The sequence below is a fragment of the Arachis ipaensis genome, chromosome B4 (assembly GCF_059453495.1).
Source record: "Arachis ipaensis isolate K30076 ecotype BB chromosome B4, ASM5945349v1, whole genome shotgun sequence".
Taxonomy (NCBI): Eukaryota; Viridiplantae; Streptophyta; class Magnoliopsida; order Fabales; family Fabaceae; genus Arachis; species Arachis ipaensis.
In genome coordinates, this window is record NC_142439.1 from 39,037,070 (window position 1) to 39,109,158 (window position 72,089).

Here is a 72,089-nt window from a genome sequence, read left to right on the forward strand (position 1 = left end):
AGGCTTTTGTTGATCCTTCCATGAGAGATTTGGATGATTTCTCCATGAGGGATTATAGGTATTTCCATAGGGTTCTCCCATGTAATTCACCTCTGCTATTGCAGGATTCTCAGGATCATAAGCTTCTTCTTCAGAAGATGCCTCTTGAGTACTGCTGGATGCAGCTTGCATTCCATTCAGACTCTGAGAAATCATATTGACTTGCTGAGTCAATATTTTGTTCTGAGCCATTATGGCATTCAGAGTATCAATTTCAAGAACTCCCTTCTTCTGAAGCGTCCCATTACTCACAGGATTCCTCTCAGAAGTGTACATGAACTGGTTATTAGCAACCATGTCAATGAGTTCTTGAGCTTCTGCAGGTGTTTTCTTTAGGTGAATGGATCCACCTGCAGAAGTATCCAACGACATCTTAGCTAATTCAGACCATCATAGAATATATCCAGGATGGTCCATTCTGAAAGCATGTCAGAAGGACACTTTTTGGTCAGTTGCTTATATCTCTCCCAAGCTTCATAGAGGGATTCACCTTCTTTCTGTCTGAAGGTTTGAACATCCACTCTAAGCTTACTAAGCTTTTGAGGAGGAAAGAACTTGGCTAAGAAAGCCGTGACCAGCTTATCCCAAGAGTTCAGGCTATCTTTGGGTTGAGAATCCAACCATACTCTAGCTCTGTCTCTTACAGCAAACAGGAAAATCATAAGCCTATAGACCTCGGGATCAACCCCATTGGTCTTAACAGTATAACAGATCTGCAAGAATTTAGTTAAGAACTGAAAATGATCTGCAGATGGAAGTCCATGAAACTTGCAGTTCTGCTGCATCAGAGAAACTAATTGAGGTTTCAGCTCAAAGTTGTTTGCTCCAATGGCAGGGATGGAGATGCTTCTTCCATGTAAATTGGAATTAGGTGCAGTAAAGTCACCAAGCATCCTCCTTGCATTATTATTATTTTCGGCTGCCATCTCCTCTTCCTGTTCAAAAATTCCTGTAAGGTTGTCTCTGGATTATTGTATTTTAGCTTCTCTTAGTTTCCTTTTTAAAGTCCTTTTAGGTTCAGAATCTGCTTCAACAAGAATGTTCTTGTCCTTGCTCCTGCTCATATGAAAAAGAAGAAAATAGAAAATAATAGCGATCCTATTTGCCTCAGTAGAGAGAGGTTCCTTTGTGTGAGTAGAAGAAGAAAAGAATGTAATGTAAAGAAGAGAAGAGGAAAAACTCGAACACAGAGAGGAAGGTGGTGTTCGAATTTTTGGATGGGAGAGAAGTATTAGTAGATGAATAAATAAATAGAAGGAGATGAGAGAGAGAATTTCGAAATTTAATTAAAATAAAAATTAAAATTGAAAGTTAGATTTCGAAAATTAAAGTTGAAATTAAATTAAAATTAAAACAATTAGTTAATTAAAAAGGAATTTTGAAAAAGGAGAGAGGGAATTTTCGAAAATAAGAGAGAGAGGATTAGTTAGGTAGTTTTGAAAAAGATATGATTGAAACAAAAAGATAAGATTGATTGAAAAAGTTTTGAAATTTGTTTTTGACAAAGATATGATTGAAATTTAAAAAGATATGATTGAAACGAAAAGATAAGATTTGAAAATCAATTTTAAAAAGATAAGAAGTTAGAAAAGATTTTGAAATTGAATTTGAAAAAGATATGATTGAAATTTTAATTTGAAAAAGATTTGAAAAGAAAATTAAAAAGATTTGATTTTGAAAACTAAAGTTGATTACTTGACTAACAAGAAACTAAAAAGATATGATTCTAGAGTTTAAAGATTGAATCTTTCTTAATAAGCAAGTAACAACTTGAAAATTTTCAATCAATCATATTAAATGTTAGTAAAGATTTTGAAAATTAAGAAATAAAATAAGAAAAAGATTTTGAAAATCAATTTAAAAAGTTTTCGAAAATATGAAGGTAAAATGAAAAAGATTTGATTTTTGAGAAAGATTTTGAAAAGATAAGATTTTTAAATTGAAAATTTGATTTGATTCATAAGAAACAATTAAATTTAAAAACTTTTTTACTAAATCAAATCATATTTTCGAAAATTTTGAGTAAAATAAGGAAAAGATATTTTTTTATTTTTGAATTTTTAATGAAGAAAGAGAAAAACATGAAAAAGACTCATAACATAAAAATTATGAATCAAAACACTCAATGCATGCAAGAACACTATGAATGTCAAGATGAACACCAAGAACACTTTGAATGTCAAGATGAACACCAAGAACTTATTTTTGAAAAATTTTCAAGAAAAGAAAACATGCCAGACACCAAACTTAAAAATTTTTATTCTTTAGACATTAACAAATTGAAAGTGCATATGAAAAATAAGAAAAGACACAAAATAAGAAAACATCAAGATAAAACAAGAAGACTTACCAAGAACAACTTGAAGATCATGAAGAACACTATGAATGCATGAATTTTCGAAAAATGCATAAATTTTTAGAAAAAATGCAATTGACACCAAACTTAAAAATTGACTCAAGACTCAAACAAACAACATAAAATATTTTTGATTTTTTATGATTTTATTAATTTTTTTGGATTTTTGTATATTTTTATTTTTTTGAAAACATATAGGGAAAAGGAAGCAATGAATTCAAAGACCTCAATCAAGATTCCAGGAATCATACCAGGTTAGTCTAAAGCTTGATGGCCAGCCAAACTTCAGCATACCATTTTGAAACTTTAAAATTCATTCTTAAAAATTTTAAAATAATTTTCGAAAACAAAGGGAAAAAATTTTTTTGAAAGATTTTTGAAGATTTTTTTTTTTTGAAAATAAAATAAAAAGAAAATTACCTAATCTGAGCAACAAGATGAACCGTCAGTTGTCCAAATTCGAACAATTCCTGGCAACGGCGCCAAAAACCTGGTGTGCGAAATCGTGATCATTCCATTCCTTGGTAACGGCGCTAAAAACTCAATACGCACGTTCATGATCTTATATCTGTTTCACAACTTCGTACAACTAACCAGCAAGTGCAATGGGTCGTCCAAGTAATAAACCTTACGTGAGTAAGGGTCAATCCCACGGAGATTGTCGGCTTGAAGCAAGCTATGGTCACCTTGTAAATCTCAGTCAGGCGGATTAAATTGTTTTAAGAAATTATAGTGGATGAAAATAAATAAAATATAGAATAGGATAGTGGTACTTATGTAATTCATTGGTGAGAATTTCAGATAAGCGTATAGAGATGCTTTCGTTCCTCTGATCTCTGCTTTCCTACTGTCTTCATCCAATCAATCCTACTCCTTTCCATGGCAAGCTTTATGTAGGGCATCACCGTTGTTAATGGCTACATCCCATCCTCCTGTGAAAATGGTCCAATGCACTGTCACTGCATGGCTAATCATCTGTCGGTTCTCGATCATACTGGAATAGGATTTACTATCCTTCTGCGTCTGTCACTACGCCCAGCACTCGCGAGTTTGAAGCTCGTCACAGCCATCCCTTCCCAGATCCTACTCGGAATACCACAGACAAGGTTTAGACTTTCCGGATCTCAGGAATGGCCATCCATGGGTTCTAACTTATATCACGAAGACACTAATAACTCGGACTCGGTCCCCTGTATTAGATATCCAAGAGATATCCATTCAATCTAAGGTAGAACGGAAGTGGTTGTCAGGCACGCGTTCATAAGTTGAGAATGATGATGACTGTCACGATTATCACATCCATCATATTGAAGTGCGAATGAATATCTTAGAAGCAGAATAAGTTTAATTGAATAGAAAAATAGTAGTACTTTGCACTAATCCTTGAGGAACAGTAGAGCTCCACACCTTAATCTATGGTGTGTAGAAACTCTACCGTTGAAAATACATAAGTGATAAGGTCCAGGCATGGCCGAATGGCCAGCCCCAAAACATGATCAAAGGATCAAAAGATAATCCAAAGATGTAAATACATTAGTAAAAAGTCCTATTTATACTAAACTAGTTACTAGGGTTTACAGAAATGAGTAAATGATGCAAAAATCTACTTCTGGGGCCCACTTGGTATGTGCTTGGGCTGAGCTTGAAGTTTACACGTGGAGAGGTCATTCTTGGAGTTGAACGCCAGTTTGTAACGTGTTTCTGGCGTTGAACTCCACTTTGCAACTTGTTTCTGGCGCTGAACGCCAGACTGCAACATGGAACTGGCGTTCAACGCCAATTTGCGTCATCTAAACTCGGGCAAAGTATGGACTATTATATATTGATGGAAAGCCCTGGATGTCTACTGTCCAACGCAATTGGAAGCGCGCCATTTGGAGTTTTGTAGCTTCAGAAAATCTACTTTAAGTTCAGGGAGGTCAGAATCCAACAACATCTGCAGTCCTTCTTCAACCTCTGAATCTGATTTTTGCTCAGGTCCCTCAATTTCAGCCAGAAAATACCTGAAATCACAGAAAAACACACAAACTCATAGTAAAGTCCAGAAATGTGATTTTTAATTAAAACTAATAAAAATATACTAAAAACTAACTAAATCATATTGAAAACTATGTAAAAACAATGCTAAAAAGCGTATAAATTATCCGCTCATCAATCCCAAACAATTGTTTGATCAACTTCATATATTGTACAAATTTTCATAAATATTTTCACGTAGTGCATGACAAGATATCAGTGAAGCATCATGCCATTCTTGAAGAGGCAAGGATAATAAAATGGATAAATTTAATCCCACATTTCAACTATGATTTCCTTTTTTTCAGTTTATCGGAGAAAAATTATCTTCGATATAAGAAATGTCCCCAAGTATTTTTTTCGACATCTTGAGGAAAAATGGCTATTTGTCGAATTATTAGATCTTCAACATTTTGTTGAATATTTTCAGCCGTACTCGTTTTTGATAACTCACTGAATTTTTATTTGATCAACTTTGCAACGATCAAGAACCGCTTCTCGAGAACTTATCTTTTTTATAGACATATTTGTACATACTTTAATAGAGTACGTAACTCCTTCCAACGGGTTTTAATATGTACAGGAAAAAATACTTATCATCATTAAATATTGTTTTCGACAAACTCATATTCAACCATTTCTCTTTCTTTATTTTTTTATTCTATTATTTTTTTTAACTTGTCGAGCTCTCTCAGCCAAATGGGCTAGATCAGAAATATGCACATTCAGTAATTTTCGACGCATATAAAAGCCAAGACCTTTGATGGCTATTTTAACGATCTCGTTTTCAGGGATCGACACATAACATCGATTGCGAGCATTGTTGAATCGAATTATATAGTCATCTATTGATTATCTATCGTCTCATTTTATTGCAAGTAAATCTATCAACGAGACATTCAACTCTGCCCTATAGAATTGAGCATGAAAAGTATTTTTCAGTTGTTCCCATGACAAAATCGAACTGGGTGTCATATTTGAAAATAAAATGAAAGCATTTTTTGTTAGTGTATAAGGAAAAAATTTCATTCTCAGGTTTTTATTATTTGTCAAATTTTCTAATTTGACCATATAGCAAGCTATATGCTCGACAGTTGACTCTCCGGCCTCATTTGCAAATTTTGTAATTATTTTGGAATTTTTTACACCCCTTGGCACTTCTATCTTTTGAACTGCAGCATGGAAAGCAGAAACAAAATATGGTCAATGACCCACGTTGATACCCATTCTATTAAGGACATCCTCGACAATCCTCGTCACCTGGTAATGATATCCACGCTGTGTGTGAAGTTTATTCAAAACTTCATCAGCATTTTGATCTCGTCGAATGAGATAAGGGATATTTTCTTCCCTTTCAGCATTATTAAATACATTCTCCTCATTATATCATTCATTCTCCTGGTCTACTACCAATCTTGGAGAATAGGCTGCCCCTCATCATAATCGACAATTCAGACAATTCTCTCGACTTATTTAACCAATCGATCATATTTTAGCTCATTGTTAGCCAAGATAGGATTCAGAATAGTTGTCATTTAGTGTGTCAACAGGTTGACTAAATCATGATGGATTTCGTCAACATAATGTCGAAATTCAGCCATCAATCCTGAATTATTCGACGAGGAGCCTACTTGATAATCTCGACTAATGTCGGGATATGAAAAAGAAGTTAGGTTAGAAACCATAACTGGCGCGTTTTCAAATCTGACGAAAAATGTATAATTGATCAAAGGAGGCATATAGCCAGGAGGAAGGCCAAATGCAGGCCAACCTGTGGTTACTTGCGGTTGATTCTGCATTGGGATGATCCTAGGGCATGGATTTCGCCCACTACCACTAGTACTTGCACAACATTCTCCCTAGAATTATACTTTGCATGTGGAATCAAATTTGCAGAAATTTGTATATCAGTTATTGAGGTATTATTACTTATTTTTGCATTACCATTTGAAATTTCTTTAGACATGGTAACAATTCTACCACTTCTTAATTGCATGTACCAAATATCAACACTGCATGCACAATGCAACAATGGAAAACAAAATTTTTTTGACACAATTAAATTTTAAAATTGTTCCATCGGACGTGCCAATTTGTTTTATCGATTTTTAGTAAATTGAAAGTGGTTCGATATCTAGTGGTCTGGGAGCGAAACCTACTCCTCTTTGTGAGTACCTGTTTTATTTGTATCAAAATCCATGCCTTTGACAATGACGAAGAAGAAGCAACTAAGTTTTATAAAAATTTGAAATGAATAATAAAACTTAAATGACTTGAATAAAAGAGAAGTCAAATTACAGAAAGAAAAAGTATTTGAAAAATAAAGAACAAATTAAAAGGTAAAGACTTAGAAAGGGTAAAAGTTGATGAATTTAAAGGAAATGAAATGACATTGGAAAGAAGATAAATTGCATGGAAAGAAAGTTACAGGAAATTTAAATGAAATGTAAAGAAATGGAAGGAACTCTTCAAAAGAAAAGACTCTTGACTGACTCAGAAAGTCGCTGGGGATGTGAGTGAGTGTGAGTGTTTTCTCCGAAAAGATTCTAACCCTTTCTTTATCGATCTTTCACCTATTTATAGAAATCTTCGACCAATCAATTTCAAATGTAACTTTCACGTGTATTGATCTTTGAGTAACCGTTCCCGCTCTTTTGTACAATGTGGGTAACTGTTACTAATCAACTCCACTGTTATTCTTCTTCGATCATGCTCTTCGATTGAATTCTACCACTTTTTCTCGATGAATCCTTTTATCAATAAAGATTACATTCTTCAAAAGAATGTTTATCGAAACTTAACCTTAATACTGCTGACCTCTTCGACTTTCACATTTGTGTTAATCGATTAATAGAGAGTACCAAACCGAATACATAATTAGTTCCAATCCAAAGTTAATTCTAACATGTATTTGGAAGTTGATCGAAATATTTTTTGACATTTAACAATGATCGAAGTCGACAATCATTTGGCAATGATTGAAGTCTAAACTTGTCGAACATTGACTTGTCAAAGAGTTCAATAATATCTCTGTCGAAAATATTATTTTTTGATATAAAAAAAATATAAAATAATTTATAATTAATGACACGGTAAAACATACTAATAAACCATTTCAGCCTCAAAATTACACTAATATCCTATTTTAATTTTCATTACAAGTATGTCCTAAATGATTCTATATAAATCGAATCAATTAGATTCGATTCACACTCTTTCAATATAAATCGAATTAATTGGATTCGATTTCGATTTACTACTAATTGTTTATGTTAACTTTAAAACATAAATGTCAATAAAGAAATACCCCTTATTTGAATTTAAATAAAATATAAAAAAATCAAAACGAATAAGAATAAAAATTCAACTCTTGTGTTTTAATTTAAATTCTAGAAAATTTATATTTTTATAAATTTATGAATGTAAAATAAAATATTAAATAATTTCTAAAATTTTTGAAAAATTTAAGTTTAAGTTAGAAGTAACGTCATCAAATGCATAAATTTTGTGCTTATTTTACAAATTAAATAATAATTTAATTAGTATAGTATTTTAATTATTTTTTAAATTACATATTGTATAAATATAGTTGACATTTTATAATATATAACTATCTTTTACTTCTGACTATGAAAAAAAATCAAATTTTAACTCTTATGCCATATTGGAGGGCTATACTTTATACTAACTTTTCAACATCAAAAGTTTTTGTAATAATTCTTTAAATGCTAATGAGTTAAAAGATAATTTTTAATAATTTTTTAGAAATCATTTATTGTTCCGTTTTAAATTCATAAGTTTATAAAAAATATAAATTTTCTAAAATTTGAACTAAAACACAAAAGTTGAATTTATATTCTTATTCGATTTGCTGATATTTTATTTGAATCCAAATAAAGGATTTTTTTATTGACATTTATGATTTATGTTTTAACGTTAATATAAACAATTAACTTAAAAGTAGTAAATGTCAATAATCTGTTACAAGTAGTAAATTGAATCAAGCTGATTCGATTTACTATTGATATAGCATATGAAGTAAATCGAACCAATTAGATTCGATTTACATATATATGTTGTATTAGTAGTAAATCGAATCCAACAATGCTAGGGAACCAAGAGGGTACAAGCCAAATGCCTTTGAGTGAATCCAAAATCTCTACGTGGATGGTGCTTATGTTAGGCATTAGGATGTTTCTTCTACTAAGTATTAGAATATTTCTTTTTCATACTAAATGGATGTTCTTTTATATATTTTATAAATTTTTTTATATACTAAGAATCGGGATTGTTGGAAGTTCCGTGATCCCCTCTCCTATTTCTCGAACGTATCATTCAGAATTTTAATTTGGGGTGAGAAGCAATTAATATCAAATATTATAAATTAAAAACAAATAAAATTAATTAAATATAATTATAAATTAGTTAAATTGTTTACTTTTTGGCTGATCACCTCTTAGTTCCATATACTTTTCCAATCGAATCTAGTTGGTTCGATTTATTACTGTTACTATAAATACATGCTAAATTGAATCCAATTGATTCGATTTACATTAAAAGAGTGTAAATCAAATCTAATTGATTCGATTTACATAGAATTATTTAGAATATACTTGTAACGAAAATTAAAATAAAACATTAACATAATTTTAAAACTAAAATAGTTTATTAGTATGTTTTACCCTTAATTATATATCTATTAATCAACAAAATAGACTAGGAATTGTAACTTCTTAACTTAACTTATTCAATTTTAGTTTGGTATTCGACTTCTAGTTTTCCAATTCCTTCTAGACTGATTTCTATATATAATATATATTGTGTTTGTTAAAAAATCATTATAAAATTTTTAATATATTTCTAATTAATATTCAAAGTATCATTAATATCATGCATATACCAAAAATAGAGAACTATACAATACAAATAATAAGCACAAACTGAACAAGCCAACATTATAAGAAAAAAATAATGAAAATAAATAAGAGTGGTAAGGTGTGTGGTTTCTTATTAGAATCGTATGATATAAGGATGAAAAAGGTCAATATGATTGTAACACTGCGTGCATTGCCGATTAGAACATTTAAAGCACATATACAAGTGTGCCATGGAATCGGCTACATTGCATTACAACAATTATTACTTTGCTTTCATTGCATGGGGACCTTGCTTCTCTAAGAAAAAAGAGGGAAACATAACCAATATTATTCTCTTAGCTATGTGTTTTAGCTTTCATTACACAATTACTGATCTATGAGGATGAGAGAACAAAGTGTCTTCATTCTTCAATCAATATACTTTTTGAAATGTTGTGTTACACTCTCTCTTCTATATTAAAGATAAGTGTTTTTTTATTATTATTTTTTAGAGAAAGAATCTGTTATGTAAGTCCAGTTGATTTACCGTGTCGTCTATCGATATTTTCTTATTATACATAATGAATTTTATTAATTTAACTATTAAATTTCAATATCTCATTAAATAAATTAATTGAATAAAATTTTATAAAATTTATCATTGATTTGATATTTTGTTGTAATATTTTATTATGAGAAATATTAAATAAACAAATTTTTATAATTAAATCTAATTAATTTTTTTTGTTATGTCTCTGTTTTTTCTTATTTTTTTAATTAAAATTTTTAACCATTAATCTTTAAACTACTAAATTAACTTAATTGAACTTAGTTATCAAAATGACTTAATTATTATGACGTCATCTAATATTTTCGCTTTATTTTTATATATATTGTAGTTGTAAAATTAGAATTGAATACGACTATTAGATTACACATTTATTGATATCTGGATTTCTAAAATTTTGAATGGTTATCATAATAATATATATAACATAATTTTACATTTGAGTTGATGAAATTTATCACCTCAATGGTATAAATCAATAAGACTTACACTTAGTGTAAATGAATCCTCTCTATTTTTCTATTTTTCACAATTATTCAATTCATTACTCGTTCAATTGTAAAGGAGAGAGGGTTGTAGATAATTTGATACATTCATATAAAATTTATATAAATACACTCTTATTAAAACCAAAACTGTTACTTATTGAGTTATTGAAAATAAACCTCCACGTTCTATACGGCAACGTTTTTCCAAACGCTGGTAATTCATTTTGCAGCAGTTTAAAATTGTCGTTAATTTCTATAAAAACTGCCACTAAATTTCATTTTTTTGTAGTAATAATATTATAAAAAGACTATTTTTAATTAATATTAATTAATTTTTTTTAAATTATTTTATTTATCTTAAATTTTAAAATTTTTAAAAATAAATATTTTTAAAATTAAAAAGATTAGCTAATATATTGACTAATTAAAAATTAATCTCTTATATACTTTCTCTATTAATTAATGATAGCACGTAAAATCATAAGGAAAGAATCACGTCATGTTGGTAGGAATAATGTACTGTGAGGCACATAATCATAATAATCCTGCTAATGATGCGCTGATGGAGCAAATTGTTCGAGGGAAAGTTGAAAGTTACAAAGTGATGATGATGATGATGATGATTTGATTTCATTCTTCATCAACTTTGAACATTGATGAGAGAAGAGAGAAGACTCCATTAGTCAAAACTCGAAAGTGATTTTGGAGATTCAAAGATAGACAAATGAAAAATGTTGTGGGGCCTTAATATCATTTATTTTTTGTGGTTATAAATGATATCTATCTATTGCATATATCCATGTACATGTTTGAGTAAGAGGCAGTAGTAAATTTTAATTGGACAGTAGCTAGTATAGTGTTAAAAGAAAAAAAGAATCATTTATAATTAGGTTATAATTATTTTAACGCACTAACAATATACGATTATTCAATTATATTTATGTATTTAGATTATTTTTAAATAATATATTTAAAAGTTAGTTGCTCTGTTAATATGATAATACATAATTAAATTTGTATAACATTTTTTATATTAATAATATATAAAAATTAAATAGATTTAAACGTTTAGTAAAACTCAACTCAAAAATTAATTCATAAAATAATTGATATTTCACATTTATAAATATTTTAATAATAATATTTTTGAGAGACATACAACTTATAATAACAGTTAAATTAAATTTAATTAAAAAACCAAATAAAATTTATAGTTATAATCAAATTTATTAATTATATATCGGATTCACAACAAGATATTTGTGATTGATTTTTATATTTAAAAGTATTTTTTTATTACTGATCATTATACCAAACAGGTAAATGAAATGTGAATTAAGGACTCAATTAAGTTACCTCACATACACAACGTTTTGGCATATACAACACTATTATTTTCTTTTCTTTTCAATTTCTGAAACTATTATTGTATGTTTATTTGTTTTTATCCTTTTGTACTTTAGTAAACACAGGGTGCGATCTTGTTTTTATTATAGCGGTCTTTGTTTGTGTTGATGAATGGGGTAGGTTGAGGAACTCTCAAATAAAAAGGAACCAAACCATTTCTCTCGAAACCCACATATATATACATACCCCTTACCTTAGATAACATATACATACATCAACATTATTATTATTATTATTATTATTATTATTATTATTGTGTTATTCCTAATGGAACATAACAATAACAACAATATTATTTTGCATTCTCATTGTGTAGAAGTGGCAATGGAAGAAGTGCACCATGTTGTGGCTCCACCACACAAGAGCACCTTCCAGAAGCTCAAGGCTAGGCTCAAGGAAACATTCTTCCCTGATGATCCTTTGAGGCAATTCAAGGGACAACCTTTGAAGACCAAATTTGTTCTTGGAGCTCAATATTTCTTCCCTATTCTTCAATGGGGTCCTAATTATACCTTCCAACTCTTCAAATCTGACCTTATCGCTGGCCTCACCATTGCTAGTTTGGCCATCCCTCAGGTTAGGCACTTTGCATAGTCCAAATGTTCTTTCTGTCTCGTAAACTATTTCTCCTAAAAGCCTAATAAACTTTTCCATAAAGCTACATGTAAATTTGACACGTGTTTTTTCTTTCTATTTTTTTTTTAATGTTTGAAATGTAAATAATGTACACTCTCATTTTAATTTGTGTATTATTCACATAAATAATTTTAAATTGAAACTAAATTTTTATTTAAAATAATATAATAAAGTGTAATCAGGATTGAATTTTAGACATTTTGTGTTTATATATTTTTTTTATTGAATTATGGATTTTCCTTTTGTTATTCAGGGAATCAGTTATGCAAAGCTTGCAAACCTTCCTCCAATTGTGGGACTATGTAAGTGTATTATTATTGATTCTTGTTCCGCACAAGTTGTGCTATGATGGGGGGTGAGTTGTTATGTTATGTTGGTTGATTTTGGCATATATTTTTGTTGTTGTTTATTTTAGATTCTAGCTTTGTTCCGCCACTTGTTTATGCTGTGCTTGGAAGCTCAAGGGACCTAGCTGTAGGACCAGTTTCAATTGCTTCTCTTGTTCTTGGATCCATGTTGAGGCAAGAAGTGTCTCCAACAACAGACCCTCTTCTCTTTCTTCAGCTTGCTTTCACTTCTACCTTCTTTGCTGGTCTCTTTCAAGCTTCTCTTGGGATTCTAAGGTTAATACATTAATTAATAATCACTTTTTATGTTTATTTGCACTTTTCTTCCCTTTTTCTCCTTTTAATTTCAATTACAATTACTAGAGTTATTACTTATCACTTATTTAGACGCACAAAATTATTATAAGATTTTTTTTAGTAAGATACACACGTGTCTGTCATGTGTTTTGTCAGACACGGTAAAATATATAATTTTAATTTTATAAAAAAATAGTAATAATTATTACATATAATTAGTAGTAGAGATTAAAAAAATATTACAAAATTGATATTTTGTTTTTTATTTTTAGTATATAGATGAGTGTAAAATGTTCAGGGGGTCAAAATATTTCTGAAATAGTCCAATTAATTGTATTGCAAATCGTTATAGTAGGATTATATTATTATATATCATATCATAAACATAATATATAATAATTATTGGTCTTGTTATCTTTAGTAATATTCTTTTCATCTTTCCAAATTTCTCAATTATACTACCATAATTATATTTAATGCAGGCTTGGGTTTATCATTGACTTTTTATCAAAGGCCATACTTATTGGTTTCATGGCTGGAGCAGCTATAATTGTTTCACTGCAACAACTTAAGAGCCTCCTTGGAATCACACATTTCACTAAACAAATGGGCCTGGTTCCTGTTATGACTTCTGTCTTTCACAATGTTCATGAGGTTAATTAATTAAAATATACATATATATAATTATATACTACTCCTTTTATATATATTACAAAAACATAATGCATGAACACAGAGAAAATAAAAAAAAATTATATACACTATTTTTATGTATTTTTGTATAATTTTCATTTTAATATTAAAAATAAATGATAAAAAATAAAAGAAGACAAAAAATTAAATAGTACAAACATTATTCCTCCAAAATAATATACATATACACACAATACCACTTGCATTCATAAACAATGGTATTTGTTTCCATCTATATTGTGTCTCAAAAAGTGATTTTTGTGGTTTTATTATGTGGCAGTGGTCATGGCAAACAATACTAATGGGAATTTGCTTCTTGATGCTACTATTACTGGCAAGACACATTGTACGTTATTTAATTTCCCTCCTATTTTTATTTTTCTTTCTGCTATGTAATTTCTACTGCCAGAAATTACTGTATGCTTACAAAATACATTTGAAGAAAAACTTCTCTTATACAATAACTTTTCCTTTACATAGTTAATTACAATTTGTTATTTATTTACAGCTTTTATTAATCAATTATACAATTAATTTATATTTAAATATTTTACTTGAAAAATGATTTTAAAATAATCCATTTGGTTTTAATTATATAAAAAAATGTTCATATTTATAATATAAGTACATGTTTTTGGGATATTTAATACTTTAGGTTTATTTGGTAACAGGATAACACTTAAAGATATTGATAGTTAACCTAAGTATTAGTTAAAAATTTCTCTCTGAGAAACATATGTAACTACCTTCAAGTCCAAGAGTAGCAATAAGACAAGGCCATTAAGACAACGTTAAAAGATGAAATCTTCATGGAAGGAGAAATCAAACACCTGTTTGCTCTTCACTTCAGAGTTCAGGCTTTAATTCCTATGACCGAATTTAAACATGCCACAGTGGGTTCAGAGTCACGGATTCCGTAGTAACCTCTGAGTTCAATGCATTTGCACTTTTGTTCTCTTCTTGAGAAAAATATATATTTAAATAAATTGGGCAATTTTTTTATGGTAAATAAATTTGGCATTGGTCATTTTATTAGAGTTAAATATGTTTTGAAACACTTTGATCACCGTTACATATCACTTATCAATAACGAACATCACACTCAAGAGTTAAGACTTCATGAGATTTAAATTTATTCTTTGTCAACTAAGATAACTACAGTTGTGTCTTCAAATTTTTCCTTAGACAAAAATATTTACAAACACTTAATGTATATTCATTATATATTTTTAAAATATATATATTAATTACGGTCAGTACACTTTATTTTGGTTTTTGGTACTGCTCGGTACTACCTACATTTAATTCAACAACAAAGAAGTGGTCCTCTGGCTTCTCCCGTTAATATTTAAGAGATATTTTATAAGGGGTTTTGTTATTTGAACAATTTAAATAGCCAACTTAAAAAAAAAACAAAAAAAAAACAAAATTCTTCCTCCATATAATATGCAAAATTGTGTTAGTACTATTCAGAATTGTCTAAAAAATTGGTCAAAAAACTAATTTTTAATTAGTTAATATTAATTTTTTTTAATTTTAAAAATTTTCATTCCTTAGAAGATTTATAGTTTAAAATCTAAAATGTAAGATAAATAATTTATTTTTAAAATATCTAAAATTAATAAAAAAAATTAACTCCCAATTATTCTTTGCTTATTACGCACCACTAAGAACTTAGATGAGCACTAATCTAAACTAGAACCATATTTCAGCTTTCAAATGTTTATTAAAAGGGCCTATAATCTATTATACCATAATTCCCGAAAATACCAATTTTTGACTCTGCAAGTAAAATTGGATTTATTAAAGTGCTCTCCATGTTCAAACTGTTCAAAATATTTGATATAATATAATAATGACGTACCACTCTTATTTTTGTGCATGAGTATATAAATGTACTCTCTCACAATAAATGCATCCATGGTAGTTTTGAATAACTCATCTAAATAAATGCATGCAGAGTATAAGAAAACCAAAACTTTTCTGGGTCTCAGCTGGTGCTCCTCTTGTATCTGTTATCATCTCAACTATCTTGGTTTTTGCAATTAAGGGCCAAAACCATGGCATCAGTGTAGTAAGTTACTTATACTCCTTTTATTCTCTTTCTATATTGATTTTCTTTTGTAAATTCATATATTAATATATTTGAATACAGATAAATTAATTTAAATTGACCAACACTGTTAAAATAACAGTGCAATATAGAAGGGAAAAAATGATAATTATGATCACAATTACTAAGTAACTGTGCTTTGCTAGATTGGAAAACTGCAAGAAGGAATAAATCCTCCTTCTTGGAACATGTTGCGGTTTCATGGAAGTCATCTAGGCCTTGTCATAAAAACTGGGATTATCACAGGCATTTTATCCCTCACTGTAAGTCCTATACTTTATATTTCATATTAATAAATGTTATTTTTATCGAAAAATATTAGGAACCTATATTTTTAGTATGAAAATAGAAAAACTGGCTACTATTAGTTCAAATATAAGACAAAATCAAAGAAAGTGTTGACAACTTAGAAATTTTCATTTTTATCTATGCTGTAACACTTATTGGATGTGTAAAAAACTAAAAATGTTTTACATTGATAATGCATAGAAAATAATAAACTCATCAAGTTTAATTTTTCATATAATGACCATATAAGTTTTATATTAACACCCAATCATACTTTTACACTTACTCTGTGTTTTAGTTAGGAGCCATCAACAACAAAATTTTGACACACACATAGTAGAAGATGCAGCATATCAATTACTGGTTCACAATTGGTTTGATCTAAACTAGTATTAATGGATAAAATTGGAATGTGTTAAACAGGAAGGAATTGCAGTAGGAAGAACATTTGCAGCTCTCAGAAACTACAAAGTGGATGGTAATAAAGAAATGATGGCCATCGGATTCATGAATGTGGTTGGCTCCTTCACTTCCTGCTATGTTACAACAGGTTCAACTTTTCTGCAGCCTTAAAAACCTTTCAAGTGACTCCCTTTGATGCTAATGAAGCATAGCGTGAAGAAACTTACAAGTTAAGACAATGAATTTCAGGTGCATTCTCTCGCTCAGCGGTTAATAACAATGCTGGGGCGAAATCAGCCGTGTCGAATGTAGTGATGTCTGTGACAGTCATGGTGACCCTCCTTTTCCTTATGCCATTGTTCCAATACACGCCTAATGTTGTGTTGGGTGCAATCATAGTCACGGCGGTGATCGGTCTCATTGATATCCCTGCTGCTTGCCTCATCTGGAGGATCGACAAATTCGATTTCATTGTTATGTTGACCGCATTCTTTGGTGTTATTTTCATCTCTGTCCAGCATGGACTTGCTCTCGCAGTAAGTTCACGAGTTTCTTCATGTTTTTCTCAAATTTCCTCTGGTTTTTCTATGTCATTGTCACTTTCTGGTACATCTTTAAATCAATATATCTAGATATAATAGATACATTGATAAAAAAATAAGGTATGTTTTTTGTCCCAAAGTTTACTCTTTTCTTTAAAAATATTCCTAACGTTTAATTTTATTCAATTTTGTCGTCCAACGTTTTCGATTCATTCAATTTTATCTCTAACTTTTTTATTAGTGTCAAAGCTGCCCCTGGGTGTTTTCAATTTTGTCCATAATGTTTTAAATGAAGTTAATGTCTAGGGATAATTGACACAAATCGAAAACGTAATGGACAAAATTAAATGAAATTAAACGTTGGAGATATTTTTTACGAAAAACACAAGTTACAGACAAAAAACAAACTTTACTCTTGATAAAACGATGCACCAAAAAAGGTCACCGACATAAAAAAAGAACATTAAGGAGTAATTCACTAATTCCTTACTTTCTCTAGAAAAAACAAGATCCACTGTTTTTTGGATATATCCTATTTATGCATCTTAAACAAGGGAGTAACTAGAATGCAGAGACAAATGCATATGTGGAATTACAAGTAGAAAAAAAAAACACATTGGAGCTCTTTTTGATTGACAAGTAATGATTGTAATATTGATCAGGTTGGATTATCAACATTTAAGATCTTACTGCAAATTACAAGGCCTAAAACAGTTATGTTGGGAAAGATACCAGGGACAGACATATATAGAAATCTTCATCAGTATAAGGAAGCTGTGAGAGTACCTGGTTTTCTCATTTTAAGCATTGAAGCTCCCATCAATTTCGCTAACATAACATACCTCAACGAAAGGTTAGTTTCAGCCTTACATATTCAGTAATGTAAACTTGTTCTTGGTGCATTGTTTTTGTTTCCTCTGGTACTCAACATTGGCATGTCAAATTTAGGACGTTACGATGGATTGAAGATGAAGAAGACAACAAAAAGGAATACTCAAGCCTTCAATTTGTGATCCTGGAAATGTCAGGTAAGATCATTAGTTAAGACATACTAAAGTTGAAAATTCATATTGTGCTGATTTTCTTGTTATTAAGTTATATGTTGCAAGGTGTCACTAGGTTCATAGTTTCTAGGAATCACTAATATACTCATGTTCTTCCTTCTTACCATGTAAAGGGTACTCATCCAACAAAAAAAACTAATGTGCATCGCATCTTTTTGTAATTTTCAGCTGTGAGTGCCATCGACACAAGTGGAATTTCACTTTTCAGGGATTTGAAAGCAGCATTGGAAAAGAAGGGAATTGAGGCAAGGATCCTAAACTGTCATTTACTTTATTTATTTACACACTTTTTGATACATAAGTCTAAAATCTACATCTCAAATGTGACTAATTCATGTGACTTTTGACAGCTTGTGCTGGTGAATCCACTCGCCGAGGTCATAGAAAAGCTGAAAAGAGTAGATGAAGCCGATGAATTCATACCAGCACAAAACCTGTTCTTGACAGTTGGAGAGGCCGTAGCTTCACTTTCAACAGCAATGAAAAACCAATCAACCATCCCAGAGGGAGCACACACAATTATGCCACATTACTGATAATTTAATTAACATTGCAGAATAAATCATCCAAAAAAATACCAAAAAAGAAAAAAAAGTTGTGGCGGCGGCAACTGCTGCAACCAAGCTACCTTCGAATTCATATATAATGAATCAGTGTAGCATCCTATAGTGTAAATGATTGTGTTAAGAAACTTTGTCATTTATGCTTCTGCTTATTAGTTGTTACCTTGCAAGCATTTTGATCTAGTTAAATGGAAAACCACTTGGTGCTTGCTAGTTCAAGCATTCAGAGTGATTTACATGTATAATACATAATTTAGAAGGAAAAGTTTGCTTAATTGTAAGTTATAACTAGATATGGTGTTAATATCAGCTTATCATGTACTCTTGCGATAGGTCAAAATTAAAGCAATTAAATGAGTGTGTTTATATTCTTGAACAATTTCTTATTACTGCAGCAAGCAGGGTAACGCCCAGGTGAGATTTAAGTTGACTTTTATTTCCACGACTATACCATATTAAAACTAAAATAATCTCAAGAGAATAGAGAAGATTGAGAGGGAAAAGTCATAGCAATGTTTTCTATTAGTAACAGGGAAGTATTAGGGTATGTTTTTTTCTAATCCTCTTTAAACACATTGGCAATGTATTTTTCACATGCTACACTGAAACATTCACCAAATTGGTTTATAGGCACCACAATTGTGCTTAGTTTGACTATCAATTTCCAGGCATCATGATCACAATGTATTTAAGGTAGGGTTAAGTTAATGATATTAACAATTGATTAGAGAGAACAAATGAAAATTTCTGATTATACTCAACCAGATATTGACTGAGTTTCTTTACCTAAATCTTTATTCACAATCCATGAAACTTGCTGCAAAGAATTTGACATGTCGAAAACCGTTGCGTATATGGCAACAGGACTCACGAGACCTTGTTGCCATCACGGCATTATGACAGAGGAAACCCCAGTATATATGTCACACAAAGATCACAAGATCACAAGACTAGGATTAGAGCAAACAATCAGATGAATATTAAATGCCATAAATTTAAAAAGAAGACAGATATATAGATCAAACTATTAAACTAATAGCAAAAACCATAAATTAGTTACTCAATTTTAACAAGCCAAACTTCATGTTGAACTTCTTCTGATTATAGGCCAGCATTTCACTCAAGCTACAATCTAGGTTCCGCTGCTTTAGAAGTTTGTGCCGCGACTCTAACCTTCTTTTGAGGCCATGACGAAAGAAGCAAGGATAATCAATGACTTCATCGACTTGTCTCCCCATCACGTCCACTAAAAACCTAATCCTTGGCTCTAAAGAATTCTGTATGCTCTTGATCAAGATAGGAGGAAAACCAACAACCAAAGCAGATATTTGTGGGTCTTGAAATCCACATTTCTTTAAGAAATCATAATTGGGCACCAAAGCCTTTTTTGCATCTCTACTTAAGATTGCAGGGAAGTTCATAGCTACAGCCTGAAGATCTAACTCACTTAGGCCTATCGACCTCAGAAACTCTGAAGTCGGCCGGAGCCTCTTGTTAACACTATAACCCATTATAAACGGGAACTTCATTATGACTTTTCCAATCATTCCATCTTTATCAAGACCAAGGCTAGCAAGGAAGTCCACAATCTCTTTCAACTTTGTTTCAATGCTGTAGCTGATAAGCCGAGGATTGATCAGTATCACTTTCCCAATTTGCTTCTCGGGTATGCCTAATGCCTGAAAGAATGCCAAGAGGGGACAGAGCTTCTCTTCGACGCTGTGCGAGAGTATGTGAGGGAACTTGGCAATGGCAGAGGTGACTTCATGGGGTTTTGTTCCTAGTGTCCTGAGACACTCAACCATGGGGACAATCTTCTCGTTGAGGTCGAGGGCCAGGATCTTGGGGCATTTCGAAACAATGGAAGGAATCTTCCTCTCTTGAATTCCAATGGTTCTCAAGTATTCCCAATTCTCATTTGCTCTCTCTTTGTGAACACTCTCTAGGCGTTTGCACTTTCTGAAAATTCCATGTATGCTGTTATCATCAAACCCTCGATCCTTGAAGAACCACATCATGCTACTCCCATTGTGGGTGCCACTGATTTCCATATTATTCTGAATAATAAAAAAAAGGAAAAAGAAAATACATTTATAATTTTGATGAACAGACATAGCTTAACAACTAAGCTAACACCGCCTAACAAGTATATTTCTTTAAGAAGTAACGAATTAACGATACACAAAGCAAATTTGGTTTCATATGAAATTGGAGTCCATTTTATAGTGAACTTTGCAAAAAGTAATGAAATTTTTCACTTGCAGAGAACAGCCACATAAAATAATGAAAACTATACCAAAAGGAAAAAAGAAAAAAAAAAGAAGAGAGGTTATCTCTTACCTGTGGTTGTGGTGCGTAGTGATAGCACAGGAACACTGATAAGAGAAGAAAAGAAAATAGGGTAATGACAAAAAGGGTAGTGATAATGTTTGAAATTGAGTTAAGCAAAGCTATGCTATGCTTCACCTCATTGACAGTGTGTGTGTGTCGACTGTCGAGTGAGTGAGGGATGAGAGGAGGAAACAACCTCTTCCACTGTGATGATGATGATGTTGATGATGATGACTTTACACTGGTATGGACGAACGACGTCGTTTTCTCTTATTCTTTTTAATTTCCTTTTAACAAAAAAAAAAAAACATCTTATATCAATTATTTTTAACTTTAAATTTAATTTTTATGTACTATTGTAAAAGAGTATTACATATCAAATTGTATATTTTTAATAAAATAATTAATTTTTAAATTCACTATTAATTTTTAAATTCACTATTTAAAAATAATACTGAAATTTAAACACATATTTAAATACACATATTTTTTCGGCGGTATAGTCACCACTCTCGTTACCACTAATTTCATCCTTGTCAAAAATGTAAAATCTTCTCCTTTTTATTAATTTTCTCTTTTTTTTTTCATTAAGTGATTTTCGGTCGTTTTAGATCTTCCTTCTTCGAAAGGAACAATTTTGATTCGTTTCTATGGAATCCGAAGTTGAATCATGATCTGGGTTCATAGAAAATTTTCAATTTTTTTGTTTTGTTCGTGGCAGTTTCTGAGTTTTGTTTGTGCAATTAGGACTAGTTTCTGAGTGTTGTGCTTGAAGGGGTTATTGATGTGCCAGTTCCTTCTTGCCCAACTTCTAATTCCATGTGACAAAAGAATGTTACTGTCGCTGTCTCCCCTAAGTTGATTTATTAAATATAGTTATGTGCGTTGTTGCTGCATTCTTTACTTTATTGTTATTGTTGATTCTGTGTTGGTTTGTTTGATTTTTTTGAAATTAAAAAAAATAGTTGGTATTGTTGTTGTTAAAGATTTGGGTGGAGACTGGAGAGAGTGGAGTAGGGAGGAGGTTGAGGTAAACAGTGGAGTGAAGAGGTTAAGGGAGAAAGATGATGATGAAGGGTATTTGAGTTGTTGTTGCCATTGTTGGTGTTATTTGGTGAAATTGTGGCCGTTCAAGGTGATTCCAGGTCCTGGCGACAAGCCCATGATCGTGGTGAACTACAAGGGAGAGGAAAAGCAATTCTCCGCTGAGGAAATCTCCTCCATGGTTCTCATGTAGATGAAGGAGATTGCAGAAGCTTACTGAAAGAGTATTTTTGTATGGTTAGGAATTTCACACAAAATAATTCTGTTGGTAGTATAGTTCCCAACCAACTAAAAATACTCAAAACAAGTTTTAAAGATTTTGGTTGTCACAAGTACAAACCCCAATGAAAATTAACCGAAGTATTCAAACCTCGAGTCGTGTCACAAGGAATTGCAATGAAGTGTTCAATTATTGGCTATGAAGATGCAAGGGGGTTTGATTTGTAATTGACAAGAAAATATAATAACAAGAAAGTAAACGACAATTAACTAATAAAACAAAGGAAAGGAACTCTTGGCTAGGGCATGGAAATTGCGATCACCATCTTTGTCTACAAACCATGTATTGACAATTATGAAGAACCGAGCTCATTGAGTCTACTTCTATACTTGAAGTATGTCAAATGGCTAGACCAACATCAATTCATAAGTCCTAACCTAGCTACTAATTGACTTAGTAGTAGGCTAGTATCAATGGTTATCAAATTGACCACATAGGGTTCTCAAATCACCAATTCAATGAGACCCAATGACTCAAGGTCACTCAATTCCCTTAACTTAGGCCAAGAGTAAAGAAAGCTACTCAAAAACTAGTGCAAATATTTTATCAAACACCTAGAGTGCAATAAAAGTAAACATCACAAAATGCAAGAATTAACAAAACCCATAACTAACATAAGCAAGAATTCAACAATAGCAATGAAGATAAACATAAAAGAAGACATGGAAACATAAAATTGCATTAGACGAAATCAAGATCCAACAATGGTTCATCAACATAAAAGAGAGCAACATAAGAAATTAACAAGAGAAGTAAGTAAACTAAAATACTAGAACAATTAAAAGTAAAGGAAAACTAAAATGAAACAAGATTAAAATCTAGATAAAAAAGGAAATAGAAATAAGAACCCTAAATCTAGAGAGAGAAAAAAGCCTCTCTCTCTCTCTAGAATTCTACCCTAAAACATCATGAAAACTCTCCTATGATTACTTGGTTCATTTTCCTTTCAATCTCTGATTCAATAGCATCAGAAATGGATTGGATTGGGCCCAAAATGCTTCAGAAATCGCTGGTCACGTGTTGCCTTTAAGTGAGTCACGCTGATCCTGCAACGCGTGCGCGTCGCCTAACTGCAAGGAAACTATAAAAAATTGCATATCATTTTGAAGCCCCGGATGTTAGCTTTCCAACGCAACTGGAACCGCCTCATTTGGATCTCTGTAGCTCAAGTTATGATCGATTTAGTATGAAGAGGTCAAGATTGACAGCTTAGCAATTCCTTCATTTCTTCATGAGTTCTCCATTTTTGCATGCTTTTTCTTCATTCCTTCAACCCAATCTTTGCCTTTTAATCCTGAAATCACTTAACAAACATATCAAGGCATTGAATGGAATTAAAGTGAAGTAAAATTAGCGAATTAAAGGTCTAAAAAATATGTTTTTACTCTTAAGCACAAATTAGGAGAGATTCACAAAACCATGCTATTTCATTGAATAAATGTGAGAAAAGTTGATAAAATCTCCTAAAATCAACACAAGATAAACCACAAAATTAGGATTTATCAAACCTCCCCACACTTAAACTAAGCATGTCCTCATGCTAAACTAAGAAAGATAAAAAATGGGGTATGAACATTTATTCAATGCAAATAAATTATAATAACCTATCTACATGCATGCAACTAGATGCAAAAGGCTTCTACCTACTTGGTTAAAAGTAAATCAATCTCCAAGACATATATGAACAAGTAGGGTTAAGGTCATATGACGACTCACAAACTCCACAAATTCAAATCTCAAAATGAAGTTCAAATAGACTTGCAAGAAGAAAGCTCGTGAAAGTTGGGAATAGGGAATTGAGCATCGAACCCTCACGGGACGTGTATCCGCTCTAGTCACTCAAGTGTATAGGGTTGATTCACTCAATTCTCTTCTAATCATACTTTCTATGATTTGTTTTTCATCTAACAATCAATAATTATTCAATGCATGCATATATTTATCATGAGGACTTATTCATAAGTTGTACTGGGGCTAGGATAAAGGTAAGGATGCATATGGTCAAGTGAGCTTGAAATTTGAATCTTTGATTAGCTAAGCTCTCACCAAACATATACAACAGCCTATATAATTCTAATACAATACCTAGCTACCCATGGTTCCCACTTTTTCACATACTCATGCATTCTCTTTAATTCACATTCCATATGCATTGTTATTATTACTTTGCTTTGGGGCATTTTTGTCCCCTTTTTATTGCATTTTTTCTTCTATATATTTTTGTTTCTTTTATTTTTATTTTTTTTCTACATTTTTTTCATATTTTTTTCACAACAAAGTACATACAAACGTATCAATGCATATGGTTTTACATATTTAATGCATAAGAACGTATCCAATCCCATGATTTTCAACAAAAATACAAAATACACTTTTACCTCAATCAATGTCCCAAGCTTTTCATACCCAAATGATACACACCCTCACTAGCTTAAGCTAATCAAAGATCCAAATTAAGGGACATTTATTATTTTTCACTTAGGGGTAGTGATGTGCTAAAATTAAGAACAAAAGGGATTAAATAGGCTCAAATTTGGCTAACAATAGTTGATGAAAGGTAGGCTATTTGGGTAAGTGAGCTAAATAAAATGATGGCCTCAATCATATAAATACATGTATACATGGAATAATGGACATAAAGAATCAAACAAATCAAAGATTACAATCATAAAAAGAGAATAATACACACAAGAATAAAAATAAGTAGTTATATGATGTAACCACACAATTGGGCTCAAAACTCACATGCTTATGTGTTCTTAGCTCAAACCATGTTCCAAGATAAATTCTTCAAGCAAGTTCAACAAAAAAATTTTTCAAATTGGTAGGGTGCCCTAAAAATAGTTTCTTGGAAAAGAAATCATCACCCTAACCAAGTAGTCCTAATATAAAAGAAGTGGTAAAATATGTACAAATTCTAACTAACATGCAACCTATCATGCAATGCAACAACTAGCTAACATTGGTGTTGAAAAAGGAAGTTGTTACCCACGGAGATTGGTCGGACGACCTCCCCACACTTTAAAAATTTTGCACCATCCTCAGTGCATGCTAAGAAGAGCAAGGTGGATGGGTTGCTACAACTGATGAGCTCTTTCAAAAGATTGTGCGGATGAACTTGTTTGTTGCCCCATTTAGAATGCTTTTCCTTTCCCTTTTGGTGGCCATCCTAAAAGGAGAGGAAAAAGAAAGAAAGTTAAGCCCACTACAAAGATATTAAAGCAAATAGAACATAAGCGGGGGCTAATGCCGAATAAAAGTAGGGTTCTCACTACATGTTAGCTACGCATGTAAGTGAGAGAGCAATATAGGCAAAGGGCATAGCAACTAAAACTTGATGCAAGAGTAAAGTCAAAGCATAAGTAAATGCCATGAAGAACATGCTAGGCACCAAGTTCAAACAAGAAAGAGTGGGTCATGAGAGACATTAAAAGTTCATGTCAATGCACAAAGGATGCAAGAGTTATCAAATATTAAGCATTGACCTAAAAATTTTATCACCCAACAATACCAAACAAGTCAAGAAGCACCAAATTAATCCAAGAAATTCTCAACAATTGAGTAAGAGAAATCTAACACCAATGTTAAAACAAGAAACTTAGAAAGAAAAGAAGAATTAGCTATAAAAACAAAATTAAAATGCAATGAATGAAAATAAGCAAGTACAATAAACAAAAGAAAACGAAAGATGAGAAAAATAAAAAGTGAAATTTTTTATTATTTTTATTTATTTATTTATTTATTATTTTTTTTAAGAGAGGGAAAAGAAGAAAGTAAGAAAGGAAGAAGAGAGAAGAAGAAAGGTAGAAAGAAAGAAGAAGAAGAGAAGAAGGAAGAAGAAAGAAGAAGAAAGGAGAAGAAACAGGGCGCGAGGCGACGCATAAGTGTTGCCCACGCGTGCGCGTGGGAGGCAACAGGGACAAGCGACACGTAAGCGTTGCCCACGCGTACGCGTGGAATGCAGAAAGTACAGGTAACGCGTAAGCGTCACCCACGCGTACGCGTGGGGTCAAATTGTGCTATTTGCACAAAACCAGCACCACTCCAGCACAACTCTGGTTTTTGTACCAGGAGTCCAAATATGGCAAACGACGCATGCATGTCGGCCATGCTTAGGCGTGGCGCGCCATTTTTTTAAAGGGGCATAAAACAGAAACAGGGCACTCTCCTAATCTATAAGCATTCTAAAGCAACTAAAATTCAAATTTAACAACAACTTTTTTGGTTTTTGAAAAATTTTCTAATACAAAGCAAACAAAACTTACACTTCTAGCAAAATACAATTTAACAACAACTATTCCACAACTTAAGGCATAAATCTAATCAAACAAACTAGCAACCAAAATACTAAAACAAGAATATGCAAAGAAGAAAACTACCCAACAATGGCAACTCAATTCATTCATCGATTATATATACAAGAGAATGGAAAGAGTTTACCATGGTGGGGTATCTCCCACCTAGCACTTTTAGTTTAAGTCCTTAAGTAGGACAATTGGGAAGCTCCTTGTCAAGGTGGATTATGGTTGTATTCATCCTTGAACTTCCACCAATGCTTGGATTTCAAGTAAGCTCCAAATCTCAAAATTAACGGCACCAAACTTTGGTGAAGTTCCACACAAGCTAAGGGCTCCCAAAATTGATCCTCATATATGCCCGGATCCCAAATCTTGTTTCTACACCAATCTTCAAGTTGATCAAGACAAGTCCATTTGGGTGGCAAACACATAGAATTCTCACTTGGACACCAAATTCTCCTCCTAGATCCATACAATTGAGAACTATACCAACCATTGCACTTATACTTTGAATTTCCAACTAAAAAGAACCTTGATTGGCAATTCCACCCATTAACTAATTCTCTCTTGCTCTTAATTCCACAAAGAGCTCTAAGTTGCCCATCCGTCTCAAGCAAACCATATTCAAGTGAGAAATTAAAGTTTAGGGATAAGAATTTTACCCACTTGAATGTTGTGTTGGATGGTGACTTAGGAAGGGATGGTCCTAATGATCTTACAAGTTCCACTCCCTTGAGCTCTTCTTTGACTACCTCTACCTCTTGGCAAGCTTTTTCAACTTCAATTCCTTACCCACCAACTTCTTCCACACATTATTCATTGGTGGAGCTTACCTCTTGATCATTGATAAACCCATATTTTATGATATATTTTGTGCTGAATCTGAGTGATTTATTCAATCCTTCACCCACTTATTCATATTATTTGCATGGTTTTACTTTCCCTTCCTTATTATGTGATGTATGTGAAAAACATGTTTCCTATGCTTTAAAATTAATTATTTTAATTACCTTTATTTTTATTCGATGCCGTGATTAGTGTGTTGAGTAGTTTCAGATCTTCTAAGGCTGGAATGACTTAAAGGATGAAAAGGAAACATACAAAAATGGAAGGAAAGCACAAAACGGAGTTTTTGGAGAAACTGGCATCCACGCAATCGCATGGGCAACGCGGACGCATGCCAAGCGCGAAGAAGCAGCGACGCGGTCGCATGACTGACGCGACCGCGCGCCTTAAGCAGAACACATATGACGCGGTCGCATGACTGACGCGACCGCGTGACAAGGAAAACTCCGAATGACGCGACCGCGTGACCCACGCGGACGCGTGACAGAGACCACGCACCAGAAATTGCAGGAAACGCCCCAGCAAATTCTGAAGCCCTTTTTGGCCCAAATCCAAGTCCAGAAGGCATAGACCAGAGGCTATGAAGTGGGGGAACGCATCCATTCAGAGAGAGTCTCCACTTTAGTTAGTTTTCATGATTTAGATTTAGTTTTGAGAGAGGTTCTCTCCTCTCTCTTCTCTCTTTAGGATTAGGATTTAGAATTAGGATTTTATTCGCTTTCAGGATTATCTCTTCATCAGGTTCAATATTCCCTTTTATTTACTTTTGCAATTTGATTTATGAATTCTTCCATGTTATAGATTACTCTTTTGAATTAATGTTATTTGAGGTATTTCAGTTTAATCTTGCTTTATTTTATTTACATTATTGTTATTCCCATCTGAAGACATTTTTATTCCGGTAGATTTACTTTTCTCCTTTTGGTCTTGGTTAAGAAATCAGTAACTCAGGAGTTATCAAACTCAAACATGATTGATAATTGTTATCTTGTTAATTAAATTGAACTTCAATAATCCCAATCTTTTCTTAGGAAATAAATAGGATTCGAAGATCAAACCAATTAATCCCTTGACCTTCCTTTATCTTAGTAAAGATTAACAAAGTAGAATTAAGATTCAATTATCATCATCATTGATAAGGATAGTGATGAGCGGATAATTTATACGCTTTTTGGCATTGTTTTTAGTATGCTTTTAGTAGAATCTAGTTACTTTTAGGGATGTTTTCATTAGTTTTTATGTTAAATTCACATTTCCGGACTTTACTATGAGTTTGTGTGTTTTTCTGTGATTTCAAGTATTTTCTGGCTGAAATTGAGGGACTTGAGCAAAAATCAGATTCAGAGGTTGAAGAAGGACTGCTGATGCTGTTGGATTCTGACCTCCCTGCACTCAAAGTGGATTTTCTGGAGCTACTGAACTTAAAATGGCGTGCTTTCAATTGCGTTGGAAAGTAGACATCCAGGGCTTTCCAGCAATATATAATAGTCCATACTTTGGCCGAGTTTAGATGACGTAAAAGGGCGTTGAACGCCAGTTCTATGCTACTGTCTGGAGTTAAACGCCAGAAACACGTCACAAGCCAGAGTTGAACGCCAAAAATACGTTACAAACTTGCGTTCAACTCCAAGAAAGACCTCTGCACGTGTAACATTCAAGCTCAGCCCAAGCACACACCAAGTGGGCCCCGGAAGTGGATTTATGCATCAATTACTTACTTCTGTAAACCCTAGTAGCTAGTTTACTATAAATAGGACTTTTTACTATTGTATTAGATATCTTCGGATCATCTTTGATCAGTTTTATGATATCTTAGACTTTCATGGGGGCTGGCCATTCGGCCATGCCTGAACCATTATCACTTATGTATTTTCATATGGTAGAGTTTCTGCACTCCATAGATTAATGTGTGGAGCTCTACTGTTCCTCAAAGATTAATGCAAAGTACTACTATTTTTCTATTCAATTCAACTTATTCCGCTTCTAAGATATTCATTCACACTTCAACCTGAATGTGATGAACGTGACAATCATCATCATTCCCCCACGAACCCGTGCCTGACAACCACTTCCGTTCCACCTTAGATTGAATGAGTATCTCTTGGATCTCTTAATCAGAATCTTCGTGGTATAAGCTAGATTGATGGCGGCATTCATGAGAGTCCGGAAAGTCTAAACCTTGTCTGTGGTATTCCGAGTAGGACTCTGGGATTGAATGACTGTGACGAACTTCAAACTTGCGAGTGCTGGGCGTAGTGACAGACGCAAAAGGAGGGTGAATCCTATTCCAGTATGATCGAGAACCTCAGATGATTAGCCGTGCTGTGACAGAGCATTTGGACCATTTTCACAAGAGGATGGGATGCAGCCATTGACAAGGGTGATGCCTCCAGACGATTAGCCATGCAGTGACAGCGCATCAGACCATTTTCCAGAGAGGATAAAAAGTAGCCATTGACAACGGTGATGTCCTTACATAAAGCTAACCATGGAAAAGAGTAAGATTGATTGGATGAAGACAGTAGGAAAGCAGAGGTTCAGAGGAACGAATGCATCTCTATACGCTTATCTGAAATTCTCACCAATGAACTACATAAGTATTTCTATCCTTATTTTCTATTTATTATTAATATTCGAAAACTCCATAACTATTTGATATCCGCCTGACTAAGATTTACAAGGTGACCATAGCTTGCTTCAAGCCGACAATCTCCGTGGGATCGACCCTTACTCACGTAAGGTTTATTACTTGGACGACCCAGTGCACTTGCTGGTTAGTTGTATCGAAGTTGTGAATGAAAAACGATTTATTAAGATGTGCGTACAGAGTTTCTGGCGCCGTTGCCTGAGATTACAATTTCGTGCACCAAGTATCTGGCGCCGTTGCCTGAGATCACAATTTCGTGCACCAAGTTTTTGGTGCTGTTGCCGGGGATTGTTCGAGTTTGAACAACTGACGGTTCATCTTGTTGCTCAGATTAGGTAATTTTCTTTTTGTTTTATTTTCAAAAATTTTTCAAAAATCTTTCAAAAATTTTCTCCTTTGTTTTCGAAAAATTTTTTTTTTTAAAATATAAATCTTTTCAAAAATATATTTTTCTTCAGAATTTTTAAGAATGAATTCTAGAGTTTCATGAAGCATGTTGAAGCCTGGCTGGCTGTAAAGCCATGTCTAATTCTTTTGGATAGGGGCTTCCAACCATCAGCATAGAGGCAAGTTAATTGGAATGTCAGCCGTGGCATGTCTGAGTTACATACTAAAGCTTGGCTGGCTATTAAGCCATGCCTAACCCTCGGATTGGAGCTTTAGACTAAGAATACAAGATTCCTAGAATTCATATTAAAAAAATTTTGAAATCCTTATTTTCTTTTTCCTATATGTTTTTTCGAAAAAAATATACAAAAATCCAAAAAAATAAAAAATCATAAAAATAAAAAATATTTCATATTTCTTGTTTGAGTCTTGAGTCAAGTTGAAAGTTTGGTGTCAATTGCATATTCATCTTGCATTTTTCGAAAAATTCATGCATTCATAGTGTTCTTCATGATCTTCAAGTTGTTCTTGGTAAGTCTTCTTGTTTGCTCTTGATGTTTTCATGTTTTGTATCTTTTCTTGTTTTTCATATGCATTCTTGCATTCATAGTGTCTATACATGAAAAAGTTTTAAGTTTGGTGTCTTGCATGTTTTCTTTGCATTAAAAAATTTTTCAAAAATAAGTTCTTGATGTTCATCTTGACATTTAAAGTGTTCTTGATGTTCATCTTGACATTCATAGCATTCTTGCATGCATTCATTGTTTTGATCCAAAATTTTCATGCATTGAGTCTTTTTCATATTTTTCCCTCTCATCATTAAAAATTCAAAAATCAAAAAAATTATCTTTCCCTTTTTCACTCATAAATTTCGAAAATTTGAGTTGACTTTTTCAAAAATTGAGTCAAATCAAATTTTCAATTTAAAAATCTTATCTTTTTCAAAATCTTTTTCAAAAATCAATTCTTTTTCACTTTTCTTAGTTATTTTTGAAAATTATAAAAATCTTTTCCAAAAATCTTTTTCTTAATTTTATCTCATAATTTTCGAAAATAACATCATCAATTAATGTTTTGATTCAAAAATTTCAAGTTTGTTACTTGCTTGTTAAGAAAGATTCAAACTTTGAGTTCTAGAATCATATCTTGTGATTTCTTGTGAATCAAGTCATTAATTGTGATTTTAAAAATCAAATCTTTCTCAAAACTAATTTCAATCATATCTTTTTAAAAATATCTTCTTATCTTATCTTTTTAAAAATTTGATTTTAAAATATCTTTTCTAACTTCTTATCTTCTTATCTTTTCAAAAATTGATTTTCAAAATTTGTTTCAACTAACTAACTAACTTTTTGTTTGTTTCTTATCTTTTTCAAAACTACCTAACTAACTCCCTCTCTCTCTAATTTTCGAAAATATCTTCCCTCTTTTTCAAAATTTCTTTTTAATTAACTAATTATTTTGATTTTTTATTTTAATTCTCGAAAATTACTAACCTTTTTCAAAAACTATTTTCGAAAATCACTAACTCTTTTTCAAAAATTATTTTCGAAAATTCTCTCTCTCTCTTATCTCCTTCTATTTATTTATTCATCTACTAACACTTCATCTCACCCAAATTCGAAACCCCTCTTCCATCTGTGTTCAAATTTTCTCTTCTTCTTTTCTTCTACTCACACAGGGACCTCTATACTGTGGTAAAAAGGACCCCTATTATTATTATTATTTTTCTGTCCCTCTTTTTCATATGAGCAGGAGCAAGGACAAGAACATTCTTGTTGAAACAGATCCAGAACCTGAAAGGACTCTGAAGAGGAAACTAAGAGAAGCTAAATTACAACAATCCAGCAAGCACCTTTCAGAAATTTTCGAACAGGAAGAGGAGATGGCAGCCGAAAATAATAATAATAATGCAAGGAGGATGCTTGGTGACTTTACTGCACCTAATTCCAATTTACATGGAAGAAGCATCTCCATTCCTGCCATTGGAGCAAACAATTTTGATCTGAAACCTCAATTAGTTTCTCTGATGCAGCAGAACTGCAAGTTTCATGGACTTCCATCTGAAGATCCTTTTCAGTTCTTAACTGAATTCTTGCAGATCTGTGATATTGTTAAGACTAATGGAGTAGATCTTGAAGTCTACAGGCTCATGCTTTTCCCTTTTGCTGTGAGAGACAGAGCTAGAATATGGTTGGACTCTCAACCCAAAGATAACCTGAACTCTTGGGATAAGCTGGTCAAGGCTTTCTTAGCCAAGTTCTTTCCTCCTCAAAAGCTGAGTAAGCTTAGAGTGGATGTTCAAACCTTCAGACAGAAAGAAGGTGAATCCCTCTATGAAACTTGGGAGAGATACAAAGGACTGACCAAAAAGTGTCCTTCTGACATGCTTTCAGAATGGACCATCCTGGACATATTCTATGATGGTCTGTCCGAATTAGCTAAAAGTCATTGGATACCTCTGCAGGTGGATCCATTCACTTAAAGAAAATGCCTGCAGAAGCTCAAGAACTCATTGACATGGTTGCTAATAACCAGTTCATGTACACTTCTGAGAGGAATCCTGTGAGTAATTGGACGCCTATGAAGAAGGGAGTTCTTGAAATTGATACTCTGAATGCCATATTGGCTCAGAATAAAATATTGACTCAGCAAGTCAATATGATTTTTCAGAGTCTGAATGGAACGCAAGCTGCATCCAACAATACTCAAGAGGTGCCTTATGAAGAAGAGGCCTATGATCTTGAGAACCCTGCAATAGCAGAGGTAAATTACTTAGGTGAACCTTATGGAAACACCTATAACCCCTCATGGAGAAATCACCCAAATCTCGCATGGAAGGATCAACAAAAGCCTCAACAAGGCTTTAATAATAGTAGAAGAAATAGGTTTAACAATAGTAAACCTTTTCCATCATCCACTCAGCAACAGACAAAGAACTCTGAACAAAATACCTCTAATTTAGCAAACTTAGTCTCTGATCTATCTAAGGCCACTGTAAGTTTCATGAATGAAACAAGGTCCTCCATTATAAATTTGGAGGCACAAGTGGGCCAGCTGAGTAAAAGGATCACTGAAATCCCTCCTAGTACTCTCCCAAGCAATACAGAAGAAAATCCAAAAGGAGAGTGCAAGGCCATTGACGTAGTCAACACGGCCGAACCTGGAGAGGAAGGGGAGGACGTAAATCCCAGTGAGGAAGACCTCCTGGGACGTCCAGTGATCAATAAGGAGTTTCCCTTTGAGGAACCAAAGGAATCTGAGACTCATCTAGAGACCATAGAGATTTCATTGAACCTCCTTATGCCCTTCATGAGCTCTGACGAGCATTCATCTTCTGAAGAGAATGAGGATGTTACTGAAGAGCAAGTTACCAAGTATCTTGGTGCAATCATGAAGCTGAATGCCAAATTATTTGGTATTGAGACTTGGGAAGATGAACCTCCCTTGTTCACCAATGAACTAAGTGATCTGGATCAACTGACATTGCCTCAGAAGAAACAGGATCCTGGAAAGTTCGTAATACCTTGTACCATAGGCAACATGATATTTGAAAAGGCTCTGTGTGACCTTGGTTCAGGGATAAACCTCATGCCCCTCTCTGTAATAGAGAAACTGGGAATCTTTGGGGTGCAAGCTACTAAAATCTCATTAGAGATGGCAGACAATTCAAGAAAACAGGCTTATGAACAAGTAGAGGACGTGTTAGTAAAGGTTGAAGGCCTTTATATCCCTGCTGATTTCATAATCCTTGATACTGGGAAGGATGAGGATGAATCCATCATCCTTGGAAGACCTTTCCTAGCCACAGCAAGAGCTGTGATTGATGTTGACAGAGGTGAATTAGTCCTTCAATTGAATGAGGACTCCCTTGTATTTACAACTCAAGGTTACCCTTCTGTAAACATGGAAAAGAGGCACAGTAAGCTTCTCTCAAAACAGAGTCAACCAGAGCCCCCACAGTCAAACTCTAAGTTTGGTGTTGGGAGGCCACAACCAAACTCTAAGTTTGGTGTTGAACTCCCATATCCAAACTCTAAGTTTGGTGTTGGGAAGTCTCAACAATGCTCTGAACATCTGTGAGGCTCCATGAGAGCCCACTGTCAAGCTATTGACATTAAAGAAGCACTTGTTAGGAGGCAACCCAATTTTTATTTATCTAATTTTATTTTTCTTGTTCTTTCATGTTTTATTAGGTTTATGATCATGTGGAGTCACAAAATAAATATAAAAATTAAAAACGGAATAAAAAACAGCAGAAGAAAAATCACACCCTGGAGGAAGACCTTACTGGCGTTTAAACGCCAATAAGAAGCATCTGGCTGGCGTTCAACGCCAGAACAGAGCATGGTTCTGGCGCTGAACGCCAGAATTGCACCCTGGAGAGCTGGTGCTGAACGCCCAGAACAAGCATGGTTCTGGCGTTCAACGCTAGAAATGGGCAACAAATGGGCATTCAACGCCCAGAACAAGCACCAATCTGGCGCTGAACGCCCAGAGTTGTGTGCAAGGGCATTTTGCATGCCTAATTTGGTGCAAGGTTATAAATCCTTGAACACCTCAGGATCTGTGAACCCCACAGGATCACCTCAGGATCTGTGGACCCCACAGGATCCCCACCTACCTCCACTCACTTCTTCTCACCCCTCTTTCACACAATCCCATAAACACTCTTCCCCAAAACTCTTCATCAATCACCTCAATCTCTCTTCCCTATAACCACTTCACCACTCACATCCATCCACTCTTCCCCATAAACCTACCTTCAAAATTCAAAATCAATTTTCCACCCAAAACCCACCCTTATGGCCGAACCTTACCCCCCTCCCTTCCCTATATAAAGCCCGCCATTCTTCTTCATTTTCACACAACACAACCCTCTCTTCCCCTTCTTGGCCGAATACACCTCTCCCTCCTCTCCTCCATATTTTCTTCTTCTTCATCTATTCTTTCTTCTCTTGCTCGAGGACGAGCAATATTCTAAGTTTGGTGTGGTAAAAGCATAAGCTTTTTGTTTTTCCATTACCATTGATGGCACCCAAGACCGGAGAATCCTCTAGAAAAGGGAAAGGGAAGACAAAAGCTTCCACCTCCGAGTCATGGGAGATGGAAAGATTCATCTCCAAAGCTCATCAAGACCACTTCTATGATGTTGTGGTCAAGAAGAAGGTGATCTCCGAGGTCCCTTTCAAGCTCAAGAAGAATGAGTATCCGGAGATCCGACATGAAATCCAAAGAAGAGGTTGGGAAGTTCTAACAAACCCCATCCAACAAGTCGGCATCCTAATGGTTCAAGAGTTCTATGCCAATGCATGGATCACTAGGAACCATGATCAAAGTAAGAACCCAAACCCAAAGAATTATATTACAATGGTTCGGGGAAAATACTTAGATTTTAGTCCGGAAAATGTGAGGTTGGCGTTTAACTTGCCTATGATGCAAGGAGATGCACGCCCCTACACTAGAAGAGTCAACTTTAATCAAAGGATGGACCAAGTCCTCATGGACATATGTGTGGAAGGAGCTCAATGGAAGATTGACTCCAAAGGCAAGCCGGTTCAATTAAGAAGACTGGACCTCAAGCCTGTGGCTAGAGGATGGTTGGAGTTCATCCAACGCTCCATCATCCCCACTAGTAACCGATCTGAAGTTACTGTGGATCGGGCCATCATGATTCATAGCATCATGATTGGAGAGGAAGTAGAAGTTCATGAAGTCATCTCCCTTGAATTCTACAAAATAGCCGAAAAGCCCTCTCCTGGGGCAAGGCTAGCTTTTCCTCATCTTATTTGCCATTTATGTTACTCAGCTGGAGCTTTCATAGAAGGAGACATTCCCATTGAGGAAGAGAAGCCCATCACTAAGAAAAGGATGGAGCAAGCAAGAGAGCCCATTCATGGATCTCAAGAGACGCATGAAGCTCATCACCATGAGATCCCGGAGATGCCTCAAATGCATCTTCCTCCACAAAACTATTGGGAGCAAATCAACACCTTCCTAGGAGAATTAAGTTCCAACATGGGACAATTAAGGGTGGAACATCAAGAGCACTCCATCATCCTTCATGAAATTAGAGAAGACTAAAAAGCAATGAGGGAGGAGCAACAAAGACAAGGAAGAGACATAGAAGAGCTCAAGGACATCATTGGTTCCTCAAGAAGGAAACGCCACCATCACTAAGGTGGACTCATTCCTTGTTCTTACATTCTCTGTTTTTCGTTTTCTATATTAAGTGCTTATCTAAGTTTGTGTCTTATTACATGATCATTAGTATTTAGTAACTTTGTCTTAAAGTTATGAATGTCCTATGAATCCATCACCTCTCTTAAATGAAAACTGTTTTAATTCAAAAGAACAAGAAGTACATGAGTTTCAAATTTATCCTTGAACTTAGTTTGATTATATTGATGTGGTGACAATACTTTTTGTTTTCTGAATGAATGCTTGAACAGTGCATATGTCTTTTGAAGTTGTTGTTTAAGAATGTTAAATATGTTGGCTCTTGAAAGAATGATGATAAGGAGACATGTTATTTGATAATCTGAAAAATCATAAAAATGATTCTTGAAGCAAGAAAAAGCAGCAAAGAACAAAGCTTGCAGAAAAAAAAAATAGGCGAAAAAAAAAAAGAAAAAGCAAGCAGAAAAAGCCAAAAGCTCTTAAAACCAAGAGGCAAGAGCAAAAAGCCAATAAACCTTAAAACCAAAAGGCAAGGGTAAATAAAAAGGATCAAAGGCTTTGAGCATCAGTGGATAGGAGGGCCTAAAGGAATAAAATCCTGGCCTAAGCGGCTAAACCAAGCTGTCCCTAACCATGTGTTTGTGGCGTGAAGGTGTCAAGTGAAAACTTGATACTGAGCGGTTAAAGTCAAGGTCCAAAGCAAAAGAAGAGTGTGCTTAAGAACCCTGGACACCTCTAATTGGGGACTTTAGCAAAGCTGAGTCACAATCTGAAAAGGTTCACCCAATTATGTGTCTGTGGTATTTATGTATCTGGTGGTAATACTGGAAAACAAAGTGCTTAGGGCCACGGCCAATACTCATAAAATAGCTGTGTTCAAGAATCATCATACTGAACTAGGAGAATCAATAACACTATCTGAACTCTGAGTTCCTATAGATGCCAATCATTCTGAACTTCAATGGATAAAGTGAGATGCCAAAACTATTCAAGAGGCAAAAAGCTACAAGTCCCGCTCATTTAATTGGAGCTATGTTTCATTGATAGTTTGGAATTTATAGTATATTCTCTTCTTTTTATCCTAATTGATTTTTAGTTGCTTGGGGACAAGCAACAATTTAAGTTTGGTGTTGTGATGAGCGGATAATTTATACGCTTTTTGGCATTGTTTTTAGTATGTTTTTAGTAGAATCTAGTTACTTTTAGGGATGTTTTCATTAGTTTTTATGTTAAATTCACATTTCTGGACTTTACTATGAGTTTGTGTATTTTTCTGTGATTTCAGGTATTTTCTGGCTGAAATTGAGGGACTTGAGCAAAAATCAGATTCAGAGGTTGAAGAAGGACTGCTGATGTTGTTGGATTCTGACCTCCCTGCACTCAAAGTAGATTTTCTGGAGCTACAGAACTCAAAATGGCGCGCTTCTAATTGCGTAGGAAAGTAGACATCCAGGGCTTTCCAGAAATATATAATAGTCCATACTTTGGCCGAGTTTAGATGACGTAAAAGGGCGTTGAACGCCAGTTCTATGCTGCTGTCTGGAGTTAAATACCAGAAACACGTCACAAGCTAGAGTTGAACGCCAGAAATACGTTACAAACTGGCGTTCAACTCCAAGAATGACCTCTGCACGTGTTACATTCAAGCTCAGCCCAAGCACACACCAAGTGGGCCCCGGAAGTGGATTTATGCATCAATTACTTACTTCTGTAAACCCTAGTAGCTAGTTTATTATAAATAGGACTTTTTACTATTGTATTAGACATCTTCGGATCATCTTTGATCAGTTTTATGCTATCTTAGACTTTCATGGGGGCTGGCCATTCGGCCATGCCTGAACCATTATCACTTATGTATTTTCATACGGTAGAGTTTCTGCACTCCATAGATTAAGGTGTGGAGCTCTGCTGTTCCTCAAAGATTAATGCAAAGTACTACTGTTTTTCTATTTAATTCAACTTATTCCGCTTCTAAGATATTCATTCACACTTCAACCTGAATATGATGAACGTGACAATCATCATCATTCCCCCACTAACGCATGCCTGACAACCACTTCCGTTCCACCTTAGATTGAATGAGTATCTCTTGGATCTCTTAATCAGAATCTTCGTGGTATAAGCTAGATTGATGGCGGCATTCATGAGAGTCCGGAAAGTCTAAACCTTGTCTGTGGTATTCCGAGTAGGACTCTGGGATTGAATGATTGTGACGAACTTCAAACTCGCGAGTGCTGGGCGTAGTGACAGACGCAAAAGGAGGGTAAATCCTATTCCAGTATGATCGAAAACCTCAGATGATTAGCCGTGCTGTGACAGAGCATTTGAACCATTTTCACAAGAGGATGGGATGCAGCCATTGACAAGGGTGATGCCTCCAGACGATTAGCCATGCAGTGACAGCGCATCAGACCATTTTCCAGAGAGGATAAAAAGTAGCCATTGACAACGGTGATGTCCTTACATAAAGCCAGACATGGAAAGGAGTAAGATTGATTGGATGAAGACAGCAGGAAAGCAGAGGTTCAGAGGAACGAATGCATCTCTATACGCTTATCTGAAATTCTCACCAATGAATTACATAAGTATTTCTATCCTTATTTTCTATTTATTATTAATATTCGAAAATTCCATAACTATTTGATATCCGCCTGACAGAGATTTACAAGGTGACCATAGCTTGCTTCAAGCCGACAATCTCCGTGGGATCGACCCTTACTCACGTAAGGTTTATTACTTGGACGACCCAGTGCACTTGCTGGTTAGTTGTATCGAAGTTGTGAATGAAAAACGATTTATTAAGACGTGTGTATAGAGTTTCTGGTGTTGTTGCCTGAGATCACAGTTTCATGCACCAGATAGCTAGGATAGGACCTCTAATTTCTCATACCTTGCCAAAAGTTTATTTATAGTCGTCTATTTATTTTACTTACCATTTAAATTACTTATTCTTCAGTTACTTTAATTGCTAATTAAGCTATTCACTCCTCATTCTCAAAACCCCAATTTACAACCTCCATAACCAATAATAAGAACATACTTCCCTGCAGTTCGTTGAGAAGACGACTCGAGGTTTGAATACTTCGGTTATCAATTTATTTAGGGGTTTGTTACTTGTGACAACCAAAACGTTTGTACGAAGGGATTTCTGTTGGTTTAGAGACTATATCTACGACGCGACTGTTTTTATAAAATTCTTTACTGGCAAAAATCCTAACGTCAAAAAATGGCGCCGTTGCCGGGGAACTGCAATCGTGTGCCTTATTATTGGTTATTGTAAATATTTTTCTTTTACTTGTTTATTTGTCTTTATTTTTCCCCTCTTTATTTCTTTTTAGCTACTATGAATTCTCACCCCTTTCGCTTTGAGTTTGGTTCTAATGTTTTTGAAAGGAATGGAAGTTATAACAGGGACATGCATCAAGGTCAGAACAATCAAAGATGGATGGAGCCAAGAGGATCTAATCAACCCTTTAGGCAACAACGCCCTCCAAGATATCATGGACAAAGACCATTCTACAATGCACACCAAGCAAATAGACATGGTGGACAACCTTGTAATTCCCAACAAGCCCTACCCTGTACTTATAGACCATCCTCTCAACATAACTCCGAACCACCACACTCACAAGCTCATTTTCACCATTCACTACCGTATGATCCTCATTTACCCCAGTTCCAATCCAATCACTCCCAAACACCACCACTTCCCCCTGTGCCATATCCAAATCTATCACCCCGAGAATCAGAGGTTCGCCTCAAGGAAACAGTAAATCGACTTCAAACAACCCTTCATCAACTGGAGCAAGCAGTAAGTCAATTATCTTCTAGACGTTCGAACATTCAAAGACATCCCACAGCCCCATGTAGACAATCTAATGAAGAGCGTAGCATGAAGGAAATACTAGAAACTCCAGTAGACAAGACAGAGCATGGTTTCGTACTAGAACAAGTAGAGGAAGCTGTCATTATTGAAGAAGAAGAGTTGGTTGAATACTTAGGAGACGCTGAACTTCCATGGGAATCCAAAGTTGTGGAGCATTCTGTCAAGGATGTTACAATTGATGCTAAGGAGGATTGTGCGCAATCCCCAGAGCAGGTATTTCATGAAGAACTAGACAAAGTAATCCAAGAAGCAAGTTTCCTTGATGACAATAATCTCAAGTCAAGTTCTCCTAGTAATGAACTTGTATCCGCGAGTGAATTCTCTGAGATCGAAGAATCTTCCCCAAGTGAATACGAAGATGATACGGAGGTAGATTTCTCTCAACCTCCAGTTTATGACTTAAGTGATGAGGAAGACATAGATGGCTTTGATTAGGACATGGATACATTTGAAGAATCTTGCAAGGAAGTGGAGAATTTCACAGAAGAATACAAGGGAGTAGAACTCACAGAACCACTGGAACCACCTATCCCAAGGCCATTACAACCCAATACAAGCTTCAAGTGGGTACAATCCTTAACCTTTAACTGTATTTTTCCACTTGAATATGGTTTGCTTGAAATAAATGGCCAGCTTAGAGCTCTCTGCGGCTTTAAGAGTAAGTGGGACATGGCTCGTACTCAGAGCTGGTGCACAAGGTTCACTAAGGTTCCACGCTTCAACTCGAAGTGTAAGGATTGGTTTCATATTCAATCAAATGGATCTCGGAAAGCGTTTGGTTATTCTGGTGAGAATCTAATTTCTAAACCGCCCGGATGGAAAAGTATAGATCAAGACGAAGGCGGATTTAAAAGCAAAGTTTGGGACCCTGGAATCTATGCTGACATTCGTCACCCCGAGAGCCTGACAATCTGTTTGAAGCTGCTCAAAAGCTTCACATGCCTAGTTTGGGACCCCGGAGGCCATTGGCATTCCAAGCATTGGTGGAGATTTTTGGATGAATTTAAGCATAAGCCGCCATAACAGGAAGCTCATCCAATGTCCAACTTAAGGACTTTAACTAAAAGTGCTAGGTGGGAGACAACCCACCATGGTATGATCGTCCCTTTTTCAATTTTTATTTAGTTTTATTTGTTTTCAAGTTTTATTTTATTTTATTATATTGAACCTGGAGTTTTACATCGCATTCATATTTGCATTCTGCATACTGCATAAAAAAAGGGGTGCGCGACGCGACCGCATCCTTCATGCGATCGCATCAAATTGCGAAAAACACTACCCACGCGACCGCGTCATTCACGCGGCCACGTGACCTGGAGATTGGCGTAAACATCCAACGTCCAGAAAGTTAGGCTGGAATCGTGCGGCCATTGTGCGTTTTACCCACCCAATTTATTTAGTTTATGGGAGTAGCAAGAACAGCTCAATTTAAAAGCCGCGTACCAAAGAGCTCGATCAGCTATTCCATTTTGAAGTCCGGTTGACGCCACTCGATAGGAAGAAAAGAGCAGAAAGGTGCGTCACTTGCACAACCTCAATCCCACGCGACAGCGTGAGCGACGCGATCGCGTCGCATGGATTGCACAACACCCCAAAAAGAGACAAAGAGTTGCGCTGAAACGACGCTGGAATTGTGCGTTTCACACAAATACCAGCGACGCGATCGCATGCCCCAGGCAATCACATCATTCACTCTTTTTGCCCTCCACGGCGATCGCGTCGACCCTATTTCACCCCAGCCACGCGACCACGTGCCCCACGCGATCGCGTAGATTCAAATTTATAACCCCCCAGTCACGCGAACCCTATCAGTCGCGCCCCCCCAAACCCCTTTTCTTCCTCTCTTCTTCTCCAACCAAGCACCACCACCCAGCCACCACCACGCCACCACCAGACGCCGCCGACCACCCAGACCCCGCCGCCACCCACCCGTCCTTCCTCCTTCCCCCTTCTCTCTTCTTCTTTCTTCTTCTTCCCCCTTAACCGCCACTGCCCACGCCGCGCCACCACCACTACCGCGCCGCCGTCACCGCCCAGCGCCACCCACGCCCCCTTCCTTCCCCTATTACCCCCCACCCCATTACCCCTACCTTTCCCTCCCTTCCTCCGAACAGCCGCCACCGCCGCCGAGTGACGAATGGATTTTTGATGGTATAGAAATTCACAAATGAATTCTCGTTGCAAGTATAGTTTCTAAACCAATCACTAATCCTTTCATACAAAAAGTTGTTTGTCACTAGTACAAACCCCTAAAATTTATAAACCGAAGTATTGGACCTCGGGTCGTTCTCCCTAGGAATTACAATAAAGTGTCTTGTTATTGGTTATGAGTTATTTTGGGGTTTTGGATAAGAAGCATGAAAAGTAAATGGCAATGAAAATAAACTAACAACTATAAAAGGCTCTTGGCAAGGTGTGAGAACTAGAAGTCCTATCCTAGTTATCCTTCTCAATTGTGATGAGAATTGTTCATTGCTACCACTTAGTTAACCCTTACTAATTAAAGGAAAGTCAAGTGGATGAATTGACTTGAGCCACAAGTCCTAGCCAACTCCCAAGGAAAGACTAGCTTTAGTGCACTCCAAACCAATTAGCAATCTCTCCAATTATCAATCAACAAAGGAATTAGATAACTCAAGTGTCACTAATTACTTTACCTAGGCCAAGAGGAACAAAATCTACACTAAAACTAAAAGAGACATTTCAACAAACACATAAAGTGCAATAGAAGTAAACATTATTAATTGCAAGAATTAAAGGAATCTACAACTACAAAAACAAGAGATCAACAATAGAAAAGCAAAGAAGACACATTTATTATGAATTACCTCTTATTGAATTGGAAGAATGTAGAAGGAACAATACTAGATCTACAACAAAATATAAGAACAACATAAAGGAAATTACAACAAAAGAATAGAAGAAGATGAATGTAACTACAAGGAATTGAGATGTAGAAGTAGGAGAACATGAATCTAAATCTAGACCTAAGAACTAAACCTAATCCTAATCCTAATTCTAGAGAGAAGTGAGAGCTTCTCTCTCTAAAACTCTAAAAGTGATTAGTGGTTGGAAGTGATGATTAGTAAAAAAAATATGATCCCCATTCTCCTTAATCCTTCATCCTTTTATTCCTTTCCCTTAGCAATTTGGCGCCAAAAATGGGTTCAGAAACCCTCTCAAATCGCCAGGCACGTGTTGCATTAATGAGGTCATGTGCCCTCATCGACGCGTGCGCGCACGGTACGCGTGCGCGTCCCTGGCTAATTCTGCGATGTGCGCGCGAGCGCCTTGTGCGCGTGCACGTGCATGGCTGACTTTGCTTCTTTGGACTTTTTATGCTTCTCTCCACTTGTATGCTTCCTTCCTTGCTTCCTTTGATCCATTCCTAGCCTATTTCAATCCTGGAATTACTAGCAAACACATCAAGGCATCTTATGGAATCAAAGAAGAGCTAGAATTCATCAAAATAAGGCTTAAAAAGCATGTTTTTACACTTAAGCACAAACATGGGAGAGATAACAAAATCATGCTAATTCCTAGGCTAAATGTGACAAAAGGTTATCAAAATACTCTGAATTCAATGCAAAACAAACCATTAAATTGGGGTTTGTCACCGAGCCACCCTCTTCCGCCGTGCCGGACGCCACCGCCGTCATCCCCAGCCACCTCTCTGCCCTCACTCTCTTTCTTACGCCTACCAGGTTCCGACGAACGCCACCCTTCTATCCTTCGTAGTTAATTAATATTTTTCTGTTTATGTTCGTCATTAGGCTAGTTAGATATGCATGTTGTAGTGGATTCTAGGTTGTTAGGTAGCCTAGGATGTGGTTAGTGGATTTAGGTCTGTTTAATTGCGCTATTCATGTTTCTTGTTTCATTATTTTCACAATTCTGCTGTTGCTGTGATGTTAGTTTTGTTCATATGCTGTAATTTCTTGTTTCATGCTGCTCTTTACTCTGATTTTTCATGTTCTTATTCCTTATATGTAATTGCAGCTGTATTTTTGATTCATATGAACTATTCTGTTACTGTTTATTTTCCGGGACAATCCAATTTTAGCCGGAATGCTGCCCAAATCTCTGTAAAATGTTTCCATTTATGTCTTGATTTTGGCATTTTCAACTGTGCTTTCCTTAGATTTAACCAAAACAATTCATGAATGCCAGGGCAAGCTTTCTTATTCTCTTTGATTTCCTGGTTCATAATTTGCATTTTTGATGTTTGATTCCAATTTTTGCTATTCCTTATATCTATTTGAATCATCATCAACCTGTTTTCCTTATTTGGATATGAGTTACTTATAGCTTCTAACTGTGAATACTTGTTACTTGGAATATTTTCATTATGCCACTTACTTTAACCCACTTTTTACTAACTCACTAATGTTAACTTCCTAAACTCTTTTTCAATTCTAACCAACCTAACGTTTCAAAACTTCTCTTCTGATTTTCTTTCACTTTCTTTTAACTTTCTAACCATGGCATGATGTCAATTTTTCTATTTAACATGAATTCAATTACATTTTGGATTATGAATTCTTCTTTTCAGACTTTTAACTCCTAGACAATCCTTACTGCACATTTACTTAACTCATTTTCCTTATCCTTTTGCTCCTTTGCCACTTTGTGTTTCTTTTCACTATTTGCCTATTTGTTTTCCTATTTTCACTATATCCTGGTTTTCTATTTTTCAGGATGTCTGCCAGCCAGAGAAAAGGAAAAGGAAAGGCTACTACTGGCAAACGGAAAAGAGGAGAATCTGCCATGTCCATTATGGATATTATGCACGATGACTCCTTGCGGAAGAAAAATTTTACCCCGCAGGAGAAGGCCGAGCAGCTACCCCTGCCACCACCACTGCACCTCCACCTGTCCCAGAGCCCATCTATCATCTAGTACACCGCCTGTTTCGATGGCTTGACCAGATGGAGCGTCGCAACAAGCGACGCTATGAGCACCTGAAGCTGATGATACGATCTGGCGACATCCCCTCCAAGCCTGACACACCATCCGAGGCATCTGAGGAGGAGGCGGATGATCACGAGGCAAAGATCCATCCCCAGAGCGAGGTTGCGCAGGCAGGCACAGAGCAGGCCACATCACATCAGGAGGCTCCGCCTCAGATTCAGGCTGTAGACCCCGAGATCCCTATCCAGTCAACATCCCCTCTGCAGCAGGCAGATCCTCCGACCGCCACCACAGAGACCCCAGCTACCCGCCCTTCCAGTGATGACACCCCCTTGACACCCTGCTTGAGTGAGCATCGGGGACGATGCTTCATTTTAAGTGTGGGGAGGTCGCCATCTCTGGCGTTCTTTTTTTGGTGAACCACTACATACTCTTTTTATTTATTTTGCTACTTTTCTGTATTTTTATTTTTATTTTTATTTTTATTTTCTCAGTACTTATATATATTGCTATTTTTATGTATTTATTCTATCTTGCATTTTTAGTTCATATTTTAGCCATTTAGTTTTAGTAGCAATTCTAACTTATTAGTTATAGAAATTGTGGATTAATTAGTATAGTTTACCCTTTTTAGCATAAGATAGCTTAGTTTGAATTGAAAAATATAAAAAGGAAGTAAATTAGGGACTTGAACATAATAGAAACAATCCACACAACTTGTATATATAGCATTACATGTTAGTTAGTTAACAACATTTCATCAAGGAGAAACACTAGAACTTTAAAGCCATTCAATATAAGTTTTACATTGAGAATAATGGGAATTTTTAACTAAACCTGCATGACATACATAATTGATATATGATTTTTGAGCTAGAGAACACACAGCCTGTGAGTTTTGAGCTTAATTGTATGGTTACATTCAAACCATAATTTTTATTCCTGTGTGTTCCACCCTTCTTTTGTATTCTGGTGTTCTTTACTTTGTTTTAATCTATATGTCCGATTACAGAATAGAAATACATACCAAGAGAGTGATTGAGGCCATTATTTGATTTTAGCTCACTTATCCCAAAATAGCCTACCTTTTACATCACCCTTGTTAGCCCCCTTGAGCCTTTAAATCCCCTTTTATTCTATAAACCACATTACTAGCCTTAAGCAGAAAAATAAAATAAAAATTCCAAGTTGAATCCTTGGTTAGCTATTGGGAAGTATGTATGGTTTAAATGTGGGAAAACCTATTGGGAACATGGATGATAAAAACAAAAGGGTAGAAAAGTTGAAAAGAATAAAATAATTCAAAATAAAAGTTTTGGGAAGCATGCTCATGTAAAATCAAAATAATTGAATTACCATGTGCATTAAAAAAAGTGTTATTTTTCAATAGTTAAATAAAGGGGACACAAAAGAATTCCCCAAATGTGAAATAAAGCAATGCACATGGGATAAAAATAATAAACATTGAAACATGAGCATGCAACATCAAAGGTGGGAAAATATGGGAAATAGGTAAAGAAGCTTTACTTTATAAAGTATGTATGTTAGGTGAGATCTTAGATTAATTAAGGATTCACTTATTAGCTCACTTAGCCCTATACATATATCCTTACCTTTACCTTGGCCCTATTACAACCTTAACTAAAGACCTCATGATTTTTGGTATGTCTATATTCTATAATTGTTGATTGGTTAGATGAAGAACAAAGTTATAGAAAGTAAGAATAAGAAGAAGAATAGAGTGATTAACCCAATAAACACTGAGTGACTAGAGAGTAAATACAAAATCCAGTGAGGGTTCAATAGCTCATTAACATATATCTCTGCTTGAATTATTAATTGTCTTGCAAGTTTATAAAATGTTTTTCTCTCCCATCTCAACTGTAAAAGTGCTTTATCATTACCTAAGGTTTGGCTATATATATATATCTCCTTGAGAATGTGAATTAATTCAACTACATGTAAGTTTTATATACAAGTGAATAAAAAAAAACTAGAATTGCATGATGCATCTAGGTAATTGCATTTAGATTAGATTGCATTGCATGACATTCCACCACTTTAACCTAACATTACTCTTGGACTTAGCATGAGGACATGCTATTGTTTAAGTGTGGGGAGGTTGATAAACCCATATTTTATGATATATTTTGTGCTTAATCTGAGTGATTTATTCAATCCTTCACCCATTTATTCATATTATTTGCATGGTTTTACTTTCCCTTCCTTATTATGTGATGTATGTGAAAAACATGGTTTCCTATGCTTTAAAATTAATTATTTTAATTACCTTTATTTCCATTCGATGCCGTGATTAGTGTGTTGAGTAGTTTCAGATCTTCTAAGGTAGGAATGACTTAAAGGATGGAAAGGAAACATACAAAAATGGAAAGAAAGCACAAAACGGAATTTTTGGAGAAACTGGCATCCACGCGATCGCATGGGCGACACGGCCGCATGCCAAGCGCGAAGAAGCAGCGACACGGCCGCATGACTGACGCAACCGCGTGCCTTAAGCAGAACACATATGACGCGGTCGCATGACTGACGCGACCGCGTGACAAGGAAAACTCCGAATGACGCGACAGCGTGACCCACGCGGACGCGTGACAGAGGCCACGCACCAGAAATTACAGAAAACGCCCCCAGTGAATTCTGAAGCCCTTTTTGGCCCAAATCCAAGTCCATAAGGCATAGACCAGAGGTTATGAAGTGGGGGAATGCATCCATTCAGAGAGAGTCTCCACTTTAGTTAGTTTTCATGATTTAAATTTAGTTTTGAGAGAGGTTCTCTCCTCTCTCTTCTCTCTTTAGGATTAGGATTTAGAATTATGATTTTATTCGCTTTCAGGATTATCTCTTCATCAGGTTCAATATTCCCTTTTATTTACTTTTGCAATTTGATTTATGAATTCTTCCATGTTACAGATTACTCTTTTGAATTAATGTTATTTGAGGTATTTCAGTTTAATCTTGCTTTATTTTATTTACATTATTGTTATTCCCATCTGAAGACATTTTTATTCCGGTAGATTTACTTTTCTCCTTTTGGTCTTGGTTAAGAAATCAGTAACTTAGAAGTAATCAAACTCAAACATGATTGATAATTGTTATCTTGTTAATTAAATTGAAATTCAATAATCCCAATCTTTTCTTAGGAAATAAATAGGATTCGAAGATCAAACCAATTAATCCCTTGACCTTCCTTTATCTTAGTAAAGGTTAACAAAGTGGAATTAAGATTCAATTCTCATCATCATTGATAAGGATAGCTAGGATAGGACCTCTAATTTTTCATACCTTACCAAAAGTTTATTTACAGTCGTCTATTTATTTTACTTGCCATTTAAATTACTTATTCTTCATTTACTTTAATTGCTAATTAAGCTATTCACTCCTCATTCTCAAAACCCCAATTTACAATCTCCATAACCAATAATAAGAACATACTTCCTTGCAGTTCTTTGAGAAGACGACCCAAGGTTTGAATACTTCGGTTATCAATTTATTTAGGGATTTGTTACTTGTGACAACCAAAACGTTTGTACGAAGGGATTTCTGTTGGTTTAGAGACTATATCTATAACGCGACTATTTTTATAAAATTCTTTACTGGCAAAAATCCTAACGTCAATCATCCTCTTCTAATCTTTCATCATTCATACTATGCCTTGGAGGTTGCATATTATCCTCCTCAACACCAAATTTAAGCTCATTGGAAGAAGGTTCAACAACTTCCACAAGATCATCAACAATATCACTTGGTGTGGAAGTGTTCTTAGGCTTGAAATCCACCTCTTGTTCAACTTCCTCTAGCTCTTCAACCACTTCTTCTTCAACAATCCCTTCCTCCTCTACTTGTTGCAAGACATACCCCCTCTCCTTGTACTCATGCTGGGATTCTAAAATCTTCTTCCTACTCCACTCTTCAGTTGATTTCTCACATTCATCCGTGGAGGTGCTTTGCTTGTTGCATGAGTCCCATGAGTCCAAGGTAGCTTTAATTTTGGCAAGGTTAGCCATGATATCTTCGTACGTCTTTTGGGCTTCCTCTTGCTCTTTTTGACAGACGATTGCTTGGAGCCGATCCATTGCTTCCTTGAAGCGATCCCTTGACTCTTGTTCCACTTGACTAGTATAAGTAGGATCATATTGCTCTTGGATGGATGGATATGGGTGTTTTTCCATGGAAGGTTGTGGTGGAAAGGAAAATTCATTATGTGGTTGAAAATTCTCATACATGGGAGGTGGTTCATCTTGATAAGAATAGTGAGGTGGTTGTTCTTGAGGGTATTGGTGGTGGAATTGGGGTGGTTCTACATATGGTTCATATGGTTCAAAAGGTGGTTGGTATGGTGGATATGGATTGGGATCATATGGAGGTGGTTGGTGGTATGAGGCTTGTGAGTATGATGGTTGAGGGCTATATTGTAGAGAGGATTCATAGGCATATGGTGGTGGATTTTGATAATCATAAGGGGGTCCACTATAGCTATTGCATTGGTATGCATCATAGAATGGCTCTTGCTCATAGCACATTTGGGGAGATTGTTGCCAAGAGGGTTGATCAAATCCTTGAGGCTCCTCCCATCCTTGATTGTCCCATCCTTGATGCATGTTGTCATTGTAATTTTCATCCCTTACAACATAGTTGTAACCACACTCATAGCCAAAAGGATGAGAATTCATAGTGAAAAGAGAAAACAAAGTTAAAAACTAATAAGAAACAAAGAAGGAAAACTCCTAACTACTAGCAAAACCAAGAAATAACCAAAAAGCAAGATATTCACAATATGAACATATTCAAAATAGCCAATAACATAACACCAATGCAATTTCCCGGCAATGGTGCCAAAAATTTGAAAGAGTATTTTCGTATGGTCAGGAATTTCACACAAAATAATTCCGTTGGTAGTATAGTTCCCAACCAACTAATAATACTCAAATCAAGTTTTAAAGATTTTGGTTGTCACAAGTACAAACCCCAATGAAAATTAACCGAAGTATTCAAACCTCGGGTCGTCTCACAAGAAATTGCAATAAAGTGCTCAATTATTGGCTATGAAGATGCAAGGGGGGTTTGATTTGTAATTGACAAGAAAATATAATAACAAGAAAGTAAATGACAATTAACTAATAAAACAAAGGAAAGAAACTCTTGGCTAGGGCATGGGAATTGCGATCACCATCCTTGTCTACAAACCATGTATTGACAATTATGAGGAACCGAGCTCATTGAGTCTACTTCTATACGTGAAGTATGTCAAATGGCTTAACCAACATCAATCCATAAGTCTTAACCTAGCTACTAATTGACTTAGTAGTAGGCTAGTGTCAATGGTTATCAAATTGACCACATAGGGTTCTCAAATCACCAATTCAATGAGACCCAATGACTCAAGGTCACTCAATTCCCTTAGCCTAGGCCAAGAGTAAAGAAAGCTACTCAAAAACTAGTGCAAACATTTTATCAAACACCTAGAGTGCAATAAAAGTAAACATCACAAAATATAAGAATTAACAAAACCCATAACTAACATAAGCAAGAATTCAACAATAGCAATGAAGATAAACATAAAAGAAGACATGGAAACATAAAATTGCATTAGACGAAATCAAGATCCAACAGTGGTTCATCAACATAAAAGAGAGCAACATAAGAAATTAACAAGAGAAGTAAGTAAACTAAAATACTAGAACAATTAAAAGTAAAGAAAAACTAAAGTGAAACAAGATTAAAATCTAAATAAAAAAGGAAATGGAAATAAGAACCCTAAATCTAGAGAGAGGAGAGCGCCTCTCTCTCTAGAATTCTACCCTAAAACATCATGAAAACTCTCCTATGATTACTTGGTTCATTCCCCCTTCAATCCCTGATTTAATAGCATCAGAAATGGGTTAGATTGGGCCCAAAATGCTTCAGAAATTGCTGGTCACGTGTTGCTTTTAAGTGAGTCACGTTGATCCTGCAATGTGCACGCATGAGTGACGTGTGTGCGTTGCCTACATGCAAGGAAACTATGGTGAATTGCATATCATTTTGTAGCCCCGGATGTTAGCTTTCCAACGCAACTAAAACCGCCTCATTTGGACCTTTGTAGCTCAAGTTATAATCGATTTAGTACGAAGAGGTCAGGATTGACAGCTTAGCAATTCCTTCATTTCTTCATGAGTTCTCCTTTTTTGCATGCTTTTTCTTTATTCTTTCAACCCAATCTTTACCTTCTAATCCTAAAACCACTTAACAAACATATCAAGGCATCGAATAGAATTAAAGTGAAATAAAATTAGCGATTTAAAGGCCTAAAAAGCATGCTTTTACTCTTAAGAACAAATTAGGAGAGATTCCCAAAACCATGCTATTTCATTGAATAAATGTGAGAAAAGTTGATAAAAATCCCCTAAAATTAGCACAAGATAAATCACAAATCTGGGGTTTATCACTAACCTAGGCTCCACCAGCATGAATGTCGTTGTCACTGTCTCTACTTACTTCAATGACTCCCAACGTCAAGCTACAAAAGCTGGAAGCAGCGGCGAGAAGAATGTTTTAATCTGGTGTTGTAGTGGGTTCAGATTAAAGAGTGGTGTGGTAGTGGTGATGACTGATGATGCAGGGGATTAGTGGTGAGGATGGGGAGATCTTTCTTTTCGTTTAAGGGTCAATTTGTCCAAAAAATGTTATTTATGGACAAAAGGATGATTTTATAACGTTTTGTAACGTTGCGGATGATTTTAATAACAAAAAAAGGCCGGGAGCGAATTTGATTTTCACCCCAAACCTTAGGAATGAAAAAAGTACTTAACCCTATTTATATTTATAATAAAATTTTATAAATAATATAGTCAGATTAGATTCATATCTATAATTAAATATGAATAAAAATATTGAAATTAATTAATAACTAATTTTTAATTCATAAAAAATATAAATTTTTTAAGTAAAAATTCATATATAATTTTTTTATGTAAAGTGAATAATAAAAAATCATTAGATAACAATTTAATTAAACTAATTAAATTATTTAATAACTTTTAATTATTAATTTTACTTTACGTGAAGATATGTACACGTAAGTTTTTACCTTTTTTAAATTAGAAAGCCACTCAGATAAAAATTTTTAAAATATTTTTTAAGAGGTAATGATCAAATCAGTACTCAAAAGATTCAAACGCTGATATTTTGATGCCTCGCTATTGTTATTGACAAAATGGTACCTGAATGATTTAAAAAATTATCAAGCGTGTCCTCGTGCTTGCTGGACCACAATTCCGATGAGGACGATGCTGAGTTGGACACTTGTTTTTGCTGACAAGATAGGTTTTATTTTAGCTAGAATTTATTATTAAATAAATTATAAATCTAGTTGGAAATAAACTTAATTGAAATTGATTTTGCCCCAAATCAAATGGATTTGCCCTAAGTCTTAAATTGCTCTCTTCGTCACGTATACTACAGGTTCCAACATTGGAAGATGCATACTGTTAGGACTCGTAGAAAAGTTGCAACCATGAAAAGCAGTCATCGATGCAAGCCTTCAACGTGGATGGCGGTTTAGGTATTGTGAGCAAAACCTACGACGGTTGTTACTTTTGTCCCCTTCTAGTGGTTTCGTTGAAGTCGAAGACAAGTAGCAACCCTGGTAGATGGTTTCTACGTTGTCCTATGTGGAAGGTAAGTTTGGAATCTTGATGGATATGTAACGAAGTAATGCAATAGTCCTTCTTATTTCTTCGTCTCTGGTTATTCAGTTTTAGTTTTCAATCGTTCTTTGATCCATGAATTTTTTGTGTCGTGCTAGAACACACAAATGTGGTGCGGGAATTTTCAATGGTTGAATAAAATACAAGAGCAATTTGTGGAATGAAAAGTTTCTTCGGAGAATAGTAACATGGTGGGCAAATCAGAATAAAAAAAAGAAGCAGAATCAATGTCGAGTGTGGGGATGGCCTGAAAATTGATAGGATGATAATGGTGCTTTCTGTGGTGAATGAAATGAAGGAGCATCTGAAGAGGGTTGAATTGTTCCTCATTTTTATTTGTATATTGATTGGGTTAAATTTGACTTTGAATATGCTTTATTTGGTTAAGTAGGTAGACAGTGGACAATTTAAGAGTTTAAAAATGACACTTTCTTCCTTTGTAATGTTGAAATCATTATAATTGAAATGATTTAATAGATCCTGTAACTATTCTTGTTCTGTGACTGAATTATAGTTGTTGTGATGTGAGCAAGCTATATAGAAGATAGGTAAATGATAAACCACTATTTTATGATTTATTTTGTATTGAATTGAGTGAATTTTATCTATTATTCTCACACTTATGCATATAATTCGCATGTTTTATATTTTCCTTCCTAATTTTGTGCTATGATTGAAAACATGCTTCCTTGACCTTAAATTTGCTAATTTTAATCCTCTCTTATTACCATTCAATGCCGTGATATGTTTGTTAAGTGATGTCACATTTTCCAGGGCAGGAATGGCTTAGATGATGGAAAAGAAGTAGGCAAAAGTGGAAGGAACACAAGAAATTGAAGTTTTGAGAATCTGGTAGCGACGCACACGCATAGATGATGCGTACGTGTGACTGGTGCATTTAACAGATGACGTGCACGCGTGGCTGATGCGTTCGCATGACGAGCGTCACGTGCTGCATTTAACAGAATTCACTGGGGCGATTTCTGGGCTACTTTTGACCTAGTTTCAGGCTCGAAAATACTTATTAGAGGCTGCAGAGTGAAGCTGGAAGGGGGGAATCAATCATTCACTTCTCATTCATACACTTGAGGTTTAGATGTAGGTTTCTAGAGAGAGAGGCTCTCTCCTCTCTCTAGGTTTTTGGGTTTTTAGTTTTATTTCTTCTCCAATTCAGATTTTCATCTTGTTTTAATTTAGTTTCTCTTCTACATTCTATTATTCTGGCATCTTAGTTTATTTTCTCTTGTTGACATCTTTATTTTTCCAATTTAATTTATGAACACTTCATGTTAGATTCAATTTCCTTTTTAATGCAAGTTATGTTTTCATGTTTATGATTGCTTCTTTCTTCATTTGTTATTATTGATTCTTTGCAATTGTTGGTCTTAGATTTTACATTCTCTTATTACTTTTTTATGCTTTTATTTTGTGCCTCCCAAGTGTTTGATAAAATGCTTGGGTGAATTTTAATTTGAATTTTTATGTTCTTGACTTGGATTGATTATTTAGAGACTCTTGAGTTATCAAAAGTCTTTTGTTGATTTGTGATTGAAGATTGCCGGTTAGCTTGAACTTCACCAAAGCTAGTCTCTCACAATGAGTTGACTAGGACTTGTGAACTCAAGTTGATTGTATGCACTTGACCTTCCTCCATTTGGTAGAGGTTAACTAAGTGAAGGCAATTCACATTTACCATCACAATTGATGATGATAATGAGGATAGGACTTCTAATTCTCTTTCCTTGCTAAAAGCTTTCTTAGTTATTAATTTATTTTCTCGCCATTTTACTTTCTTGTTTCTTATTACAAAACCCAAAAATATGCTTTTTCATAACCAATAATACTTTCTTGCAATTCCTTGAGAGACGACCCGAGGTTTAAATATTTCAGTTAATTTTATTGGGTTTGCTTAAGTGACAAACAATTTAAACATTGATTGAGGTTTAATTGTCGGTTTAGAACTATACTTGCAATGCGATATTTTTGTGAAAATCTTTACCGACATTTTTTCTCCGTCAAATTTTTGGTGCCGTTGCCGGGGACTGGCAAATGTGTGCCTTATTGTTGGTTATTGTGAATATACCGTCAAGTTTATTTTCATTATTTCTTATTAGTTTTTATTTTTATTTTTATTTTCTCTTGTTACTATGAATTCTCACTCCTTTAGCTATGAGTTTGGTTCAAATAATGTTGTAGAAAATAGAAGATACAATGAGAACATGCATCAAGGATGTGACAATCAAAGATGGGATGAGCCACAAGTATTTGATCAACTCTCTTGGTAGTAACCTCCACCAACTTATTATGAGCAAGAGTCATTCCAAGATGCATACCAAGACAATGGTTATGGTGGACCTCTCTGTGACAATCAACAACCACCACCATACACCTATGACCCTTATCCCCCACAACATAGCCTTCAACCATACTCACAAGCCTCATCCTACCAAACACTTCTATTTGACCCTAATTCTTATCCCCTATACCAACCACCATATGAGCCATACATAGAACCACCCCAATTCCAACCCAATTACTCCCAAGAACCACCATTCTCACATACATCACCTCAATATACACCACCTCCAATGTATGCAAACTTTCAACCACAAGATGAATTTTTCTTTTCACCACAACCCTCCATAGGAGAATGTCCATATCCATCAATCCAAGAGCAATATGATTCTAATTATGTTAGCCAAGCGGAACAAGAGCCACGGGATCATGTTAAGGAAGCAATGGATTGACTTCAAGCAACCATCCATCAAATGAAGTGAGAGAAAAGTCGAAAAGTACACGAAACTCTCATGGCTAACAAATCTCAACTTGAGAACAAGGGACTGGAGTGTGTTGTACAACAAGTGGAAAAAATGGAGAGTGTTGAACCGCCACATCCTTATCATGATGAACCACCCTCCTATTATGAAACCCTCCTCCCAACCGATGAGCCCTCATATCCACTCCAGTCTCCAATGGATGACACTCTTGGTGTTCTTCTTCAAGAGCAAAGAGAGATGCAGCGGACGATAGTAGAGTTCATAGCTACCTTGACCGAGGCAGTAGATAATTTAGCTTCACTGCGCTTCAACACTCAAAGTACCCCTATGGCTGCATGTGAAGAATTTAATGAAGAACGTATCATGAATGAAAGACTAGGAACTTCGGTGCAAAGTGAGGAATATGACTTTGTATTGGAACAATTGGAGGAAGCCGTAATTGATGAAGAGGAAGAAGTGGTCGAAGACTTAGGAGATGCTGAACCTCCATGGGAATCTAGAGTTGTAGAGTATTCTTCCAAGGAGCTTGAAATTGATGTTGAGGAGGATAGTGCATAACCTCCAAGGCATATTTCCTATGAAGAATTGGACGGGATAGATTAAGAAGCAAGTTCCCTTGGTGATGATGATGATCATTAATCAAGCCATCCTAGTAATGAATTTGCATCCGCAAGTAAACCCCTTAAGTTTGAAGAACCTTCTCCCGATGAAATTGGAAGCAACATTGAGGTAGATTCCTCTCAACCTCATATTTATGATTTGAGTGACAGAGAAGAGTTGGATGAACTCAGGGAGGAAGAGCTTGAAAGTGAAGAATCTTTTTAAAAGATGGAAGTCCTTCGGCAAGGTTGGACGGGAGTTGAATATGCTTTGTCAAGATTGTTGGAGACTTCTCTATCTAGGTTGCCATCTACTCCTTCATTTGAATGGGTAAAACTTATCTCTATTAGCTTTACTATCCCACTTGAGTATGGTATTCTTGAAACAGATGGCCAACTTAGGAGGCTTTGTGGAATGAAGCATAAGAGAAGGATGTTTAGTGGTTGGAGTTACAAATCAAGACTCATCAAGGTTCAGATTTCAAGAGCTAGATGCAAGGATTGGACTAGTGATCAATTAGTGGGATCTAAGAGAAGAGTTTGGTACTTCATAGAGAATTTAGAGTGCTTGCCACCCAGTTGGAACAATGATGATCCACTTAAAGACGGGTGTAGAAACAAGATTTGAGATCCCGGCATACAAAAGGATCAACTTTGGGAGCTCAAAGCTTGTGAAGAACTTCATCAAAGCTTGGTGAATTCACTTGAAAATGTTAGAGCTTATTAGAAGTCCAAGCGTTGGTGGAAGTTTCAAGATGAGTTCAAGCACAAGCCACCATGACAAGGAGCTCACCAAATGTCCAACTTAAGGACTTTAACTAAAAGTGCTTGGTGGGAGACATCCCACCATGGTAAATTCTTCCTATTTTCCCTTTTTGTTTATATTTGTAATAAGTTGCATTTTTATTTTTAGTTAGGTTTATTTAGTTTAAATTGTGGTTTCACTTGTTTAATAATGTTTGGCATTACTTTGATAGCTTGTTAGTTTCTTATTTACAAAAAAGGGTTGTCACGCGTGCGCGTGACCGACGCGTACGCGTCAGCGTCCGAATTTGGTTCGTGCCCAAACCGTGCTGAAACGGCGCGACAGTACGGCCTAGACAGTAACTTGTGCCAAGATCGCGCTGGTGGGGTGCCAGGTGCACAGTCCAACCTACGCGTACACGTCATTTGCAATTTTGGCTTCCCACGCATGAGCGTAGACGACGCGCACGCGTCGTATGTTAATGATGCCACCTCCCGTCCTAAAACATGAGAGTTGTGCGGGTACTGTGCGAGTATTATACGAGGAGCACAATTCATGATGCGTACGCGCCATCTTCTAATTTCTGCTTCTCACGCGTATGCGTGCCGATGCGTACGCATCGCCTCCCCATTCTGCAACCCACGTGTGCGCGTGGACGACGCTTACGCGTCGCGTCTTCTTTCCCAATTTCATTCTTCTTTCTTCTCTCCTTTCTCCTTCTTTCTTCTTCCTTTCTTACTTTCTTCTTCTTTATTTCTTGAGCTTCTCATCCTTATTCTCTTTTATTCTCTTTTATTTATTACATTTGCATACTTGCATTCATTGCATTTTAACTTTGTTATTTTTTCTTCTATTCTCTTATATATTTGTTGTTTTCACATTGGTGTTAAATGTTCTTACTCAACTATTGATTATTTCTTCGATTCTTTTTGGTGCTTAGTAACTTGTTTTCTATTATTGGATGATATTATTTATAGGTCAATGCTAACCTTTTATGACACTTGTATTCCTTGTGCATTGATATGAACTTCTATTGTCTTTCTTGACCCGCTCTCTCTCTCTCTCATTATTGTAATTCTTGCACTATTGATATGCCATTTGCTTATATTGCTTTCTCACTTACATGTTGTAGCTACCATGTAGTTGAAAACCTCATTTTTATTTGGCATTAACGCACCCATATTTTATTTGTTTGCATATCTTTGTTGTGGGTTATTCTTCTTCCTTTTTCTCTTCTTTCAAGATGGCCATCAAGAAGGAAAATGGAAGACATCTAAATGGGGCAACAAACAAGTTCTGCCACACTATCCTTGGAGAAAGTGCATCAATTTTAGCAACCTATCCACTTGCACATCTTTGCATGCACCGAGGACGGTGCAATCTTTAAGTGTGGGGAGGTCGATATCGACTTCCGTGGTAACTACTTCCTGTCTCAACACCAATATTTATTTTCTTTGTTAGATTAGTTACTTGCTTGCATGTATGTGCTACTTGGTTGAAGTGATGAATTCTTTTCCAAGAAACTGTTTTAGAGCATTTTACTCATTTGAATTAAAATTTTTGTTGAACTTGCTTGAATAAATTTATTTTGGAACATGGTTTAGAGCTCGAACATACAAACCCAGTAAGATTTTTTGAGCCTATTCGATTGGTTGCATTTTATCAACCAATACTTTATTTTGGTGTGTGTTGTTCTCTCTAAAATTGTGATCTATGTCTTGCTTGATTCTATATTTTAATTGTTTGATGTATTCATGTACTTATGTGATTGAGGCCTTTGTTTCACTATAGCTCACATACCCATATGGCCTTACCCTTTCATTATCCTTTGCAAACCAATCTTGAGCCTATTTTAGCCCATTTTTTCTTTACTTTAGCACATCATTAACTCCAAGCAGAAAACAATAAATGTCCTTAATTTGAATCCTTGGTTAGTGACGTTAGGATTTTTGCTGGTAAAGAATTTTATAAAAATAGTCGCGTTGTAGATATAGTTTCTAAACTGACAAAAATCCCTTCGTATAAACGTTTTGGTTGTCACAAGTAACAAACCCCTTTAAAATTAATAACCGAAGTATTTAAACCTCGGGTCGTCTTCTCAAGGAACTGCAGGGAGGTATGTTCTTACTATTGGTTATGAAGATTGTAAATTGGGGGTTTTGAAAGTAAGGAACAAGTAATTTGAATGACAAGTAAAATAAATAAATAACTGTAAAATACACTTTTGGCAAGGTATGAGAAATTGGAAGTCCTATCCTAATTATCCTTATCAATGGTGATGAGAATTGAGTCTTACTCCCACTTAGTTAGCCTTTACTAAAGCAAGAGAAGATCAAGTGGATTAATTAGTCTGATCTTCAGGTTCTAGTCAATTCCTGAGAAAGGACTGGAATTATTGAAGTTCAATTCAATTAGAAAAGATAACAATTATCGATCACGTTGAGTTTGATAACTCCTGAGTTACTGATTTCTTAACCAAGACCAAAAGGGGAAAAGTAAATCTACTCGAATAAAAATATCTTCAGGTTGGAATTAACAGTAACATAAACAAAAAAAAGCAATCATAAACTGAAATACCTCAAATAACATTAATTAAGAGAATTATCTGTAACATAGAAAAGTTCATAAATTAAATTGAGAAGATAATAAAAAGAAAAGTTGAACCTGATAAAAAGGGACAATCATGAAAGCAAGAAAAATCCTAAATCCTAATCCTAAGAGAGAGAGGAGAGAACCTCTCTCTAAAAAATACATCTAAATCATCAAAAGTAAATAATTGGAGACTCTCTTTTGAATAGATTCATTCCCCCACTTTATAACCTCTAATCTGTGCTTTCTGTACTTGAATATAGGCCAAAAAGGGCTTCAGAAATCGCTGGAAGTGTTTTCTGTAATTTCTGGTGTGTGGCCTCTGTCACGCGTTCGCGTGGGTCACGCGGTCGCGTCATTTGGAGTTTTCCTTATCACGCGTTCGCTTCGGTCATGCGTCCGCATCATCTGCGCTCGCGTCGCGCTCTCTTCGCGCTGGGCATGCGGCCGCGTCGTCCACGCGTTCGCGTCGCTGCCAGTTTCTTCAAAAACTCCATTTTGTGCTTTCCTTCCATTTTTGTATGTTTCCTTTCCATCCTTTAAGTCATTCCTGCCTTAGAAGATCTGAAACTACTCAACACACAATTCACAGCATTGAATGGTAATAAAGGGTAATTAGAATAATTATTCTTAAAGCATAGGAAACATGTTTTTCACATATCTCACATAATAAGGAAGAGAAAGTAAAACCATGCAATTAACATGAATAAGTGAGTGAAGGATTGAATAAATCACTTAAATTAGGCACAAAATATATCATAAAATATGGGTTTATCAACCTCCCCACACTTAAACAATAGCATGTTCTCATGCTAAATCCAAGATAAAGAGTAAGGTTAAAGTTAAAGTGGTGGAATCTCATGCAATGCAATCTATTCTAAATGCAACTACCTAAATGAATCATGCAATTCTAATTGTCATTCACTTGTATATAAAACTTACATGTAGTTGAACTAATTCACATTCTCAAGGAGTCATATATGCATAGCCAACCCTTAGATAATGTTAAAGCACTTTTACAATTGAGATGGGAAAGAAAAATAATTTATAAACTTGCAAGACAATTAACAAGTTAAGCAGAGATATATGTTGATGAGCTATTGAACCCTCCCTGGATTTTGTGTTTACTCTCTAGTCACTCGGTGTTTATTGGGTTAATCACTCCATTCTTCTTTTTATCCTTACTTTCTATAACTTTGTTCTTCATCTAACCAATCAACAATTATAGAATACAGACATACAAAAAATCATGAGGTCTTTATTTAAGGTTGTAATGGGGCCAAAGTAAAGGTAAGGGTGTATGTATAAGGCTAAGTGAGCTAATAAGTGAATCCTTGATTAGTCTAAGATCTCACCTAACATACATATTTATAAAGCAAAGCTTCTTTACCTATTTACCCAATTTTTTTTCACTTTGTATTGCAAGCTCATATATTAACTTTAACTTTTGTCCCATGTGCATTGATTCTTTTTTATTTTGCAATTGGGGAATTTTTGTATCCCCTTTATTTAAATAGAAAATTTATTTTTAGTGCACATGGTAATTCAATTGTTTTGATTTCACATGAGCATGCTTCCCAAAACTTTTATTTTGAAATGTCTTTATTCTTTTTAACTTTCTACCTTTGTTTTTATCATCCATGTTCCCATAAGGTTCCCCACACTTAAACAATACACAATTTCTATCTTAAGCTAACCAAGGATTCAACTTGGGATTTTTATTTTGTTTTTCTGCTTAAGGCTAGTAATGTGGTTTATAGAACAAGAGGGGATTAAAAGCTCAAGGGGGCTAACAAGGGTGATGTAAAAGGTAGGCTAATTTGGGATAAGTGAGCTAGAATCAAACAATGGCCTCAATCACTTTCTTGGTATGTATCTATATTCTATAATTGGACATATAGATTAAAACAAAGTAAAGAACATCAGAATAAAAAAGAAGGGCAAAACACACAGGAATAAAATATTATGGTTTGAATGTAACCATACAATTAAGCTCAAAACTCACAGGCTGTGTGTTCTTTAGCTCAAAAATCATATCTCAGTTATATATGTCATGCAAGTAAAAATTAAGAGTTCCCATTATTCTCAATATAAATATTAAGGTGGCTTTAAAGTTTTAGTGTTTCTCCTTGATGAAATGTTGTTAACTAACTAACATGTAATGCTATATATACAAGGTGTGTGGATTGTTTATGTTAAAGTCTCTAGTTTACTTCCTTTTTATTTTCAATTTAAACCAAACTATCATATACTAAAAAGGTAAACTATACTAATTAATCCACATATTCTATAACTAATAAGTTAGAATTGCAACTAAACTAACTGGCTAAAATATAAACTAAAGTGCAACATGCAGAAATAGAGTAGAAATACATGAAAAGAGCAATATATAAGTACTAAGAAATAAAAATAAAGATCAAAATACAGAAAAATAACAAAATAAAATAAAAAGAGTCTGTAGTGGTTCACCAAGAAAAATACGCCAGAGATGGCAACCTCCCCACACTTAAAATAAAGCATCGTCCTCGATGCTCACTCAAGCAGGATGTGAAGGAGTGTCATCACTGGAAGGATGGGTGGCTGGAGTCTCTATGGTGGTGGTCTGAGGATCTGCCTGTTGCAGAGGAGGTGCTGACTGTATAGGAACCTCTGGGTTTGCAGCCTGAATCTGATGCGGCTCCTCCTACTGTGATGCAGCCTGCTACGGGCCTGCCTGCTCAGCCTCTCTCTGTGGATGGGTCTCATGATCATCCGCCTCCTCCTCAGATGGCTCTGATGGTGTGTTAGGCTCGGAGGGGATGTCGCCGCTAGATCGTATCATCAGCTTTAGGTGCTCAAAGCGTTGCTTGCTGGCGATGCTCAAATCTCTCATATCGGCGCCGGTTGCGGCGTTCCATCTGGTCTAGCTGCTGAAATAGGCGGTGCACGAGATGGTAAACTGGCTCTGAGGCAGGTGGAGGTGCAGTGGTGGTAGCTGGGGTAGCAGTAGATGAAGAGGGGCCAGCTGAAGGTGTGGCTGTCTCATCAGGGACAGTGAGGAATGGAGGTCTGTAGCCCAAAGCCAGAAAGTTCCTGCTGTGAGGGATAATCTTCTTGCATTCTACAGCAGGTGGCTTCTCATCAGCATCCTCCCAAGGCACGTCAGCTCGACGGCCGAGCTGGGTAATCAGATATGGAAAGGGGAGAGTGCCTCTGACGTGGACCCTGGCCATGTAGTACCGGATGAATCGTGGCAGGCACAGGTCCTTACCCTCCATCACACACCAGAGGAGGGTGATTATAGCGGCAGGTAGCTCCGTCTCATGAGTACTCGGTATAATAAAGTTGCTCAGGATCTGGTGCCAGCGCCGAGCCTCATCATTTAAGTATATCCGCTTGATTCCCTTAGGCATGGTGGTGTTCTGACCCATGACCCATGGGACAGTCGGGTCAAGGGCTATCCTTGCCTTGACCACATCCCAGTCAAACCTCATAAATCGCATGTCCTTCTCAGCCTTTTGGTAACCATCAAGCTGATTGGATTTAGGCTGAAGCTGCAGAATATCCTCAATGACCTCTTCAGTGACCAGTATCTACTTCCCTCTTAGGTTCACTGCATCTAGGGAAGTTTTGAAGTAATTGCAGTAAAACTCTCTTACCCAAGAAGCATTGACCTCTGTCAGGTTTCTTTCTAGGAAGAACCAGCCTCTTTGTTTGATTTGATCGGCGGTGTATTGCTGGAGTTCTTCTGGAATTTTCAGAGTCCGCTCCAGGTACAGGTTCCTGGAGGTTGCAAACACCGGATACTTCAGCTCGCAGTATCTGTTTGCAAACTTAATGGGATCAGTGGCAGGGAGTAGCTTGTCAGCTTTCTCCTGCGGGATAAAGTGTTTCTCCCGCCAGGAGTCATCATGCATGATGTCCAGGATGGACATAGAGGATTCTCCTCTTTTCTGTTTGCCAGTTGTTGCCTTTCCTTTTCCTTTTCTTTGGGTGTCAGATATCCTGAAAAACAGAAATCTAGGATGTAATAAAAACAGAAAAACAAGTAGGCAAATAACAAAATAAGCACATAGTGGCAAAGGAGCAGTAGAATAATAAAATGAGTTGAATAATTATGCATTTTGGATTGGTTCGGAATTAAAAAGCTGAGATGAGAAATTTCAATCCAAAATGTAATATAAATAGAATTCATGTTAATTAGGAAAAACCATAAACATGCCTTGAGTTAAAAAGTAAAAGTAAAGAGTGAGTCAAAAAGCAGAGGGGGGTTGTTAGAAAGTTAAAAGTGGTGTTAAATTGAAAAAGAGGTTAGAAATAAAAAATCAGTGAGTTAGTAAAAAGAAAGTCAGAGTAAGTGGCAAGATGATTGGTTTCTAAGTAACAAGAATTTCACAATTTGAAGCAACACACAACTCATATTCAAGCAAGGAAATCAAGTTGTTGATGATTCATATAGAAATATCAATAATGAAAATTTGAAATCAAATCATCAATAATGTGATTTATTAATCGGGGAAACAAAAGGAATAGGAATGCTGGCCCGTGCATTCAGGAATTAGTTTGGTGAAAGCTAAGGAAAGCAAAATTGAAAATGCCAAAACCAATACATGAATGAGAATCAAAACAATTTACAGAAAATTGGGCAGCATTCCGGCTAAAATTGGATGTTCCCGGAAAATAAACAGCAAGCAGAATAGTTCATATAAATTAAAATAAATTGCAAATAGATATAAATAATATGAACATGAAAGAGCAGTCGCAATAGCAACATGAACAGTAAGAATATCATATGAACAATACTTAGATCACAGCAACAGCAGAATTGCGAAAATTATAAAACAAGTAGCAAGAACAGCGCAATTAATCAGGCCTAGATCCACTAACCACATTCTAGGCTACCTAACCACCTAGAATCCACTACAACATGCATATCTAACTAGCCTAATTTTGAACATAAACGGAAAAATATGCAATTAACTACGAATTGAAAGAGTGGTGTTTGGCGAAACCTGGTAGGCATATGAATGAAAGTAGGGTAGAGAGATGGTAGGGGGTGGTTGTAGTGGTGGCTGACGCGGCAGTTGAGGGGCGGTTGGCGCGGCGGTGGTGGCTGTTCAGAGGCAGGGGTTTTCGGGTAGGGGTAATGGGAGAGGTAGGTGTTAAGGAGGAAGGAAGGGAAGGGGTGAAGGTGTTGGTGGTGGGTTACGTGGCGGTGATGGTGGCGCGACGGGGGTGGTGGTTGCGGAGGGGGCAGCGGTGGTGGAGGGAAGAAGAGAAGAGAAGAAGAAGAAAGAGAGGGAAGGAAGAAGGGGATGGCGTCGCGGTCGTGGCTGGGTGGTCGACGGTGGTGCGGCCGGTGGTGGTGGTTGTGGGTGGCGAGGGGTGGAGAGGGGGGTTGCAGAGAAGAGGAAGAAGAAAGGGGTTGGGGGGCGCGACAGGGTAGGGTTTCGCGTCACTGGGGGGTTAATGAATATGAATCCACGCGATCGCGTGGCTGGGGTGGAATGGGGGTTGACGCGATCGCGTGAGTGATGCGACCGCATGGAATGGAAAAAGGATGAATGATGCGGTCGCATGGGGCATGCGACCGCGTCACCGGAAATTGTGCAAAACGCACAATTCCAGCGTCGTTTTGGCGCAACTCTCTGTCTCCACTGGGGTGCCATGATATCCGCGCGACGCGGACGCATCGCTCACGCTATCGCGTGGGATGGGTGTTGTGCAAGTGACGCGATCGCATCAGGGACGCGACCGCGTGGGTCGTTTTATGCGAAACGCACAACAGCCGCACGATTCCAGCCCAACTTTCTGGGCGTTGGATCTTTACGCCGATTTCCAGATCACGCGGCTGCGTGAATGACGCGGACGCGTGGGAGGTGGTTTTCGCAACTGACGCGATCGCATGAGCAATGCGGTCGCGTCGCACGCCCTGTTTTTTTTTTTTTTTGCAATTATGGAATTATGCAGTATGCAATGCTAATGAATAATATTCAGGTTCAATTGAAAAAAGAATAAAAATAAATAACACGAAATAAAACTGAAAAAGAAACGACCATACCATGGTGGGTTGTCTCCCATCTAGCACTTTTAGTTAAAGTTCTTAAGTTGGACATTGGATGAGCTTCCTGTTATGGTGGCTTATGCTTAAACTCATCCAGAAATTTTCACCAATGTTTGGAATGCCAACAGCCTCTGGGGTCCCAAACTAGGCATGTAAAGCTTCTGAGCAGCTTCAAACAGATTCTCAGGCTCTCGGGGTGATGAATGTCAGAATAGATTCCAGGATCCCAAACTTTGCTTTTAAATCCGCCTTCATCTTGATCTATATTTTTCCATCCGGGCGGTTTAGAAATTAGATTCTCACCAAGATAACCAAACGTTTTCCGAGATCCATTCGATTGAACATGATGCCAATCCGTGCACTTCGAGTTGAAGCGTGGAACCTTATTGAACCTTGTGCACCAGCTCTGAGTGCGAGCCATTTCCCTCTTACTCTTAAAGCCGCAGAGAGCTCTAAGCTGGCCATCTGTTTCAAGCAAACCATATTCAAGTGGAAAAGTAAAGATAAAGGTTAAGGATTGTACCCACTTGAAGCTTGTATTAGGTGGTACTGGCCTTGGAGTAGGTGTTTCCAGTGGTTCTGTAAGTTCTACTCCCTTGTGCTCTTCTGTGAATTTCTCCACTTCCTTGCAGAATTCTTCAAATACAACATCGTCCTGATCAAAGTCTTCTATGTCTTCCTCATCACTCAAGTCATAAGTTGGAGGTTGAGAGAAATCTACCTCCGCATCTTCTTCGTATTCACTTGGATAAGGTTCTTCAATCTCAGAGAATTCACTTGCGGATGCAAGTTCATTACTAGGAGAACTTGACTTGTGACTATCATCATCAAGGAGATTTGCTTCTTGGATTATTCTGTCTAGTTCTTCATAAAAGACTTGCCTTGGGGGTTGTGCACTATCCTCCTTAGCATCAATTGTAACGTCCTTGACAGAATTTTCCACAACTCTGGATTCCCATGAAAGTTTAGCGTCTCCTAAGTCTTCAACCAACTCTTCTTCATTTATAATGACAGCTTCCTCTACTTGTTCCAGTACGAAGTCACGCTCTGTTTTGTCTACTGGAGTTTCTAGTATCTCCTTCATGCTACGCTCTTTATTAGATTGTCCACATGGGGTTGTGGGAGGTCCTTGAATGCCCGAACGTCTAGAAGATAATTGAATTATTGCTTGCTCCAGTTGATGAAAGGTTGTTTGAAGTTGATCTACTATTTCCTTGAGGCGAGCCTGTGATTCTGGAGGTGATGGATTTGGACATGGTACGTAGGGAAGTGGTGGTGTTTGGGAGTAGTCGGATTGGGATTGGGGTAAATAAGGATCATATGGTGGTGAATGGTGAAAAGGAACTTGTGAGTGTGGTGGTTCAAAGCTACGTTGAGAGGGTGGTCTATAAGCACAGGGTGGGGCTTGTTGGTAGTTACAGGGTGGTCCACCATATCTATCAGCTTGGTATGCATTGTGGAATGGTCTTTGTCCATGATATCTTAGAGGGTGTTGTTACCTAAAGGGTTGATCAAATCCTCTTGGCTCCATCCATCTTTGATTTCTCTGACCTTGATGCATATTCCTGTTATAGCTTTCACTCCTTTCAACAATATTAGAACCAAACTCAAAGCGAGAGGGGTGAGAATTCATAGTAGCTAATAAAAATTAAAAAATAAAAATAAAATAAATAAACAGGCAAAATAAAATATTTACAATAACCAATAATAAGGCACACGTTTGCAAATCCCCGGCAACGGCGCCATTTTTGACGTTAGAATTTTTGCTGGTAAAGAATTTTATAAAAATAGTCGCGTTGTAGATATAGTTTCTAAACCGACAGAAATTCCTTCGTACAAACGTTTTGGTTGTCACAAGTAACAAACCCCTTTAAAATTAATAACCGAAGTATTTAAACCTCGGGTCGTCTTTTCAAGGAACAGCAGGGAGGTATGTTCTTACTATTGGTTATGAAGATTGTAAATTGGGGGTTTTGAAAGTAAGGAACAAGTAATTTGAATTACAAGTAAAATAAATAAATAACTGTAAAATACACTTTTGGCAAGGTATGAGAAATTGGAAGTCCTATCCTAGTTATCCTTATCAATGGTGATGAGAATTGAGTCTTACTCCCACTTAGTTAGACTTTACTAAAGCAAGGGAATATCAAGTGGATTAATTAGTCTAATCTTCAGGTTCTAGTCAATTCCTGAGAAAGGACTGGAATTATTGAAGTTCAATTCAATTAGCAAAGATAACAATTATCGATCACGTTGAGTTTGATAACTCCTGAGTTACTGATTTCTTAACCAAGACCAAAAGGGGAAAAGTAAATCTACTCGAATAAAAATATCTTCAGGTTGGAATTAACAGTAACATAAAAAAAAGAAAGCAATCATAAACTGAAATACCTCAAATAACATTAATTAAGAGAATTATCTGTAACATATAAAAGTTCATAAATTAAATTGAGAAGATAATAAAAAAGAAAGTTGAACCTGATAAAAAGGGACAATCATGAAAGCAAGAAAAATCCTAAATCCTAATCCTAAGAGAGAGAGGAGAGAACCTCTCTCTAAAAACTATATCTAAATCATCAAAAGTAAATAATTGGAGACTCTCTTTTGAATGGATGCATTCCCCCACTTTATAACCTCTAATCTGTGCTTTCTGTACTTGAATCTGGGCCAAAAAGGGCTTCAAAAATTGCTGGGAGCGTTTTCTGTAATTTCTGGTGCGTGGCCTCTGTCACGCGTTCGCGTGGGTCACGCGGTCGCGTCATCTGGAGTTTTCCTTATCACGCGTTCGCTTTGGTCATGCGTCCACGTCATCTGCGTTCTGCTCAAGGCGCGCATTTGCGTCATTCAAGTGTTCGCGTCGCGCTCTCTTCGCGCTGGGCATGCGGCCGCGTCGTCCACGCGTTCGCGTCGCTGCCAGTTTCTTCAAAAACTCTATTTTGTGCTTTCCTTCCATTTTTGTATGTTTTCTTTCCATCCTTTAAGTCATTCCTGCCTTAGAATATCTGAAACTACTCAACACACAAATCACGGCATTGAATGGTAATAAAGGGTAATTAAAATAATTATTCTTAAAGCATAGGAAACATGTTTTTCACATATCTCACATAATAAGGAAGGGAAAGTAAAACGATGCCATTAACATGAATAAGTGAGTGAAGGATTGAATAAATCACTTAAATTAGGCACAAAATATATCATAAAATATGGGTTTATCAGTTAGCTTAGACTAGTGAAAGTATTCATGATTTAAGTGTGGGGAAGTTGGGTTTGGCAATATTTGGTTTGGAAATTGAGTATGTTAGACTTTTTTGTGAAAATGTGAAAAGAATGTTGAGGACATGTTCATGCATTCAATACCTTAATCATATGCATTGAGAAAAACAAAACAAAAGAAAAATAAGAAGAAAAAGAAAAAAAAGAAGAGAAAAAGCGAAAAAAAGAGCAAATAATAAAAAGGGGACAAAATGCCCCAAAGTAAATGGTAGTAGCAATGCATATGAGTTGTACTCAAATTCGGATGCATGAATATGTGACAAAACATAGTTAATGGGTAGTTACATTTTATATTCTGATTACATGGATTGTCTTAAGTTAGGTGGGAAGTCTAGGTTAATCGAGGATTCAGATTTTAGTCCACTTAACCAAATACAATCCTACCTTGACCCTAACCCCATTACAACCCTTGAAAAGACCTCTTGATATGTGTACTCGTGCATTAAATTTTTGTTGATTGGTAGAAGAAGAGCAAGCCTTAGAAAGCAAGATAGAAAATTGAGAGGATCGAACCTTAAACACTTGAGTTATTAGAGTGTATACACTTTCAGTGAGGGTTCGATGCTCGATTCTTTGTTCCCGGCTTTCACGAGCTTTCTTTTTGTAAGTCTACTTGTACTTAATTTTGTGATTTGAATTAGTGAGATCCAGTTCATATTTGTTCTTGAAATATTTATTTACTTTTAACCAAGTGGGTAAAAGCATTTCGTATTTAGTTGCATTCATATAGATAGGTTGCATTTCATAAATTCTATCATTCCTCTTCACTTCCTCTATAGCTTCTCTTGAGCTTAACATGAGGACATGCTAATGTTTAAGTGTGGGGAGATTGATAAACCATTATTTTATGGTTTATTTTGTATTGAATTGAGTGGATTTTATTCATTATTCTCACACTTATGCATATAATTCGCATATTTTACATTTTCCTTCCTAATTTTGTGCTATGATTGAAAACATACTTCTTTGGCCTTAAATTTGCTAATTTTAATCCTCTCTTATTACCATTCGATGCCGTGATATGTTTGTTAAGTGATGTCAGGTTTTCCAGGGCAGGAATGACTTAAAGGATGGAAAAAAAGCAGGAAAAAGTGGAAAGAACACAAGAAATTGAAGTTTTGAGAATCTGGAAGTGACGCGCATGCATGGACGATGCGTACGCGTGATTAGTGCATTCGACAAATGACGCGCACGCGTGGCTGTCACGTTCGCGTGACGAGCGTCACGTGCTGCATTTAACAGAATTTGCTGTGGGCAATTTCTAGGCTGCTTTTGACCCAGTTTCAGGCCCGAAAATACTGATTAGAGGCTGCAGAGTGAAGCTGAAAAGGGGGAATCAATCATTCACTTCTCATTCATACACTTGAGGTTTAGATGTAGGTTTCTAGAGAGAGAGGATCTCTCCTCTCTCTAGGTTTTAGGGTTTTTAGTTTTATTTCTTCTCCAATTCCGATTTCTGTCTTGTTTTAATTTAGTTTCTCTTCTACATTCTATTATTCCAGCATCTTAGTTTATTTTCTCTTGTTGACGTCTTTATTTTCCCTATTTAATTTATGAACGTTTCATGTTAGATTCAATTTCTTTTTTAATGCAAGTTATGTTTTCATGTTTATGATTGCTTCTTTCTTCATTTGTTATAATTGATTCTTTGCAATTGTTGGTTTTAGATTTTACATTCTCTTATTACTTTTTTATGCTTTTATTTTGTACCTCCCAAGTGTTTGATAAAATGTTTGGGTGAATTTTAATTTAGATTTTTATGTTCTTGACTTGGATTGATTATTTAGAGACTCTTGAGTTATCAAAAGTCTTTTGTTGATTGGTGATTGAAGATTGTCGATTAGCTTGAACTTCACCAAAGTTAGTCTCTCACCATGAGTTGACTAGGACTTGTGAACTCAAGTTGATTGTATGCACTTGACCTTCCTCCATTGGTTAGAGGTTAACTAAGTGAAGACAATTCATATTTACCATCACAATTGACGATGATAATGAGGATAGGACTTCTAATTCTCTTTCCTTGCTAAGAGCTTTCTTAGTTATTAATTTATTTTCTCGCCATTTTACTTTCTTGTTTCTTATTACAAAACCCAAAAATATGCTTTTTCATAACCAATAATAAATACACTTCCCTGCAATTCCTTGAGAGACGGCCTGAGGTTTAAATACTTCGGTTAATTTTATTGGGTTTGCTTAAGTGACAAACAATTTAAACGTTGATTGAGGTTTAATTGTCGGTTTAGAACTATACTTGCAACACGATATTTTTGTGAAAATCTTTACTGACATTTTTTCTCCGTCAGTAAACATTTAAAAATAGATGTAGCAACAAAAGCTGAATAAAATACCAGTAGCATAACATGAAATTATAACCCATAACTGTTAAGAGTAACATACTTCGGACCAAAAATAACACTAATAAGCCATAAAAGACTAGGATAGCACTAAGATGTCATAATGACACTTATGTTCATATTAACTACTACAGACCCAAAATGATACTAACAAACCACAAAAAACTAGATTAGCAATAACATGCCATAATGGCACTTAAGTTCATAATAACTAATTCAAACCAATAATGGACTTAACATCAAAATGAAAACCTAAGATTCTCATATCACTTTTTCTCATTAGTGGATGGCTTTGATGGTGGTGGTCTAGATGGGTTTTTCCTCTTCAAAATGGGATGGGCATGAAGCCTGTGAAGCTGCTCTGGGTGGCTAGGCTTGCTGCTGACATTTTTCTAGTCACAATTGGTGGCCTAAATGGAGCTGAAGGTTGGGCTTAAAGAGTGAGCCTAACTATTGGACATTGTGTCATTGACCCAGACCCACTACATGGGACTACAGCACTCGATGGTGAGGCTGAAATT

The 72,089-nt window shown here is 35.8% G+C and overlaps 1 protein-coding gene, 3 non-coding genes and 1 pseudogene across 4 annotated transcripts; 3 read left to right on the forward strand and 2 right to left on the reverse strand.

Annotated features, from left to right (window-relative positions):
* Positions 1–461: 461 nt before the first annotated feature.
* LOC148567253 (small nucleolar RNA R71) lies at positions 462–569 on the forward strand. The gene has a single exon (XR_015882041.1). It is a non-coding gene; the product is annotated as a small nucleolar RNA R71 (small nucleolar RNA).
* Positions 570–11,701: 11,132 nt separating this feature from the next.
* LOC107639253 (putative sulfate transporter 3.3) lies at positions 11,702–19,046 on the forward strand. Its single transcript, XM_088483903.1, has 13 exons — positions 11,702–12,306; positions 12,620–12,668; positions 12,782–12,989; positions 13,493–13,664; positions 13,984–14,049; positions 15,664–15,777; positions 15,963–16,079; positions 16,528–16,654; positions 16,756–17,042; positions 17,711–17,901; positions 17,997–18,076; positions 18,281–18,357; positions 18,463–19,046. Exons 1-13 carry the CDS (start codon positions 11,998–12,000, stop codon positions 18,646–18,648), a joined length of 1,983 nt encoding a protein of 660 aa, XP_088340029.1. The 5' UTR covers positions 11,702–11,997; the 3' UTR covers positions 18,649–19,046.
* LOC107639254 (transcription termination factor MTERF6, chloroplastic/mitochondrial) lies at positions 16,321–21,240 on the reverse strand. The gene is made up of 3 exons (XR_015880845.1): positions 21,016–21,240; positions 19,462–20,732; positions 16,321–18,063 (listed from the first exon to the last, which is right to left on the reverse strand). It is a non-coding gene; the product is annotated as a transcription termination factor MTERF6, chloroplastic/mitochondrial (transcript).
* An 11,552-nt stretch (positions 21,241–32,792) lies between these two features.
* Positions 32,793–32,900, reverse strand: LOC148567254 (small nucleolar RNA R71). The gene has a single exon (XR_015881624.1). It is a non-coding gene; the product is annotated as a small nucleolar RNA R71 (small nucleolar RNA).
* Positions 32,901–55,407: 22,507 nt separating this feature from the next.
* LOC148567255 (uncharacterized) lies at positions 55,408–56,790 on the forward strand (annotated as a pseudogene).
* The last annotated feature ends 15,299 nt before the right edge of the window (positions 56,791–72,089 follow it).

Bases quoted from the DNA above. Each gene is read 5' to 3' on its own strand.
- LOC107639253 (XM_088483903.1), top strand. From the start codon at position 11,998: ATGGAACATAACAATAACAACAATATTATTTTGCATTCTCATTGTGTA. The intron at 15,778-15,962 runs GTAAGTTACTTA...GTGCTTTGCTAG, and splicing joins AAAACCATGGCATCAGTGTA to ATTGGAAAACTGCAAGAAGG. The intron at 18,358-18,462 runs GCAAGGATCCTA...GACTTTTGACAG, and splicing joins TGGAAAAGAAGGGAATTGAG to CTTGTGCTGGTGAATCCACT.